The sequence below is a fragment of the Cebus imitator genome, unplaced genomic scaffold (assembly GCF_001604975.1).
Source record: "Cebus imitator isolate Cc_AM_T3 unplaced genomic scaffold, Cebus_imitator-1.0 Scaffold180, whole genome shotgun sequence".
In the NCBI taxonomy this organism is placed as follows: Eukaryota; Metazoa; Chordata; class Mammalia; order Primates; family Cebidae; genus Cebus; species Cebus imitator.
The window spans coordinates 3,934,424-4,005,743 of NW_016107495.1; the positions used below are offsets into that span (position 1 = coordinate 3,934,424).

Here is a 71,320-nt window from a genome sequence, read left to right on the forward strand (position 1 = left end):
TTCATTGATTCTGCGAAATTTACAACACAGCTGAACTAAACTAGCACCACTGGAGATCACTAATGATTAAATCTTCCATCATGCCATGGTGCCCTTCTCCTTAATGAGAAGATACAACGCTAACCAGCAAATTCTACTTGTGACGTTGAGATTAGTGAGCTACTCAGACACTATCTAAGTTGAACATTCAAATTAACCATATTTCCAGTGTGCCTTGGATATCTCAGCAATGACAATCATAGTTAACACATATGAGACACCTACAGTGTGCCAGGCACTGTCCCAAGTACTTTACATACTTTAGCTAATTTATTTTTCACAGTTATACAATGAGAGAATTAACATTTTCATCCCTGCATTACTGAAGGGAACACTGAGGCATGCTGAGTTATATAATTTACCAAGATCAGAGTTGGTAAATGATAGAGCTGGAATTCAAACCAAGCAGGGCTGTTAATCACTACACATACTACATCCTGAAGCTCAGAGAGATTGTTGTGCACCCCCCCGCGCCCATGTGGAATTATGCCTTCCTATCTCCTCACAGGAGGCGGCCAGAACTCCCTTCCCCTCCTATCATTATGACGTGTGTCTGGGTTTTACCTCTTGCACATCTGAAAAGAGTTAGAAGAATTAGGAGACTTTTGAAAGAGATGAATGGTATTGTAAGGAAAGATACTGAAGCCACAACAAGAAATAGAAAGTAAGTAATGTCTGGGAGAAAGCAAGAAGAGTTAGAGAGGGAAGAAGAGGACCAAATTCAGGGTCTTACGGAGGGCTTGGAAATCATAAGCACACGCCAGATAAAAGGAAATGAATAACAAGGAAGATTTAAAATCATAAAGGTGTCAATTCTTCCCAAATCAATCATAGAATTTCAGTTGAAGTCCAACAGAGATTTTTTTTTTTTTGGGGGGGGTTTGGGTTTTGTTTGGTTTTGTTCTGTTTTGTTTTGAACTAGACAATCTGATCTCAAAATTCCCTTGGAAGAGAAAGGGGCCAAGAATAACTGAGAAACAATTTCGAAAAAGTACAAGGTGGAAGAACTTGCCCTACCAGATATCAAGATTTATTGTCAAAATATTTAGTAAGGAAGACAATCTAGTCTAGGCAGAGAGCAGAAGAGAGGGCCCAGCCACTGGCCTGCCCACGAGGGGAAACAACACGGGGCAGAGATGATGTTACATGCCAGTGGGGAAAGGGGGGTCTGTCTGATAAATGAGTGCTGGGAGCAATGTTCATCGAAATGGAAAATACAAAAGCCGATTTCCACATCAGAGCAATCTCGGGTGGATTAAAGAAATTAAAAAAAAAAAAAAAGCAAAACTTTAAAAAAGAAAATGAAAAAAGAGCCAAATTCTTCGTGACTTTAAGATGAAGATTTTATTTAAAAATGCTGAAAATAGAGACGTGGTAAGTTTAATTTTAAAAGTGGTAACTTTGACTAGTATACTAAAATTCACTTTTGTACAGCAAAGGCCAGCAGAACAAAATGAAAAACAAGCCATAGACTACAAGATAATATTTGGAATGAATACAATATGTAACGCGATCTCTCAAATTAATAAGAAAAAGACAACATATGGGGGAAAATGGGCAAAACTATCAATTCGTAGAAGAACTCCAGAAGGTCAATAAAAATATAAAAAGATGCTTACTCTCACTATTAAAGCAATACAAATCCAAACAACAGTAAGATACCATTCACATCCAGATAGCAAAAGTATTAGCCAATGCCAAGTGTTGGGAAAGACGTTAACTCATGGAGGCTCGTTCACTGCTAGTGGAACTGTAAATTGATCCAAGTACTCCAGAGAGCAATCTGGCAACAACAAATAAAGTTGAAGATGATCATGTCCAGAAATTCCACACTTAGGCATACAGTCAAGAATACACGTATTAAGATGTTCACTGCGGTACTGGAAACGACTTAAATGTCCATTAACAAGAGAATAGATAATTAAATTGTATTACAGTTATACAATGGAATACAACACAGTGTGTGTCAGCATAGATAAAAATCTCACAATTGTAATGCTGAGGGAGAAATGAACCTGGCAGAAGACAATGATACTATAGATATGATTATACACTATATGAAGTTTAAAAGCCTGCATAAAAATACTTTGCAATGTTGGTGATACATAAAAAATGTAGTACAAATAGTAAAAATATAAAAACATGCATGAGGATGATTAACACTGATCTCAAAACAGTGCTTAGCTCTGGGAAATGAGGGGAGAAAATGGGATGAAGGAGGTGTACAGAGAGGAACTCAGTTGTATCGCCGATATTTACTTGGTTCGAAGTGAAAAGACATGAAGCAAATAAGGCAAGGTGTTAATAGTTGCTAAAGCTGATGTGGCCATCATTAGTGCTGCCCACCAAATATTTCTGGTTCTCTGCCTGCCAGGCCCATAGTAGGATTCCATTTCCCTACCCACTTTGAATCAGGAGCCTCCTAGAGATTTGCTTTGGCCAATGAATGTGACTGGAATTGACTTGTGTTTCTGGCCTCCTGAGCCAGTGCACAAAAGCTTTGGCCAACATAACAGTTCAGAGACAAAGCTTCTGTCCTCCCCAGTCCCTGAGCAAGAATGACACCCCCAGGCAACCTCAGGAGGATGGGAGGATGAGTGGGAAATGAGTACCGTCAGCCACTGAGGTTTGAGAGTTGTTTGTTACTACAAGTCTACCCTGGAGAATAGAGCTGCGAAATGGGTCCACTCCTAGTCATTGGATCAGTCTCTCATTTTATCTACGTGTTGAAATACTATCAAAAAATTTGTAATGCTTTCAGTTGGACAGGGTTTCTGTTTCTTCGTTCACGGAAATTCTTTGTACTGGCCTGTGCAAGGCCCCTCTCTTAATTTACTAAGTTCTGTGTTTTCAAAAAGTACCTCTAACTAGGATGGAAGCAATGCAGAACTGCAGGAGCCTCTTGGTATGAAGGATGTATGGCGGGAATCATTGATTAAGCCCAGGTTTCTGGGTGAGCCCACGTTTCCTGCAGTGCTGTCTGCTAGCATTTCCCATCAATTCAGGGAGCCAGAAACCCAATGAGAAAATCTTAGCTTTTCTCCAGAGAAATATAAGCAGGAATTTTGATGAATGCAAGTGTCATTGGTTCTTTGTATGGTTTTTAAAGAGATCATTTCACCCTTTGATCCCAATTCTCTGCAGTTCACCTCTGGGAGAAATGTCAAGAAAACTTTCCCACACCTTCTGGCTTCCAGGTTCCTTTTTAGTGCCATAGGCAAGGTCCACGGGGAATAAAAGCCCCAACAGAAGGTGGAGGAGGGGCAGCACTGTGGGAGAAGGAAGAGAAACTCCGTTCTTGGCCAGTTGTGCTCTGTACTGTGCAGATACACAGGCAGCGCCTGGAAGTCACTGAGAAATGCAATGCCTTTGAGAAGTTCTGTGGAAAGAATGACATCATGACCAATCACTCCCCCACCCCACCTTTTTTCCAGTGGGAGTGAGAAATAAATAGACTGACACATTTTCCAGTCAGGGAGCCATTCTGGACAGCAAGTTTACCTTGGCACAGGAGCTCAGGTGGAGCTGTGAGAAACCTTATCTGTGCTTGCCCGGTAAACAAGGAGCCCGCAATCTCCCCGGAGTCTTGGCCACTGAGCAGGTGACCGCGGGAGGCAGGTGAGCAGAGCAGGTGAGCAAGGTGAGTCTTGGGCCCAGAAGTGTTAGATAAATATTTCCTTAACTTGATTGATGGACTCCCTAACTGACTGTCTGTTTGTTGCCAAGGGAAATGCCATCACCACCAAATTCAAAGGTAAAATTCCTGTCCCTTACATCAAGGGTTCTCAGACTGTAATGTGTTATTAGGTCACCCAGAGAGTGCCATTAAAATGCAGGTTCTGATTCAGCAGGTTGAGGTGGCTGAGAAAATTGCCTTTCTAACAAGCTGCTGGAGATGCCGACAGCGCTGGCCTATGGACCACACTCTGAATTTGCAAAGTCTTAATGTTCAGGTGACTGTATGCATCTTACACAGTCAAAATAGTTGAGGGTTAAGGAGCACTGATGCAGGTTGCAGGTGCTGTACCAGATGTTTGCTATCATCTCTTGTCACTCTTCACACCAACACTGCAAGGTGGGTGTTATTATCCCACCCTGTCCTTGGCTGGCAAGGAAATTGAAGCTAAGAGAGGTTAATTCATGCATTATATGTATAATTTCCAAGAGATTTCATTGCTACCTTCCCTCCTTTCAGTGATCCGAAATAACCCAGACAGAAGATAATAAACACCTGTGGTAGAGACGGGCGTTGCCTGCTTGTGGTGATCGGCCCTCTCGCCACCTGGAAGTGAGTAATTCTGTTTTTACATTGTCAGGGCCAAGCTCAGGAATTCAGAAATCCTGGTTATCAATGTTTGGCCTAGGAAGTCCTCTCTTCAAAAGAGAGAGTTGCTCCAAAAGGTGGACAAGACTGGTTTTCAGATCCCTCTGGTGCTGATGTGTTTGCCCCTAGGACATGCAACTGGAGAAAGTTCTGAATACCAGGAGGAGTTGTTTTGATGTGTCAGCTTGGAAAGAATGCCTGGTAAGGGCCATTCAGGACTCCAGGAGAAAACAAAAACAAAAAAGCCCCAGCTCCTGGAAACATCAAAGTCAAGGCAATTATAACCAGACTGACCCACCCGGAGGTATTTAAATACCTGGAAGAACAATGATGTGTCCTTGCAACAACCAGGCAGCTTCCAGGTACAAACCTGAGTCATGTCTGGATCACAAGGAGGGAGGCAGCCCGGCTGGCTGACCCTGGCCACTCATTATAATCAGGAAAAAGTGAGGACAATGTGAGACTCTCCCTCCAGGCCCTTGGAAGACCTGAATTTTCGTGACCACTCAATAAGTCAGGCTGCTCCAGGGCCCCATTAACATTGGAACCTCATTCCAAGTGGTGCCAAGATGCTGCCGTGATCTGTACTGCAGGGTGGAGAGGCCAGATTTGAGCCCTCCAGGAAGTCCACAGCAACTCCATCCCTGGGAAGCCGTTGTATAGAAGAAAATACAGCTCCAAGTCCCAAGACAAACTGAAGGTCTCTAAAGAAGACATATGTAATTTTGTTCTTTACATTTTACATCTTTACAGAAAGTATTCAAGTTTACAAAAACCACATAAAATAGAACAAAGTTTAAAAAATAGAATATAGAGGGAAAGGAAGCATAACAGATAAACGAGAACAAAGCCCAGTGTGGCTACTACCTTATTGCTGTAAAGTCCTGTATACTTTCAAATCAAGTTCTGACTTCCCAACCCACAAAGCAAAAATTCAAGAAATGCACGTACAGCACTGCACCCATGACAAGCAAAACCAGGCAGCTGCTGCAGAGAAGTACATCTATTCCCGATGCTGAGGCTCCCCATGGGGCCTCATGAGAAGGAACTGGGAGACATAGTGGAATGCCACAAAAAGCATCCCCAACAACAGCCCTACCGTACACCATAGGGAGTTTCCTGGGATGCTTCCTATGATATCCCAGTGCAGGCTACTGGCCATGCCAATGCCTGGTCCAGCGAGAACAATTATGGGAGACTCCAGAATGACATCGGCTGAGCTGGCTTAATCCTAGGACAAAAAGCAGAGGAAAGAAACTGCTTTGGGAATCTCAGGGGCCTTGCCTCTCTGGGAATCTGAATCCAGGCTTCTCCCTTGGTCTTGTGCCAGCCTCACTCTTTGCTTTGAAAGGGCAGTCCCTAGGGTTTCCAGCAAAGTTGCAGTCATTGAAGACAGAGGCACAGCACATAGCCCATGCACAGGCCAGGCCCATAGTCTTCCCATCACGACCTCTGGGCATAGAGTAGTCTCCTGTCTGGTCAAGCAGAGGCCAAGGGGAAAGAAGGACTAAGTGCTGGTCCTGGGTTCACCATTAACTGACTGTAGGGACTTGGGAAAGCCACCTCCTCTCTGCAGGCCTTAGTTCTGTCAACTGCAAAGTGGAGCAGACGAGCTAGCATTGATCTGTCCTTTTCCTGAGGATTCTCCTGGCTGCACAGCTCTTCAGTTCACAGCAAGCTGAAGAGAGGCAATGAAGCAGCGCTGGAAGGGTTGGGGGTCTGTGGAAGACATGAAATGTGCCATGCAGATCCCCCTTCTACAGAAGGCCTGCTGCCCAGCTGCAGGAGTGGAACCAGCAGCCTGCCTCCAGCTGTTCACTCCTTCAAAGTCTGCCACGGCTGCAGAGAGCTGCCTCCCCAAGCTCATGCCCTCCCAGGACAGTCCAAGCTGTGGACTGAGTGTGGCAGGCACTTTGTTGCTGTGCAGATCACTCTGACAGGTCATATTGGCTCCAAAGCTTCTCACAGAATTGGCCAAGATTCATTGAGCTGCATGTCTGTTAGACTTCTTTTTCTACCCAAGCCTGCGTCTTCCTTCTTCTTTGCTCAAGTGTTGGTCCCAAACCTATCCTGGCATCTGCTTCTGAAGAACCCGGTCTGCAACAGAGGCCAAGTACCCACAGCACAAAGACTTGACTGGCATATGGCCTTTGGAACAAACACCTGAGCCCCTGTGGACCCAAGAGCTAGAGAAACAACCAGCATGGATGGTCTGACAGCAGCGCTGGCCACGGCTGCTATTCAGTGACTGTTCATCACATGGAAAAGGGACATGACCATCTTCTCCCCCAAACCAGCCCCTTCTTGACTGTGTTTTTCCAGCAGATGATGCCAATTTTCCAGTCACCGAAGCTCAAGATCTCCAAGACTTTCCCAAGTTCCTTTCCCTTCTGCTTCTACATCCGAACAGTTACTAAGTTTTGAAGCTCTGTCTTGGCATACACCTCCCTTGTGGGCTACTGCAGTAACCCCCTGAGGACCCTTCCCTCCTTTCTATAAGATGCTCACCCCTGGTACAGGTCCTGTCACTACGATTCCCCCTGGCGCTCTCCACCGTATGGGTCACGGCTCTGTATAAGGAAGGAATGACATTGGAGTCACACCTGTTTCCCCAAAGTCATTTGGAGGTGCTCATTGCTGCTTATTAGAAATACCCGAACACAAACAAAAGGTGGTAAAACAATGTGAATTGGATGAGACGTTACTGCTTCTGTTTGGGTTGAGGTCAGTGCTATTTCCCTAGCGTAGACCCAGAAAACAGAGCACTTGTTCAACCGAGGAGATGCCCGTGGCACGTAAGTGAATGTGCTTGTATGGACCTGTGGAGCTTCCAAAAACAAAAGAAGAGCTGGGCAACTTGCTGGCACTTGATACCCAGGAGTTTCTTAATGTTCCCCGTGAACAAATAGCTGTAAAATGCTGAAGGAAATGCCCACTTCCCTGTGTACAGAGGGCAGGCTGCAAAGGTGGGACACCATACGATCTAGTCCAAAGAGGACTCGTATAACCTCTCCATTAGGCCACACAAATGCCACAGCCATGTGTGTGTAGCCAAGGTATCAGCAAGGTGAGATCCCACACAAATACTCCAAAATAGGCCCTGGAAGGAGAGAGGGATGGAATAGCAACCATGCTATTTGACATCATTCTCTGCTAAGAGAACAGGCTTGGCCTCTCTTTTTCAGAAAACAAGAAAGGGCTTTGCTGCCTTCGCTATGATTTCCTGTTGACCAGCAATGAAGTGAACTAACCAATGTGGTTTCCCTTTCCCTTCTTTTCACTGTTCTTCAAGTAGGCCCATTAGAGGATAACTTACTACTGCACTGTGGAAAGCGGAAAAGTTCCATTTTAAACTTTCCTTCCTTGTTAAAGAATAAGTGTGCTCATAACTTTGTTAAGTCCTATCCTATGTAGCTGTTAGACATGCCATGCTTACAGGCACATAGTACATTCTATGTCTTTGTACTTTAACCAGGATATCTGTGCTGGATGTGCTCACAGGCATATCCCAGCTCTTCATTACTTTTACCTGTTTAGAAAAGTTTTAAGTTATTAGCCAATTGGGTTTAGTTTAAAATGTGAGGTCTGGCTCAGGCCAACAGAAATCAGACACAGCAGTAAGGACAACCCCAAATGCATAAGGAATAAATTTGTGTGTTATCCTTTGTTCATTGTACTCTCATGGCACAATGGCTAGTGAGGGTACCCTTCCTGTAGCCCAGGAAGTAAAACTTGCGTTCCTGAAAGATCCTTTGTCTCAGTGCTAATTTTTCTTTGCGGCACCGCACATCTATTTCCAACATACACTTTTCTGTCAAGGAAGCTGAGTCTTGTCACGATTGCACAATTCTTGCCGCGCCGTAAGCAGAAGGCCAGGAAATATCAGTCTCATTTTACAGAGAAGCAAACTGAGCCCCAATAAGTTAAAAGAAGTGATGGTTCTCTTATTAAGAATGCCGGGCAGCGTCATATCTCATGTGCAATCCATTTACTTTCTTCTTTTAAAATGGAGACATTAGTAAGCATTGTGGAAGAATAGGGTCCTGGAGATGAAGGCAACAAAATGAGGATAACGCTGGTGAATATGTATGAAGGAGTCCTCTCTAGGGCGGAAGTGGAGGCCAAGTGAGTCAAAGCTTCTATTGGACAACCTGCAACCATCCAGATAAAATAATCAGGTGGCTAAGAGTGGGGAAGGCCCCTCTACCCCTGGGAAGACTCAAACACAGAACATTCTAGCTTTTTGCAGTAATAATATCAAGGGCATTAAAGAAGGAGATTAGAAAACAGCTTCAGGTGCATCGCCTTCTGTCTTTCTGGTCTTTTCTTTTCTTTTCTTTTTTGGAGACAGAGATTCACTCTGTTGTCCAGGCTGGAGTGCAGTGGCACGATCTCAGCTCACTGCAACCTCTGCCTCTCCAGTTGAAGCGATTCTTCTGCCTCAGCCTCCCGAGTAGCTGGGATTACAGGTGCCCGCCATTATGCCCAGCTAATTTTTGTGTGTTTTTAGTAGAGACAGGGCTTCATCATGTTGGCGAGGCTGGTCTCAAACTTCTGACCTCGTGATTCACTCGCCTCGGCCTCCCAAAGTGCTGGGATTACAGGCGTGAGCCACCGCACCTGGCCCTCTGGTGTTCCTTTCTAAGAAGAGGCCTGGATGAGAATGGACAAAAAAGCCAGACACTCACTCAGGAGAGTGCAAGGTAAGGTTCCTGCCTGGCTGGGCCTCTAAATTCACCCACCCAGGGCCCCTGGTGAGAATGGGAGGTGTGGGTGGCCTTGCCCCACCATCTTCAGTAGCTGGGGGTAGTAGGGCCACTGGCTCTGCCTGAAGCCAAACTGTGCCACCTGGCTGCTCACTGGGCTCTAAAACCCTGCATGTAAGCCACCCCTGAGGCCTCACCAAGCATGTAGAAAGGTCTTCCCGCTGTCATTACTTGTCCTAGCTCTTGCTTAGATTCACACAGGACTTACACCCCTGGGCAGGGGCACTGAGTGTTCAAAGTCCCTTTGGTCTAAAGCTCTGTCCCTTCTTAGGAAGGAAAGAAGGAAGGAAGGAAGGAAGGAAGGAGGGAGGGAGGGAGGGAAGAAAGAAAGAAAGAAAGGGAAGGAAGGAGGGCAGAAAGGAGAGAAGGAAGGAAGGAAGGAAGGAAGGAAGGAAGGAAGGAAGGAAGGAAGGAAGGAAGGAGGGAAGGAAGGAGGAAAAGAGGAAGGGAGGAAAGAAAATGGTCTGCCCAGATATTTTTTCCCTCTTCCATTGATCAGTGGAGCTAACCTGCTAGAGTGCTATGATTACATTAGATCTAGGGACAAGAATTCCAGTCAGATCCCTCCAGAAGGACTGGGAAAGACAAGGAAAGTCACCTCCTAGTGTGCCCACTGGTTGCACCCACCCCAGCCCTTCCAGGTGGTTCGGTTCACCCTTTCTCTCTCTTGTTATGACATGGTTTCCTCTCAGGCTTCTACCAGCAACCATCAATCTGACTCCAGGACCAGAGACTTTCCTGTCACCCACTTACCCTGTCTGCAATGCCACTGTGAGACTGAGACCTTTGAAGTGGTGCCTGCATGTCATTCTCACAATAGTGTGAATTTACTTGTCTGATCAGGTTCTCTGTTCTGGCAGCTGCCTGGGCTTAGAGAGCTGCAGGATGGAAGTTTCAGTGGAAACGACAAGAGTGGTTTTGGAGCTTGCGAGGCGGTTGTGAAGAGAGCATGGGGCTTCCTGAGTTCGGTGGGTGCTGGGGCGGGTGGAAGAGAAGTGTGAAACAAGAGGGGCTAGAAAGGGGAAGTCTCAAAAGACAAATTCACAGACCCAAAATCTGACCTACTTAACACTTCTGGGGAGGCCCCACCAGACTGGAAGAGAATCGCTGATATTAGCTCAAATAACACAGAGGTGAGGGAACCTGGATTAATTTGGCTAATGGAAGTGACAGACTTTTCTTTCCGCTAGAAATTGTGTGCACAGTCCCTTCTGCAAAGCATGAAGCCTGCTACTCACAAAGCCTTATTCCCTTCAGCATGAAAACTTGGAGTCAGGGGAGTGCCTCCTCCCCAGGTCTAGAATAGATACTGCTGCTGCTCACCCTGAGTTCCCGGCAGCCTGGCCCTTTCTGACTCCTACGCCTTTGCCGATGCTGATCTGCTGGCAGTGTTACCCTTCTCTAAATTCTCCCCATTCTTCGAGGCCAGCTCAGTTCCCATCCCTTCCCTTTAACTATTCCTGCTACCGGTCTTTCCACAGATATTCCCTGAGTGCCTACTAGGTGCCAGGCACTCTTCCAGTGGTGATCCAGTAATACACAAAACAGACCAATTGCTTGCCCTTGAGAACTTCTCTTCTGCCAGCCAGCCCCTCTCTCCCAGTCCCTCTGCCCAAGACCGAACTAATCATAACACCTTTCCTGCTCAAGTGAGTCTACTGCAGCAGTTATTATATGGTATTAGAGGGAGTGGCATCTAGGTCCCCGGGCTCCCCAGTGCCTGACACCTTACCAAGCACCAGAGGCAGACTCTCATTCTTTAAAAAAGAAACTCAGAGGTAGCAATTTGTATAGGAAGGGAAGAGTCTGGGGGACTTACCTGCAAAATGCACTTGCTAGCATGTATGACAGTTCTACTTAGTTTTGTGATTCTTTGGGGGATCACTTATGCAGTTTAGGGAATTTGTTTTACAGCTGCAGTGACCTTGCAGACATACTACCATCATACAGAGTGTGGTTATCTGGGATGGTTACGGGGAGTGATGGAGACGGGAGAAAACTGAAGGTCTCCTAAACAGATTCCTTGGAAACGCCAGCACCTGTCTGGCACACGGTGGGTGCTAATGCCTGTTAGAATTGTTGTTGAGAGGGCAGGAGGGTGAAATATGGACCCAGCTATCTGATCCTGAGGCTGGGTGCCATGTGGGTGTGAAGTAGATCAGGGGCTCCAGCCAGCAAGTGCTAGCTCGGGTTACAGTTAGGGAGCTGGCAGAGTGTTCAGGAGGAGCTGTTCTCTGGGGCATGACACACAGCTCGCTCCTCCAGCGACACAGCTGCCCCTGGAGGAAGCTAGCAGACATCCTGTGTACTTGAAAAGGAAACTGAAAATGCTTTTCTTCACAAGAAACTGTTGTGTTTCCCTTTTTTTTTTCCATAACACTCCCCCCCCGCCCCACACCAGGTATGATGGATTTTCTCTGGTCCAGAGTTGTGGGTAAAATAGCAGGAAATGTAGACAGAGCAGTGTGAAGGAAGTTTGTACTAAGCTGTGGTCTGTGCTGTTCATCTAATTCAGGGAAGGTATCAGCCTACCCCAAGGAGCACTCTGCTATATGATCTGCATCCTGGTGATAGTCACCTCTCTTTTCTGGCTGTTGAAGTGCATTCCTATGAGGATGTGGAAAGAGAGAAGGCAAGATAGAGCCAGGGCTAGGACAGGAATGTGAGTATTTCCTTAATTGGACATGAGAGCCTTGAACTGGTTCCAGTTGGAGTGTTTTCTTTTAGGGCCTGGACCCTAAAGATTTCATACAGTTTTCTCTGTCAGAAAAATCCCTTTGGTTCAAAGGCCCCTTGACAGAAATGAAGAAAAAGCCAGGACTGGGCTTCTTTGATATTTGGGAAGGCAAGAGTTTATGAGCTGCCAGATCTCAGGCTTCTTTTGGGGCAATGAGAGGATTCTGGATTGAAAAACGGAGGCGCCTCCTGCACTGCCGCATGGGAAGAGGGCCAGTGGCTTTGGGGTAAGCTGCAGAGCCTGATGGTAAGGATGCAAAGCACTTTTCTCTTGAGCCTTTACAGAAGCAATTTATCTCAACCTTACTAGACCCCAGGCCTCAAAAAGAGACTTCTATTGTCTGCTTTTATTGCTTCCCACATCTGAGACACAGAGAGGTCAACCCACTTGCCTGAAGACTTACAGCAAAGTAAGTCACAGGCTGGAGGATTTTGTCTGGTGGGTTCCGGTTGCTTTCTGTTGTTGACTGCTAGTTCACTGAGGACCAGGATAGGGGGTTCACACTCTCGGGCCTCATTCATTCTCTGTGTGGCCAGTACCCAGCTGGGTACTTCCTGAGAGGTACCAAAGACAGAGGAAGTCATGGCTGTGAGAGAAGATGCTTGGAGAGAAAATGCTTGGACTCTGGGACCGCAAGAGCGGCCACCAGGCACAGCCTTACCACTTGCCTCTAATGTCTGCTCCCTAAAAGCTGGATATGTCAATCAAGGGACTCCAGGAGGAAAATGGGGCAGTCTGTGATGGTAATGAGTAAAACACTGAAGCAGATGCAATCAGCTCTGCTAAACTCCCTCTTTCTCTCAAACACCTTAAAAACAAGCCCTACGTCTGCTCAGTGCTTTCCAATTTACCAAGTGTTTTCATAACATTATCTCATTTCATTCTCACTTCAACCCACACACATTCTTGCCTTTTAGATTTCCTATGTACCCAAATGAGTTTCGCTGAAAAATTGGCTAGAAACTTCCCTTCTCCTACTCACTTTTTTTTTTTTAAACCCAAGCCTTTGATTGATATCTTTAAGAAGCTCCCAGATTCCCAGGGTGAGACGGTTGTTTATTCTGCCAGCCCTGCCCTCCTGGATGGATACCAGTGGTCTTGGTCTTTGCTATTGGAACCAGCAGTTTTGCATTCAGTTCACAGTGTAACTGTGAAAACAAACAAAACCACAGAGGCATGGTAAGTGTCGTATGGTGGGGATGGGGAAAGCATCAGCTCTGGAACCAGCAAGCCTCAGAGTCACAATTTTTTTTTTTTTTTTTTTTTTTGAGATGGAGTCTTGTTCTGTCCCCCAGGCTGGAGTGTAGTGGAGCGATCCCAGCTCACTGCAACTTCCAACTCCTGAGTTCAAGCGATTCCCCTGCCTCTTAGCCTCCCGAGTAGTTGGGATGACAGGCACCCACCGCCACATCTGGCTAATTTCTGTATTTTTAGTGGAGGTGGGGTTTCACCACATTGACCAGGCTGGTCTTGAACTCCTGACCTCAAGTGATCCGCCCCCCTTGGCCTCCCAAAGTGCTGGGATTACAGGTAAAAGCCACCACGCCCTGCCCAGAGTCACATTTGGTTCAGCCATTTGAGAGCCCTGTGGCCACAGCCATGGTACCTAACTTCTCAGAGCTTCTGTTTCTTTGTGACGTGGGGGCAATAGTGCCTCTGTCTAACATTGTTGCAAGGCATAAGCATAGTAAGAGACACCAGTGTACCTCAGCAAGTGTTGCCCCTTCCCTTCTGTTTTCCTCCCCAAGGTCAAATAGCTACTTTGTAAAGTCCCTTATTAGTAACCAGAATATCAGCTTCACCACCACTAAGCAAAATAAATGCAATACTGTCTTTTTGCAAGTCAGGGGGAGATAGGAAGTGGGAATGTATTGTTTAATGATCTTTTTCTTTGAGACAGGGCCTTGCAGGCTGGAGTACAGTGGTGCGATAATGGCTCACTACAATCTCTGCCTCCCGGGGCTCACGTGATACTCACACCTCAGCCTCCTGAGTAGCTGGGACTGCAAGTATGCGCTGCCATGCCTGGCTAATTTTTTATTTTTTGTAGAGACAGCCTTTCATCATGTTGCCCAGGCTGGTCTCAAATTCCTGAGCTCAAGCAATCTTTCTGCTTCAGTGTCCCGAAGTCCTAGGATTATAGGTATGAGCCACCACAACCAGCTGCTAAATGAATTAAGATGGAGACTTTTTTTTTTAACTAGATGAATGACCTGTCCTACATACACAGCATCCTTGCAGCTGAGGTAACTCTAATAAGATCTTAAGTTCATTATCTTTATTATTTTTTATAAAATTTGTATTTTAGGTAGGAAAGAGAAGGTGCTGGCAAAATGGATGGATATAATGTCTGAAAGCCAGGCAATTCTGATTACACCTGGATAACTATTGAGGCAGAATTGCAATTCAACACTTTAGTTTCCAAAGACAAAGGTGGGAGAAGGGAGGGAGTGCAGAGGGCTCTGACTGGATAATTAGTTCACTGATCCACATCTAGTAGATGCTCAATTAATGTTGGTGATGGAGGGCAGTGGTTTACAGAGTCCAGGTCTTGTGTTTGTCCTTTGCTGTGGACTTCCTGGCAAATGCAGTGCAAGACACAGTGTTAAAGTGGAAAGAACATCTGACCAGTGGTCTGAAGACCTGCATTAGGTTCCATCTATGCCACTTAATAGCCTGGTGACCTTGGACATGCCATTTAATCCCTTGGGTGTCTTCTCACCTGTAAAATGAGGAGACTGGGATGAGATGATTTGGAAGGTCTCTTTCAGCTCTAAGGTTCTGGGGCTCTAAGTAACTTCATTCACTTGTGTTTCTGTTTCTTCATTTATTCAAAGGCGGTAGGGACAGAAACCTATATCATAGGGTATTGGGAAGAAATGGTCAGTGTGCATGTTGAAATACTCTGTATCTTTAGAGATATGAAGGAAATGCAGTCAGCTGGAGCTATGTTAACAGAGTGGGAAGCTGAGTATGCCTACAACCTCTGAGTTCCAGGCTCAGCTCAACCACTTTCTGGCTGTGTGATCTTTGGCAAGTCTCCTAATTTATTTAGGTCTCACTTTGCATATCTGTGAACTGAGGACCTTAAGTTGTGTTATGTTACCCTTATCACATTCTTTTGAAAGCCGAGACAATAAAATGCTTAAAAACAAAAAACAAACAAACAAAAAACCTGCAAGGGCATCATATAGGCTAGTATAACTGAGAAACAGCATGCTAGTTATGGTTTCATCAAAGCTTAGCAACATGCCTCCCCTATTTTCAAATGAATGGATGTGTGATCCCAGAGGAGAAATAGAAAATGTAGACTTGGAGGCCAGATGCAATGGCTCACACCTGTAATGCCAGCACTTTGGGAGGCAGAGGCAGGTGGATCACAGGGTCAGGAGTTCAAGAACAGCCTGGCCAAAATGGTGAAACCCCGTCTCTACTAAAAATACAAAAATTAGCCAGGCACATTGGCATGTGCCTGTAATCCCAGCTACTTGGGAGGCTGAGGCAGGAGAATCACTTGAACCCAGGAGGTGGAGGCTGCAGTGAGCCAAGATTGCACCATTGCACTCCAGCCTGGGCGGCAGAATGAGACTCCGTCTCAAAAAAAAGAAAAGAAAAGAAAAAATGAGAAATGTAGACTTGGTATCACAACCCCAAGGCTCATTTTCTACTTTAACTTACCTACAGAGGTGAACTTTAGCTAAAATGGGCATTCATAAGTTTCCCGAAGAGTAGGCATCAGGTAATTCCCTCAATGCACTCCAATGTAGAGGATTTTTCCAGAGGCCAGCTGACAGCTGATGGAGGACTTACTCCCCACCCTCTTCTCCAAAATGAGGCCATTTTTGCATTTAGATATTTGGGGGAATGGGGAGAGGGAGGAAATAGCTTTCTGAGTTTTGAAAGCTTCACATGGCAATAATCACAAACACGTAAAGTGTGTCTGCTGTGTGTAAAAATGTCGAGACACTCTTTGATCCCAGCCTCACCAGAGATTGCTACTGAGGAGGAAAGGCAGAAGACTTCATCCTTCCCACCTAGGGTCCAGCTCAGAATTTTCCTGAGTGCCAGGAAGCCCCAGCCTGGAAACCAACTCTCCAAGCATTGGCTTCTCCTGTGGCTGCCTAGATGACATTGTGTCACACCTGGCCAGTGACACTGAGAAGCTTCCCCACCCTCTGTGCAGGACACCAACAATAACCCCACCCCAACAACAACCCCATCCTCCTGCAACATCTCCAGTTTAGCACCTCCATCAGACACCATTCCCAGAGGAAGAGAATGGGTTTAGCTTGGGAGGCGGGGGAATTTCTCTGGTTGGAGGGTGCAGCCAGGGGCTTGTCATGAAGATGCGTTTTCATAGGAAGCCCACTATTTTTACTCAGATTGTACATATAGGCATATAAGTGATTGAAAATAGCCAAGTTATTTTAAAATAAAGTTATTCTTGTCAACTCTTATTATTTTTGTTTTGTTGGTTTTGCGGGGGCTGATGAAAATTATGAGGGTCTTCTCTCCTGGCTTCCTTCAGGGTCCTACCCGTTGAACCCTCACCATTAATTCTGTCATCGTTTTGAGTGAGATAAGCTGTTAAGTTTCCACTTTCAAGCACATATATACGGATTCAATACGCTCGCTGCCTTTCTTTTAAAGAGCTGATTAACTTAAAGCCAATTTAATTTTGCTTAGTTTTTGATCGCCCCGCGTCCCCTTTCCCCAGCCTCTATACACACACGTAGGTCATGGTTCTAAAGCCATTTTACAGGCGTAATTGAAGCAGAGGCCACAGAGGGGCAGCGCTGGGTCCGGAGTGAGACTCCCCTCATCGGGCTCTGGGGGGCTGCGCGGCTTTGCCTGGACAGACCCCTGGAGCTGCAATTCCTGGGCAGTGTGGGAGGCGTTCGGCTGAAGCTCTTTGTTTCTGCTTTCATGAGCGACTCCTCAGAGAAGACGTGGGAGTTAAGGATGGGGGGCGGCGTAGACGCTGCCCGCCCGCACCCCCTGCCCCCGCTGCCGACCGTGCGAATGTGTGCGTGTCTCCAATGGAAAAACCCTACCTAGAACGACACCACATCCTTGTTCCCACAAATAAAACCTTCCACGGATCTCAGGGTTGCAGACCAGCCCTTCGCAAACCAACGCGCCCAGTGGGCACTCGGTCCCCGGGCTCCGCGTCTCTCCCACTTCCCACCGCTTCTTCTTTATGCTCTTGTTTACCCGCGCTGATCGCGAGGCTGCAGGCGAGGATTCCAGGGAGAGGCCTAGTCCGGGGAACAAACGCTTCGGAGGGGTCCCGAGGTGCGGGCTGGGGACAGCCAGTGGGTGGGAAGGAGGGCGCTGGCGCCCGGCGGCCGGGGTGGAGGAGTGGCTGGCGCCCTCCCTCCGCGCAGCGCAGCAGCTGAGCGGTCAAGTCCGGAGCGACCCCCGCGCCCTCCTCGCGCCCATCCCGCGTCCACCCCCGCCACGCTGGAGTCCGGGGTGAACGCGGAGGGGGCTGTGAGCGGGCAGCGGCGCGGGCTCTGAGTCGCGGCAGGGTGCGAGTGAGCGCGTGTGCGCGTGGGAGAGTGGCGGGAGGGGGCCGGGCTCGCAGCCGCAGCGAACCACGGCCCAGGGAGCACAGTAGAGCGCGCCCCCGAGCCGCCACCCGCCGGAGCTGCGAGCGCTGAAGCCATTCATGATTTTGGTGACGTTATTCCAGGAGTGGGCGAGGGAGGGCGGGGCCTCTCGGGCCCGAGCTCCGCCCCCGCCCCTATAAATACTGCTTCCCGGGCTCTTTGTGGGGCCGAGAGCTCAGTGGAGAGCTGGGAGTTGTGTCCGCCTCGCCGACGCCGCTGGCCGTGGGGCTGTCCTGGGAAGGCGGACGGCGAACGCTCGGTGCCCGCACTCGGCCGCCTGCCGTGCCCGTCTGCGCCCGTGTCATCCTCGCTCGGGACGCAGGGACAGCTTTTAAATCACAGGGGCGTGGGTCAGCCTCCCCTAGGACTTCATGTCTATATATTTCCCCATTCACTGGTGAGTACCCTGCGCCTGCTGCGGGCGTCCGTCTCGCGGCGGTGGCTGCTGGCCCGGGCGCCTTCTTCGTGCCGGCTCCGGGTGCGAGGGCAGCTAACCCGCCGCCCGAGCCAGTGCAGGAGTCAACGTCAAGGTTGCAAAGGTGCGGGTGGGGGAGGGGGCTGCTGAGAACATCCAGACAAAGGACGTGAACTCGGAGCCCGCACCTAAGTGACGGCCGGAGGGTTTGTATTGGTTGGTGGGGGAGCCAGGGGTCACGTGTGAATCCCCTCAGTGAAACCCCCTCTGCGGAGGGCTGCAGGAGGCGCGCGCCGCCTGGCGCAGGGGGGCTCCTGCTCTTCCCGGGCCCCTCCTCTTTTTCTTTTTGTTTGCATGCAAGTCTCGGCGTCGAGGCCGGTTGCAGCGGGGCTGAGCTGCTGCAGCCGCGGGGTTTGCAGAGCTCCGGGGGTTGGGGGACGGGAAACGCTCTCCCCAAACGTAACCCCGCTAAAGCCACAAGCAACAGGGCACAGGCTGCAGCCTCTCGACCCCTGCCTTCTCCGTAGCCCCTAAAAACCGATGCACTTTGGTGAGGGCCGGGGCCGGGAGGTGCCGCCTTCGCCGTGTAGAGCTGGAAGGAACCACGGCCGGGCTCGGGGCGTCAGAGGTTTGCCACCGACTGGGAATCGGAGCCGGGAAGGATGCAGAGAGAGGCAGGCAGGCCCCTGGCTGCTGGGACTTCCTCGCCGGCGGTTTCTTCCTTCCTGCGCTGGGTTAAAAGAGAAGCGGCCGGGGGCGAGCGCTAGTGGCCCCGGAGCGCGCTCTCAGGTGCGGACGTGGGGAGCTCGGCCCCGAGTCGCTGGCTGGCACTGAGCAAAGGGAAAGCAGGCTCAAACCTCGGCGCGGTCCGGCCTGGCCCAGGAAGCGGAAAGTTCATGCTTCTCGCTTCAACTTTTCGGGCCGGCGCCACAGCCCCGAGCAAGGATAGAGCGCCCCTAAGTCAGGCTCTTCGCCCTGTAGGCGCTCTTCTGGCTCCTTTCTTTGGGGGTCGATAGCAGCCTTTCCAGGACCCAGGAGGAAACTGCCTTTGCAGGGCCCAGCTCCGGAACCTAAACTTGCCCCAAAGAGCCCCATCTTCTCTTAGTCTCCCTGCCCCCATCCCAACCTAGCAGTGTTTAGAGAGGGGACTGAACTTCCCTCTCTCAGCAGTTCAAGTTCCCCCACCCGGAGGCTTGTGTGCCCTTCTTGTGGGCGCCCCTCCCTTGCCTCTGCCATAGAGTATGAGCAGCTTGGTGGCTTATTCCAGGTGAGGATTTGAAGGCTGTTGGAGGCTTTGTGCCTTTGGCTGCTCAAAATGTGCCAAGGTGGGTGTTTGGGCATATTAGGCATATTATGAGAAATTTAAGGTTTAAGGTGATTTCATCAATTAGCACTTTGTAGCTTGCAATGCTTTTGTGGAGACATTAGTCCTTAACCTAACTGTGAGGTATGCACTATTAGCATCAGAGTAACAAACAGGACACTTGTGGCTCAGAGAAGTTACAGGACTTGTTCAAGATCACACAGCTCTTGAGGGGCAGAGCCTAGAATCTATTGCTTCTGTTTCTAAATCCAGCGTCATTTCTTGTGTATGTAGTAACCTTACAATAAAGAGGAATCTGGTACCCCTGTTTCCTTAGATAGCGTACCTCAAAAGCCTTCCCCACATTTTTGTTTTAAACCATGTGCACAGGCTCGAATGTGAAAGCATTGGGTGCTGTGTCGCGGGTACCTGGATTTGCTGGGTATGTTCAGCGTTATGTGCACGGGATCCCTTATGTGCCCAGGGCTTGTGCAAGGATAATGGAACATTTGTATCCTGCTTAGAGAGTACAAAGCACTTTCACATGGCAGCCATTGGTGGGCCAGCTTGGCCCCTCTGGAAATTTCCTTTGCAATCAGAGTCTGGTAGCCTTAAGGCTTTTAATCCAGGGGATGTTTTTCAAGCTGTGAGCAAGCAGCTGCTATGGCTGGGGCTAGAGAAAGGGTTGGATGGCAGATGTGAAACTTGCAGAAAAGCTGACCCCTTGGGGCTTTAAGTGGAACATTTTGCCAAAAAGAGCACTAGAGAGACAGATATTTAGGAAGGCCATATGATTGGACTTTGTTTCCCTCCAGTTGACCTGTTGTTGTTATTATATGTTATATAATAACATATAGTTTTGCTTTGGAAAATTTATGTGAGGATTATTTTTATTCTTGGTTGGAGAGGTGAAGGGAGATGTGGTTGAATTGGTTTTAATATAGACAGATGGACTCAGCTACCTACTGTTTTGGTTTCTCTAGTTCTGTCATTTAAAAGAACATTCAGGGTCCTTCTGTCCCAGTGGGGACTAGAGTATAGGGGAGGAGGGAAGAGGAGGTTTGCCGGAGAGGTCTGCAGACAATGGGCTTTATCCGCTGGGGCTCAGTCCTGGGGCTGTGGGCTTGCAAGGCGCTTCCTCAGGGTGTGAGCTTGTTTTTCTGCAAGTTCTGTTTTGAACACCTCTCATCCTGTCTCCAGACAGTCCCCTGATCCCACAGCAGCAAATGCATGAAGAGTAGGAATGTGAAAGTGAGTGTGTTTGTTGACTTTTGGTCTGGGTTTCTCGGCAGCCCTGACTATCTGAGATCGGCTGAGATGACTGAGGTGATGATGAACAGCCCCCCCATGGAGGAGATCGGCCTCAGCCCCCGCAAGGATGGCCTTTCCTACCAGGTAAGTCCTGGCTTCCCTCTGACTCTCTAGAGCCTGGTGGCTTCTGCTGGGGGTGGGACAGACTTGGTTTTGCATCCCAATGCTACTTATAAGAGCTGTGGGACTGTGGCAAAGTCCCCTAATGCCAGTAAGCCACAGTTTCTTCATCTGTAAAATGGGGCAGCAAATGCCCTTACCTCCTAAGATTGCGGTAAAGAATTCACTGGGATGAGAGGATGTGTAGAGGGCCTTCCTAGCGTCTGGGACAGATGAGGGGTCAGCCAGCATTAGCCATTGTGATGAATTAACCCTACTGGCTCTGAACTTTCCCACTCACCGCAGCAAAGGAGGAGGAAGTGATTTGTGCAGTTGATTGACACCAGAACTTTCCTTCCCAGCCATTCCTGAGGCAGTAGAAGCATTGCTGTGCGGGGCTTCTGCAGAAGGGTAGTCTGGTAGGGATGGCCGTGTCCAATGATACTTTTGTCCTTGGGTTGATGATTGACCAGTTGATTCAGAGTTAACATTCAGACCACTCAGGAAGAGATTTCCCCCAAAGGGAGGCTAGCTCAGGGGTGCTATTGCTGGGATCTTGCTTAGAGATCTTGTCCGGTGGATCCAAAATGCACAAGGACCACAAAGAGGGACCAGAGTGACCCCACTGTACTCTTCACCGCAGCCCTCCCTCCGGCTTTCCCTGCTGTCTTTCTACTGCCCCCAGGCAGTGAGCTGGTTTGGGGTTTTGGAGGAAAGTTCCAATGAAATTAAACTGGGGGGAGGAAGGAGTCTGTTCTTAAGGGAAGACCGTGGGGCTAGGGAAGTTGTATAGGATGGCCAGTCCTGGGAAGTCAAAAGGGAGTGTGATGGATCCATGCAACATACATGAAGGGCATGCCCATTGTGTGCCAAGCATTCAGACGTTACCTTGCTCACACCTTACCATAGCTCCCAGTTGGGAATCCTCACCCTGTTCACTGATGAGGAAATGTCTCAGCCTGAGTCAGTGACTTGGGTCTGTCTAACCCCAGAGCCTTTTTCTTATGATGTATTGTGTGTCTGAACCATGGCTTGGTTTGGCTTGGGTCTAGGAGGACTCAGGGGTACAGCTTACGCCTGTAATCCCAGCACTATGAGACGCCAAGGCTGGCAGATCACCTGAGGTTGGGAGTTCAAGACCAGCCTGACCAACATGGAGAAACCCTGTCTCTACTAAAAATACAAAATTTAGCTGGGCATGGTGGCACATGCCTGTAAACCCAGCTACTTGGGAGGCTGAGGCAGGAGAATTGCTTGAACCTGGGAGGTGGAGGTTGAGGTGAGCCAAGATCGTGCCATTACACTCCAGCCTGGGCAACAAAGCAAAACTCCATCTCAAAAAAAAAACAATAGAAAGAAGGAAAGGAAAGAAAGAATGAAGGAAGGCAGTGAGGGAGGGAGGGAGGGAGAGAGGGAGGAGGGAAGAACTGTTTCAGGGACATTTATTTGAAAAAGAAAAAAACAGAAAGCCAGGGAGTCAGGGTGGGTGCCGTGGAGGCAGAGTGATCAGATAGAACCAAGCTCAAAAGCTCAGGCAGGGAAACAGAACTTCAGACACGCTTGGGAGGCTAAGGAGGCCCTTTTGTTTTGCCTAGATTGGCAGGCCCGTCTTGAAGACTGGAAATAAATAGCCATTAGCCTGAAGCGGGTGTGTGGGGCAAGGGGGAACTCTCTTTCCTATGTTTGACTTTTCTACCCTCCTCCCCCAGAGTAGGTCTGAGGAAGACAATTGAGGGCCCCCCAGCCTGGTGGGAGGGGTAGCAGTTTCCTGGCCCACCAGCCAGGGGGTTTTGGGTAGCAGTTTCCAAGCCCCTGAGTCAGACCGAATCTCTTTGTGGTTACAGGTGAGGTTCTCTTTCGGTTCTGAGTTTTAGATTTCCATCACAGAACCTTTCCAAATGCAGTCATCTGTTCATCTTGTGTGTGCTTTTCATATTTTCCTTTTAAACGCATCCCAAGATAAAGGGCCAGGCCTTACAGGGCAGTTTTCCCAATGCTTCGAGTCCCTCAGGCCATTCTGCTGAACCTGAGGCTCAAGGAAGGTAGTGAGGGAGGAAGGAGCTGGGGGAGGAAGGCCGAACTGGGGCTGCAAGGGCAGGGGGAGAATAAAATCACCTCTGGGCTCCTCACACATCTGGGCACTGCCTGAGCCAAAGATCCTCAAATCATTCCTTGTGGTGCTGGACTGAAAGCCCAGTTCTCAGAGCCCTCTCTCAGGAAACCTGTTTCTGCTACCTTGGTCGGGACCACTCCGCAGCTCTAAAATATCTTACTTGGAATTTACAAAGCACTCTTGCCACACTTTTTCACAACTTTTCTGATTTCAGAAAGGTCTCATGGATGCCTGGCGAAAAGGAAGGGGAGCAACGGTAGTATTTAACCAAGCAATCTCTAGGGGCACTTTATCTGTGCAACCTGCTGTGCTGGCCTCTGTGTCCAGGGTCCAGGGCCCTTGTAAGAACCCAGCATCTACACAGACATCTGGAACACAGGCAGTGCAGTCAGTCCGGTGTGGGACACACAGAAGCTACAGCGAGTCCAGATATTGACAGCAACAATGAAGTCCCACCGACAGAATTGGAGGGAGGGCAGACTGGGGCTGTTATTTGAAAGAGAATTAGGACTTTGAGAGGGCAGCTCCATCTCTAAGGTAATGTTCTTGCACCTTCAGACACCCCTGGGCTCGTCCCTGTTTAAGCCAGAGGCAGGGCTATGCAGTGAGCTGGTCTAACAAATGCGGTGTGACAGGTACTCTCTGGGCCCACTCAAAGCTAGTGCCATCCAATTAGATACATTCCCACCAGAGCTCTGGGGATTGGCTGGGACAGACACTTGGCTGGAGCCTCTTCCCTGTGCATGCTTGGGCTCGGCTCAGGGCTGGGGGCAGGGGATCTCGGAGCTCTGTTCTTGGCGTTCCTCCTAAGGATAATAATAGTACGTGGCTCTTACCGAGACCTGCTTTTCTAAGGAACTGAGAGTGGGAAGGAGACATCAGTCCAGACTTGGCAGATGAAACAGGATCTCAGGCTTGTCGTTTGACCTTGAAACAAAGTCATCAAATAAATGGCACATTGGACTTTGTCAATCACTTCCCTGCCTTGCAGATCTACCGAGAATCGAGAATGATGTTTTCCCAATTTCTCTGTACCAGATGTGACCTTTTAACGCCTGTGGCATTTTGTACTTAGCAGCGATGCCGTGCTGGGCTTCAGGGGTACCGGTCCTGCTTTACCTGCTTTTTGTCCAGGTCCTTGAGGGCAGGGAAGGACTTATCTTCATCTTTGTGCCCCGCCCCCACCCAAGGTGCCTAAGTGCTATAGTGGGCGGTGGTTGTTTCCGTGAACTTGAACCTCCTGATTCGAAAGCTGGCCACCTCCTGTCTGCCTTAGCCTGTGTAAAGGGTCTGCTCAGGCTCATGCCTAGCAAGGCTTCCGATAGATACCCTTTTAATCCCCTGAAAGATTCAAGCAAGCCCTATCTCCTGTCCTGGTGCCTTGTTTTGTAGTAACATTCATTTGGAGAGGCAGTTCGGTAAGGGAAATCCACGTGTGCGCATTCACTTAACATGAATAGTGACACCCTGTGGGGTGGGCGAGTAAATGGTTACTAGAAAGTCTGAGTACATTTTGGGCAGGCGGGCTGTGCGCGGCCAGCTCCCAGCTCGCCCGCTGAGTGGGAGAGTCTCCAGCAGGATGTTGAAGGCCGCGGTGGCAGCAGCTCCCTTCCCACCTCTATCCAGCCTGTGGAACAGGAGTTTCTGCCACCCAATGCCTTCTTCCTTGTCTTGATTCAAGGAAGCAAGTCAGAGGCTGCTTTCTCAGCTCCAGGGACTCTAAAAATGTGGTGTTAGGGAATGCCTCTGCGACATGGTCTCCTTCCATGCTGCACCCGAACTGACCTGGGCTCTGTCTGGGGAAGGGTCCTGGGAGTTTGCCTGTGGGCACTGGCACTGCCTGCACCCAAGGGCCCTGGGACCCTGGCCTTGCTACTGTAACTTCCTCGCACAGCAGCAGAGGCTGCTACAGTTTCAGCACACCAGCTGAGGTCTAGATACAGATGTGACTCCTTGGTTTTCATTTAAAACTGTCCCTTCTGAGCACCAGGACCAAGGTCTGAACACATTGTCCCTCCCCAGACTCTAAATTCCGTTAATCAGCACACTCCCTTCCTGACTGCCCTTTGTATTCCCTCTGCTTTTATTCTTGGCGCGACCCCCGCCATTTGATATCCATCTGTCAGTCAGGCAAGCATCAGGCTCCCCTCCTCGGGAAAGTGATGGAGGATGCTCTAGGAGCCAGAAGGAGCAATTTTTCCACACACCACAGTGCTCATGTGTGCCACACATTCCTTTTGATAACGGAGCTGAGAGGGAGTGATGTCCTGGTGCTTGCTACGGTAGGGAAGGGCAGGCGAGGGGGCTGACCTCTCTTGCTTCAGCCTTAGCATTTTTGAGGAGAGGTGTGAAGGACCCTCCGGGGTCAACAGCCAGCCCCTCTCGGCATAGGATCTTTTGCCCCTTTATCTCTCAGGTCCAGACACAGCCACCTCCTTTCTCTCACTCCTTCCCATTTTCCTTCCTTCCTTCTTCCTTCCTCCCTCCCTCCCTCCCTCCCTTCCTCTCTTCCTCCCTCCCTCCCTCCTTCTTCCTCTCTTTCTTTTCTTTTCTTTCGAGATGGAGTCTTGCTTCGTCACCCAGTCTGGAGTGCACTGGTGCAATCTCTGCTCATTGCAGCCTCCACCTCCTGGGTTTAAGCGATTCTCCTGCCTCAGCCTCCCAAGTAGCTGGGACTACAGGAGTGTGCCATCATGTCAGGCTAATTTTTTGTATTTTTTGTAGAGATGGGGTCTCTCCATGTTGGCCCTCCCCACTCTTTGTCAGAAGCAGCAACTCGTCTCTCAAAGAACACGCTCAGTCTTGTCACTGAAGTTAGGTGTCAGCTCAGAAACCCCTTCTGTTTGCTCATGTCTCTGCTGAGCCTCTCTTGACGGAGACCTCCTGAGCCTGGCTTCACTCTGCCGGTGCCTCCTGGGTGGAATGTGTGTGTAGAAATAGGTGACGGGTTAAGCCCTCAGCAAGGTTTCTGCTCAGTGGCCTCTGTCCCCCACCAGCCCTTGCTCACGAGACCGTTCTGGGCATAATGCATCTTCTACCTCTTTCTCCTGCTCTCATTACCCCTGTCTCAATGGTTACCCCCAGTTGTAGTACCCCACATGTTCTCAAGAGTTTGGGAGGCCCTGCTGAGCAGTGGCACGCAAGTCCCATGGTCTCCAGGAAATCATCTTTCACGATGTCTGGCTTAAAAGGCCTCAGTTGTCCCTGGAGAGACATAGAGCTAAAATTCCAAAACACTTGGCAGGAGGCATCCAGCGCAGACACATGTTCCTGGAACTGCAGCAACTTTCTTTTCTCCTATCCCTCTACCCGCCTCTCTCCTTGATAAAAATCATAGGAATGGGATGTAAAACAGGCAGTGAGGGCCACTGATCTCAAAAGCACAAATAGTGTGTTTCTCTGAGTGGCCCTGGGCCCGTGTCTGCGCTTTCTGCGTCCATGTGAGTCACTGTTCACCTTGTTCAGAGCAAGTGGACTCTGTATGAGGATCCAGCACCTTCCCTCCTGCAGTATCCTGTAGAGGGCTGGAATTATTCCCATGGGGATTTCCTCCTGGCTCCCACAAAGCCCCTGGTCACAACAGTGAGTCTGTAGCCTGGCCAGGGAGAGAACAAGCCTTCCTCGCTTTCCCAGCCAACACATTGCATACTAGGGCCATACACCCCGGCCTCCTCTCAAGGGGCCTGTGTTGGGCCTGATGCCTCTCTCTCCAAGTGATAGTGTGTTTATCTCTCTGCTGAGCTAGGGGCTGTGTCTTAGACTGCTCTTTGTTTCTAAGACGCTGGGCACAGTGTCCTACAAATAGTTGTTTAATGAGCCTGGATGATGGATTGGCCCTTCCTCTCTCCCCATCCTGCACTGAGAATCCCTTTATCTTGACAATCCCATGAAGCCGATTTTTATGGGATCAGCATTTTCTCTAAGTAGGCCCAGCCTTCCACGTTGGATAGAAAGGATGGTGCTGTTAGGGAAAGGGATGAGTTTGGGTGGCGAATGTTGTGACTGTAGCCAAGAGCTATTCCGGGGTGTCTAGTGAATGTCCTGAAATGATCTTGCAGGCTTGAGCCCCGAAGTAATCCTCAGAGGATGTGAAGACAGGCCCTCATTCACACAGGGCTGAGACCTGCCGGGGCCTCATTCCTCCCCAGTCTGGTGGTTGCTGTGCTGCCTCTGCCTGCCTCTCACCTCGCCACCTGCCCTTCCCCTGTCCCCCAGCGCAGCTCAGGAAGGAGTGGTTATCAGCACATCAAATCCTCTGCTTCCTTCCTGGGCTGGTGGGGGGAGGCCCTTAATTATACAGACACATCTTGAAAAACAATTGAAATTTGCCCAAAGTTTCTCCAAACTGTTGTCAAGCTAGCATTTGAACCTCAAGGCATGACTGGGAGCCCCTTCAGGCCCCCTCTCTGGTGGACTTCATTGCCTTGCATCGGTGGTACCTTATTTTAAGTAAACTGTGTAGAAGAGACCCGAAGCATTTAGCTGAAACTCATCCACTCCTTGCTCCTCAGCCAAGAATTTTATTTGAACCAACGGGAAGGAAAGTTCTGGATCTCTTACATAAAATAGAATTGGTCCGAGCACAGGTGGCACTCATTAATTTCAGCACAGATACAATTGGTGTCTAAGCCTGACTTTCTCCTAACTTGATTTGGTGGTTCCCAAACAGAATTTAAAATATACCTTGAATTCATCTTCTACCTTTATTTTGGAGAGCTTAAAGCACTTGTTCAAACTGGATTTGAGAGGTATCCTTGGCTTTCCCAAATTCCTAAACATTTTCACTAGACGTGGCCCTAGATACAAGATCTAATTTAGAAGGTGGCCTTGAGGTCAGCCCTTATCCCCATGGACATAGGCAGTGGTGCCAGCCCACATCCACCAACACACACACACTCACACACACAACTGTAAGGGCAGATGGGGGTTAATAAGTGGTTGCTTTAGATTAGTGTTTTAATTATAGGAAACTTTTCCTTCCCTTTCCCTCTTTGTTGGCAATTTCATATTTTCATTGATAAAGTGTGTATTTTATTGTTTTTATGCTTGCTTTTCCAGTTTTAAAAGAAACATATGCTCATTATGGAATTTTTATTTTCTTTCTTAAATTTTCTTGTTTTACAGTCACCATAATTTCACAGTGTATAAACCATAATGGGTAACAATTTAGCATCTTTGCCTTCGTTTCCAGTTCACTTATTTTTTTTTTTTTTTTTTTTTTTTTTTTTTTTTTTTTTTTTTTTTTTTTTTTAATTTTTTTTGAGATAGAGTCTCACTCCGTCACCAGACGCCAGGCTGGAGTGCAGTGGTGAAACCTCGGCTCACTGCAGTCTCCACCTCCTGGGTTCAAGCAATTCTTCTGTCTCAGCCTCCCGAGTAGCTGGGACTACAGGCGCACACCACCACACCCAGCTAATTTTTGTATTTTTTAGTAGAGATGGGGTTTCACCATGTTGGCCAGGATGGTCTCGATCTCTTGACCTCGTGATCAGCCCAACTCGGCCTCCCAAAGTCCTGGGATTACAGGCGTGAGCCACCGCACCCAGCCTATGTTATTATTTTAAAGATAATTTTTTTTTTTTTTGAGACCGAGTCTTGCTTTGTGGCCCAGGCAGGAGCACGGTGGCACCATCTCAGCTTGCTGCAGCTTCTGCCTCCTGGGTTCAAGCTATTCTCCTGCCTCAGCCTCCTGAGTAGCTAAGATTACAGGCATGCACCACCATGCCTGGCTAATTTTTGTATTTTTAGTAGATACGGGGTTTCGCCATGTTGGCCAGGCTGGTCTTGAACTCCTGACCTCAAGTGATCCGTCTGCCCTGGCCTCTAAAGTGTTGGGATTACGGGTGTGAGCCACCACACCTGGCCAATATTTATTCTTTATAGAAATTTAGGAAAATACAGAGATGCGTGAGGAGAAGAAAATCCACACCCATATTTCTATCACTGAAACATTTGGTATCTTTACTTTCAGTATTTTTCTAAGCATTTATAGTTAAAAAATAAAATTGAGACCCTATTGTACATGTTGTAGTGAATCCCTTTTTCACTTAATATAATATCGTGACTATGTTCTTGCCATTTGGTTTACTTTGTAAAATTCTATTATGTAACATTTCTTAATACTGAATATTTAGGTTGTGGCATATTATGTTCTTACAAAGAACGCTGCTCTGAACATCATTTTACGGAAATCTCTGCACAGGTCTGATTCATTTCCTTGGAGTAAGTTCCTAGAAGTAGAATTACTGATTCAAAGAGATTCAACATCATTAAGCCTCCTGATTATATGTTACCTTAAAAACAGAAAACATCAAAGAATTTATCAAAATATAAGCTCCCAGCATTGAAAGCTCTAGCAAATAGAATCTCCAGGGTAGAACGTCTATAAAGATGGGATAATGGCAGAGTTTTTTGGATAGAGTCAGAAAGATATTTGGCTATTTTAAAGTGTTTAGGAGATGTTGTACATCTTCCTATAGTTTGTTAATTACTTATTTTAAGTGTGATGATAACAGTTGATGATGTTTAAGCAACATTTAGCCAGCATTGCAAAATAGCTGGTGATCACATTCTTGTCCCGTAGTAGGCAGACTGACACCCTCTCTAGATTAAAAATGTACGTGGGTCAGTGATTGCTCGGCTTGTCTCCTCTATTTTATTAATGACATTGAGCATTGTGTAACCTTGGAGACCAGTAAAATTACATTGTTCTGGAGATCCACGAAGGTTCACCAGATGCATGCTTTGTCTCTGAACCAACGTGGCTTTCCTGGGGTTCCAGATCCAGCTTATGGATAAACTCATGATTGAGAAATATTCCTTCCCTGGAATTAAGGATGGGCTGGACTCCTTTTTGTTTTTTTTCTTTTCTTTTCTTTTCTTTTTGAGGTGGAGTCTTGCTCTGTTGCCCAGGCTTAAGTGTAGTGGCGTTATCTTGGCTCACTGGAACCTCTGCCTCCCAGGTTCAAGCGATTCTCCTGTCTCAGTCCCCCAAGTAGCTGGGATTACAGGCATGTACAACCATGCCCAGCTGGTTTTTGCATTTTTAGTAGAGACAGGGTTTCTCCATGTTGGTCAGGCTGGTCTCAAACTCCTGACCTCAGGCGATCCACCCTCCTCGGCCTCCCAAACTGCTGGGATTACAGGTGTGAGCCACTGCACGTGGCCTGGGCTGGACTCTTAAAAGTAGATCTCAACATAATGGAAGTCTTGGACTCAGTGTCAAAGGGCCTTCTACCCAACAACCCTGCAAGAGTCTAGGTGCTTTGCAACACATAGACAGTCCAGGCCAGTGCTCCAGTAGGGTCCACATACTCCTGATGGTTTACAAAGTTCATTTAGGTGTTATACAGACAGCTTGAAAAATGTAAGACTAGTTTTTCATTTACGTAGTGGTAGATTTTTAAACAAGTATATTTTAAACAAATGAGTGAAGGAAAACTAAAACGTGTGTGGCCATAACAGGAATGACGAAGGCAATATCATGAGGCTGACAAATACCAGCTCACATGAGTGTGAAATTCCACAGCACTGTCCTTTTAGGATCCCCTAAAATCTGTATCTGTTTGGTCATGTTCCCCTCGGGTATGGCTATTGAAGCATCAGGAACCTTCTTGGCTGTTTTCATTGGCATTTGATTATTAGAGATTTTTATGCCAAATTACTTCTTAATAATGTTTCTATGTATATACTGCCTGGCTTGAATGTAGTGGCATGATCTCAGCTCACTGCAACCTCTGCCCCCCGGGTTCAAGCGATTCTCCTGCCTCAGCTGCTCCTGGGGTTCACAGACACTTTCCCAAGGACATGACGGGAGGGAGGGTTTTCAGGAAATCCATTCCACATCTTTAGCCTTCTTCTCTTGCTTTTTGCAAATTGCATTTTCTGAAGACTAGCTTCACCTGTTTCCTTTTCTTGCTTCAAAACTGCCCTTCTTCCTCTTTGCAAGAGGAGAACCTATCGCAATTCAATCCATCTATCACAGTAACAAGCCTTCATAAGGCTGGACACATGGCTCACACCTGTAATCCCAGCACTTTTTGAGAGGCTGAGGTGGGTGGATTGCTTGAGCTCAGGAGTTCAAGACCAGTCTGGGCAACATAGGGAAAACCCATCTCTACAAAAAAAAAAAAAAATTACAAGCATGGTGGCATGCACCTGTAATCCCAGCTACTTGAGGGTCTGAGGTGGGAGGATCGCTTGAGTCCAGCAGTTGGAGGCTGCAGTGAGCCAAGATTGCACCACTGCACGCCAGCCTGGGTAAAAGTGAGATCCTGTCTTAAAAAAAGGAAAAAAAGAAACCTCAATAAAAATTTACCTTTTTGTTTAGTAATTATTTGTGATATGTTCATTGATCAGTTATATACTAATAGCTGCAATAAACCAATCCAGAATTTGTAAATTAACAAAGCCTTAAGGTCATAGGACATTTTTAAAATGTCAATTTATATGCATAAATATATCTTTTTATTGTAGAGAAGTATGACTAGCTAATGACTAAACTTTCGAACATGAAAATATATTACATTAAAAAAATTCAGTGGGGAAGTAGAATGGAAATACAGTTTTACATAGAGAAAGTAATAATGCAAGATTTGAGTTAAGAGTTTGTTCTTGAGTTTTTTAATAGGTCATGGTTACTGTCAAATTCTTATGGTATTTGTAATCCATTGAGTACATTTAAGAGTGGTATGTACGCTTTATTTGAAAATGTTAATATTTATAATATATCAGGGGTTTAGAACATGTGAAAGGGGACAGAGTTGTTCCGAATTCTGTTGAGGGGCTACACTAAGAGTTCGGAAACCATGGACGTGTACACTTTCTTTAGAATAAAAGCAGTGGCACTGTAGCTCCTCAGAGGGGAAGGCGGCTTTGAGATTGGTCCTATCACCTTGATAAGAATGTCCTCTACAGTAGCCTGACATCGGGTCACCCAGGTATTCTTTGGACACTGTGACACAGAGCCCAGAACCTCTCAGCACAGAGGAATTACAGACTAAGAATCCGGATAACTGGTTTCTAATCTTGGCTTTGCTGCTATCTGTGTCATCTCAGGCAACTCGCATCACCTGTTTGGGTCTGATTTCCATGTCTATAAGTGAGAGAGCTAATCCTTACTGTGTTTTTTTAAAAGTCGAGCAATGACATGAAATCCTCCGTCCTGATCCTGGATGTGCCCACTGGAGTTTAAAAGAAAAACAAACAAACCTGCTATTTCCCTACATTTCAGCCTTTCAGATATTAGAAGGTACCTTTTATGTTCCCCTCAAATCTTTACCAGTTTTAAAATATGTTGTTTTTCAACCTTGATTTACATAATCTTCTTTTTTTTTTTTTTTGAGACAGAATCTCACTCTGTCATCCAGGCTGGGGTGCAGTGGTGCAATCTCAGCCCACTGCAACTTCTGCCTCTAGGGTTCAAGGGATTCTCATGTCTCAGCCTCCCGAGTAGCTGGAATCACAGGCGTGAACCACCACGCCTGGCTAATTTTTGTATTTTTAGTAGAGACCTGGTTTTGCCATGTTGGCCAGGCTGGTCTCAAACTCTTGACCTTAAGTGATCCGCCCTCCTCAGCCTCCTAAAGTGCTAGGATTATAGGCATGAGCCCCTGCACCTGGCCCATAGCCGTTTTACTGAGAGGATTATTTCTCCAGGCCATCTATTCTCAAACCTTTTAGTCTTGGTGCTTTTTACGCTCTTAAAAGTTGTTTAGGACGACCCAAAGAGCTTTTGTTTATGCAGATCATGTCTTGATATTGACTGTTTCAGAAATTAAAACAGAATTTAAAAAATTTTTACTTATTAAATCATGTAGAACAACAAAACTGTTACATGTTAATGTAATAACAGTTTTTAATAAAAAATATATTTTTCAAAGCAAAATGTTTAGTTAGGAGAGAGCCATTGTTTTACATGTTTGCATGTCTGTTTAATGTGTAGTTTAATAGAAGAGACTAGGCTGGACTCTCATGTGCTTCTCTAGTCAATCTTGCAGTGTGTGTTATTTGAAGTCAGTGAAGGTCATCTGGCCTATGCAGATTTGTTTCTTTGGTATTTCATTAAATCTCAGCAAGTGGTAGTTTTTCTTTCTTCCTTTCTTTCTTTCTCTTTCTTTCTTTCACTTTCTTCCTTTCTTTCTTTCTTCTTTCTTTCTTTCACTCTCTTTCTTTCTTTCTTCTTTCTTTTCTTTCTTTCTTCCTTCTTCTTCTTTTTTTTTTCGAGACAGGGTCTTGCCCTGTCACCCAGGCTAGAGTGCAGTGGCATGGTCATAGCTCACTACAGCCTCCAACTCCTGGGCTCAAGCTATCCTCCTGCCTCAGCCTCCCCAAGTAGCTAGGACTATAGACATATGCTACCATGCCTGGCTATTTTGTTTATAATTATAGAAATGGGGTCTCACTATGTTGCCCAGGCTTGTCATGAAATCCTGGCCTCAAGCAGTTCTCCCACCTCAGCCTCCCAAATTGCCAGAATTATAAACGTGAAACACTGTGCCCAGCCAACAAGTGGTAATTTCTTAAATGTTAGTGGCAATGTGATATCTGAAATCTTATCAATGACCTTTTTGTACACTAAAATTCATTTGTCTGTTTTGTACTTTGAGTACATCTTTTACCAATGCTTTGTGTAATCCTCTGATAATTTGGAAAATATAGGTTCACTGAGTTACGCAGGTCTTCAAAATGTTGACACATTTCCTTACACGATATCATAAAATGACATTTCTTAATGTCTCCACTAATCTCAAGCATTAGGAAGCTATCAAGCTCGTGGTGGCTGATACAACTCTTCCAAAATTCTAATTTTCACTGACAAGCTCTATTTTTATCACTGGTGACAAATATTGTCAGTCATTTTCCTCGAAGTGATAGGCTCACTTTTTCACTTTGGCCATTTTCTGAGAAAAATGCCTGCCAAAAACCCAAGATGGAATAACTACAATTGGTTGGTCAGTCATTCTTTCAAGTAAGAATGGTGCTCCATGGCACAAGTGGCTAGTTCAGCTGGTAACTCCGTCACATGACTGCATTCCTCAAGACAGCTGTTTTCCGTCAGCAGCAGAAATGTAGGCTGACTGTCCATTTCACTGCGTATTATATAAGTAACGTGTAGTTGAGTCAGGATTTAATATAAATTGCTTTTTACTGCTTCATCAAAGGCGTTAAGTTCTTTCGTTTGCTTGCTTTCATTTTATTCATAAGGGTAAGCTGGCGAACAATTGATGACAACAAGTATGGTTTGCTGCCACCATGTTTATTCTTGCTAAGATGCCAGCAGTTCCATCCACTATTGCTTTCTATACCCTTGGTGCAAGTGTTAACACCATGGAAAAGGCAAACATCTTAGTAATACTATGAGAATATTTTATCTCTGTGGATGGTCCCTGCTGGAAAGAATCTTGGCAATTGAGCTTGGAGAATGGCTGTCTTAGGCCAAATAGAATATGTCTGATAAGAGGGTAGCAGGGCCCTCAGCTCCTCTGTTAGTGTAGATGGCTTCATTGAAAGGTATATACCTTTCGGAATATAGCCCTACTTGCTTCCCTTGTTAGCTTCAATGCTGCAGTTGTGATCAACTAAAATCTCCAAGTTTCTTTTATGAGAGCTACTATCAAGCAATGCTTTTTATTTGGGGCAAAAAAAAAAATTTTGAGCAGGGGACGACAAAGTGAGTTGTCCTGGTAGTGCACTACAGAATGGGTAGAGACGGAATCAAGTGGAGCGAAGGCCATGGGGCAAGACTGCAAGGAAGGCCTTGGAGATTTGTTTCCATGCAGGGATGTTTTTGGAAGCTACATGGGTGGGGGTTAGGAAGGGAACCCAGACAAGAAAGGGAAGGAAGCAGCAGGACCAGGCTAAATATTCAAGATTTGTGTTTCCAAAACAAAGAATGAGGCCCGGCGTGGTGGCTCACGCCTGTGATCCAAGCATTTTGGAGGCCAAGGCGGGCGGATCACCTGAGGTCGGGGGTTCAAGACCAAAACAAAGAATGAGCAAATGGTTATAAATGGCAGCTGAGAGAGAAGATGTGACCAGGGGACATTTGGGTAGTACCAGGGAGGGATTACAGAGGGACGGATGTGCCACCCACAGAGGCTTGGAGGTGACAGGGGCAGCCATCTTTCCAGAAGATAATGATGATACAGTCAATAAGACATGAATATTTGAAGTCATCTGTGTCTGATAATTGCACAAGTCTTTTTTCGCTGTCCCAGATAAGTTCGAAAAAATTCTCTAACATTCCAAAAGTCCCCTCATTCCACTGGGCCCAGAGTTATCAGTAGAAATTAGTGCTAATTAATTAGAATTTGGAACTCCTGATTCACAGGATGGGTGTGTGTTTGAGGTTTCAAGGCTGGAGGCTTAAGCATCTTTGATCCAAAGGAAGGAGGTCCAGCAGTTGTTATAAGCCCCAAATCTTTGCTTAAGTCCTCTATAGGATTAGAGGCACCAGGGTAAGGCAGAATAGAGTGAGGTGGAGGTTCTGTAACCCCAGTCCAGGGGAAATTTAAGGAAGATGAGACGGACAGTGAGTGGATAAGTCTCTGAGTAGAGACGAGAATATTCCTCCGTCCCTGCGTCTAGTCAGTAGCTGTGCTGCCCGTTTGCTACAATTCTTTCTGTTCTTAAGAGCCACATTTCACTTGGAAAAGCCAGTAAAATGCAAACAATCATAATGATGATAATAAAATGGCAGGAGGCAAGTATTTCAAAGACTGAATTTCTTGCCTTCACACATTGTTAGGGGGCAAAAACAGGTGTGCTTTTTATTTGAATTAGTTGCGGCTTGTCCACTCATCCTTTGGCAGAGCGGGATGCTGGTAGAAATCTACCCATTGTTATAAGCCAGCCCCTCCTAGGAAGGAAGAAACATACAAGGCAATTCATTGTTGTTCTCCAGGAGACATAAGAAATCCAGAAGAGGAGGGGCAGGCCCCTGGAGTAGGAAGGAGGAGATGCGTACTAGGAAGGCCTCTGGTGGGGGGTGGGGTGGTGACAAGGGCATGGTTTCTATTCCAGTGGGCCTAACGGGTTAGGGAAACAGAGGCACGGGGAGGGAAGTTGCAGCCGTTTCCCCAAATAACTTGCCCTAGGATTTGTGGGTACAAGCCCCGGAGTGCTGTGTATTTGCTCCTGTCCCAAGCTACAACTGTTGACCCCTTGATTCCTCACTCTAAGTGCTCCTGAGGGGCCCCAGCCTTACCTAGTAAGAGCCATCATTAGGAAGCTGAGGTGTACGGATCACCTGAGGTCAGGAGTTTGAGACCAGCCTGACCAACATGGAGAAACCCCACCTCTACTAAAAATACAAAATTAGCCAGGCGTGGTGGTACATGCCTGTAATCCCAGCTACTCAGGAGGCTGAGGGAGGAGAATTGCTTGAACCTGGAAGGTGGAGGTTGAAGTGAGCTGAGATTGTGCCATTGCACCCCAGCCTGGGCAACAAGAGCAAAACTTCATCTCAAAAAAAGAATAAAAAGGACCATTGTTAGGAAGTTTGAGTTTACAGAGCATGTTCACACATACCTGTATTTGATTCTCTCCAAAGCCTGCAAGGCCAGCATTAGCATTGATCCAAAGTATAGAGGAGGACCGGAGGAGAATGTGCCACCACTTCCATGAGACTGTCAGACCCTGTGCCAGCTCTCAAGGCACAGCACCGTGACCATGCCAAACATACTGTAAAGTGGAAATGATTTCCTTCTTTTACTCAGGAGGCAGCTGAGGCTCAGGGGCGATAAAATGATGTGACCAGGGTCATAGAGATAATAAGAGATGGAGGCAAGGGAAAAGCCAGATCCTTCGGACTCTGTGGTCTGCCTGTGGGAAGAGCAATTTTCCTGAGCGGGTTTGGGCTGATTTTTCTTAGCTCTCTACAACGAGAGAGGGTAGAGGCTTACTGTGTGGTTTTGTGCACAGTGCCTTAAGGGAGCTAGCCTGGTTATGTATCTCAGGCTCTCTGCCCTCCCTCACCACCCCGGCCCTCCTCTTTCCTCTTTCCAGCCTTGCAAAGAAGAGCAAGATGTCCAGGCTCCTGAGGTCTCAGCTTGCAGAGCTGGTAATTAGCCCTTTGTGTCCTGTTAACCACCTTTCATCTCCTCCACTTGCTGGTGTCCGCTTTCCCTATTAGCATCTCCCGGTTCTTTGTAGAGCCCTCGGCCTCTCTGTGGCCAGCTCGGGTTGTTTGTCAGAGACGGTGTCTGAGAGATGCATGCTCACCGGGGAGGGCGGCTCCGACCAGAATCGCTCACATTTTCCATGCTAGGTGCCAGGCATCTCTCTCCTCTCCCCACCCTGCGCAGCCAGGTTTAGGTCACCTGGCATGGAGGCAGACAGTTGATAGCCAGGTCCCCAAATTTGGGGCCTTTGAAGCCCTAGTGTTGCCTTTCAGTTCCGCTCCATGGGTGAAATGGGAACTGGCTTATTGGCAACTTTTACGCCTAAGCAAGTAGCCTGAGGCTTGACCAATTCAAGCTCACCCTCAGGCCCCGGATTCCCTGCTCCAGCAGCTGCCACTCTTGGTCAGTCAAACAAACGCCTGGGCTTCCCTGGAACCTCCTGCAGCCTCGTCATCCTCATCCTAAATTCCCTCTCCAACAGGGCAGCCACTCGCCACACAGGGCCATTTAAAGTTACATTAAATTGTTGTTTATGTTGCATCACATATAAATTTATATTAATATAAATAATAAAATATAAAATTTTAGCCACTTTTCTTATTTTTTATTATCAGCAGGATTTTTTTTTTTTTTTTTTTTTGAGATAGGGCCTTTCTTTGTCACCCAGGCTGAAGTGCAGGAGCACCATCTTGGCTCATTGCAGGCTTAACCTTCCAGGCTCAGGCGATCCTCCCACCTCAGCCTCGCAAAGTGCTGGGATTACAGTCCTGAACCCCCCTGCCTGGCCAACTTTAGCAACATCTCATGTGCTCCATAGTCACACGTGGCTACTGTATTGGGCAGCACAGATAGAGAACGTTTCCTTATGCAGAATGTTCTATTGAACAGCACTGACCTATACAGTGAGAAATCCCAGTATCTTGCAGACCATCTCTTCCTCCTACAAAGTCTTGAAGCTCTCTGGACCTTTCAAGTGAATTCATTTGAGTTCCCAAAATGCTAGGGCCTGTTGGGACTGGAGGTCACCAGGCAAAGGATGTCTCTGAAGAGGTGTCCCCTGTAAAATTCACTGTCACCATGGCCAGGTACGGTGGCTCATGCCTGTAATCCCAGCACTTTGGGAGGCTGAGGTGGGAGGATCACCTGTGCCTGGAAGGTTGAGGCTGCAATGAGCCGATATTGTGCCACTGCACTCCAGTCTGGGTGATGAAGCAAGACCCTATCTCAAAAAAAAAAAAAATACTATTGATAATAAAAAATAAGAAAAATGACTAAAATTTTATTTTATTTTTATTAATATAAATTTATATGTGATATAATATAAACATCAATTTAATGTAACTTTAAATGGCCCTGTCTGGCGAGTGTCTGCCTTTGATTTAGTATGAGGACGACAAAGGCAGCAGGAGGTTCCAGGGAAGTCCAGGGCGTTTGTTTGACCCACCAACAACAGCAGCTGTTGGAGCAGAGAATCCTGGGCCTGAGGGTGAGCTTGTGGAGACAAGGAATGGTGCTTACTCTTCTATACTGTGGGGCATGCAAGACCTCGGAGGTTCATGGTGTGTGTGAACGTCAAGGCTTCATTCCATTTGCAAAGGATGGAACTTGGTGAAATGGTTTGGCTGTGTCCCCACCCAAATCTCATCTTGAATTGTAGTTCCCATAATCCCCTCATGTTGTGGGAGAGACCTAGCAGGAGGTAGTTGAATCATGGGGGGCAGTTATCCCATGCTGTTCTCATGATAGTAAGATCTCATGAGATCTGATGGTTTTTATAACTTCACCACTTCTCTCTCCTGCCACCTTGTGAAGAAGGATGTGTTTGCTTCCCCTTCTGCCATGATTGTTTCCTGAGGCCTTCCTAGCCATGTGCAACTGTGAGTGAATGAAACCTTTTCCCTTATAAAAATACCCAGTCTTGGGGATTTCTTCGTAGCAGTGTGAGAATGGACTAATACACTTGGTATCCATTCGATTCATTCCAGCCATCAGCCTTGGCAGTCCAGCGTGGCAGCTGGATGTGGAGTCCAGGGCTGGAAGAGGGAGGAAGGTGTAGGGCTGGGAGAATCACAGCTGGGGGTGGATGCTTCTAAACCTGCCCTACCCTGAGCTGAGGGTGAGAAATGCCTCTGAGAGCCACAGAGAGAAGGGAAAATGATTTTTGTTTGTATTTCCCTTTCTGTAGTATAGAGAAGCACTTTGGGGTAAGAGGTTTAACTAGAAGCAGTTTCTTTTGGGAACAGGGGCAGTTCTTTGCTCCCTGCCAGTTCCTGCAGGCAGACAGCATGCCGGGCTGGCCTGCCGCCTCAACCCTACCTGTCACGTGCTTGGCAAGTCTGACTCAAGTCCTTTTTTCCACTGCCTTCCCCACCCCATCAAATTGCAGTTGCAACCTCTCATTTTTCTGCTGCCTAGATGATTAAAAAGCATGACTTAGTGGAAAAATGTTGACCTCCTTGGGGTCAGCCTCCGAAGCAGCTGTCAGAGATAAGATTGTGCTGGCAAATTACTCAGCAGCACTGCAAGGTTTTCTGTCTGTCTGTGAGGAAACCAGAAGCTGTTGGTTCTGGGTACTTTTTGTGTTTGGAGAGAGCGACAATTTTGAGGCCCAAATGGGTATAAGCTGATAATAAAATAAGATCTCTGATGGAAGGGTTTGATTATTATAGTAATTTTTAAAAATACAATTATTAACAGGCTTTGTAAAAAAAAAAAATTTTTTTTTTTAGCAGTGCTTGCTTGGGGCCATTCAGGGAGCAAAGTTCTCTGGCAGCTAAGCACTATCAGAAGTTCAATTCTCAGACTTCTTCTAAGAACTTAAAAGACTTAATTGTGTAGCTCTCAGTATGAATGGCGCTGTTTGGAATTATTTTAATTACTGTGTTTGTATGACTGGCTCTTGCTTGGAGATTGGATGCTTACTGTAATTTTGTTGAAACCGCTTCAAAGAGGACATTATAGATTGAATTTCACTTATTTCCTCGAAGTATTTTATCATCTTTATGTTTGCCAAGAACTTGTATCCATCTAGTGAGACAGGAAGGTCACTCACTTCTCAAAAGGAGAAACTGAGGCATTTGGGTTGAAAGGACTTGACCAGAGCTTTGCAGTGGTGGTTGTGTGGCTTAACCCATGGCATTTGAAGTCCTGTAGATCTGGGTTTGGATCCCAGTTCAGCTGCTTCCCAGGTGTGTGGCTTCGAGCAAGGCATTTACCCTCTCTGTGCTTCAGGTTTCTCATCCATAAAACAGGGTGACAGTAGTCCCCGTTATCTCTGGGGGATACGTTCCGAGACCCACAGTGGATGCCTGAAACCACAGATAATTCCAAACCCACATATGCTATGTTTTATCTTTTATATCCATACCTGTGATAAAGGTTAATTTATACATTAGACTCAATGTGAGATTAACAAGGATAGCTAACGATAAAATAGAACCATTTTAACAGCATACCACAATCAAAGCCATTTGAATGTGGTCTCTCTCTGTCTCCTTCTCACAATATCTTACTGTCCTGTACCTACCTACCTTGGGACTGCGGTTGACTGTGGGTAACTGAAACCAAGTAAAGAAAAACTGGATGGGGGGAACTTGAATTAGCTCGAGGTTTGAGATTCCGCTCAGCAAAAAATTTCATCCATCATCATTATCGTTATTGAGTTTTTTCTCCTTATTTTAATGAAAGACCTGTTCCCAGCTTGAAATGAAATCTAATCCTTCTCACCCCTCTCCTCCTTTTCTTCCTCTTTCTCTTCCTCCTCTCTTCCTCCTTCTCTTCCTCCCCCTCCTCCTTTTGCTGGTCGTGCCCTGCTTGTCATCCCTTTTGCTTTTCCTTGGCTTAGGTCATCATGGTTAGATTGGATTTTCCCTCTCCCAGCCCAGGCAATGAGTGTGGTCAGCATAATCCTGGCAGTGAGGTCAGAGGGTGTAGGCGGGGCCAGGCTCTGCCCGGGGCACGTGCCCCTCTCCTCTTGACAGCTCGCAGCTCTGTCTTGGATCCTGAAGGTTTAGAACAAGCATCAGAACTGGGAAGCTCACCTCCTGGATTGGTGCCCCCACAGCTCCTGGGCAGTCAAGGCCAAGAGTTTGGCTCTCCTTCCCTGCTCAGTTTTCCATCTGTGAAACAGGGTGGAGACCCAGCAGCAGCCTAATCCATTTTCCAGAAGGCACGGGCACTGAAAACAGCAGATGTAGGTTTGAATCCTGGCTCTGCCATGTGACCCGCAGAATCCCAGGTCTTACTGTTCCTGGGGTGGCAGTGAGCCCTGAACAAGGCGACATCTGAAAGAGCTTTGTGACCTGTAGTGTGGGAGTGGGTGAGAGGGACCCCGATGGAGGGGTCTGAAAGCTCATGCTTGGAGGGCGCCTTGTGTCCCCACAGCCCATGGGGGGCTCTGGCTCCACCCAAGAAATGAGGAAGTGTCTAAAAAGCCCACTTGGCCATGCCTCGCTCGGCACACGCGTGTCTGGTCACAGCACAGTCCGAGGGCAGGACTTCCGGGCCGGCCTGGTCGGGAGGACGCAGCCCAGAGTCAATGTCCATGTCCCTGAGCCTCCGTGACCCACACTGGCCCAGCCCCTCCCTATGCTTGTTTTCCTCCTGGCTGCCATTATGATACCTTTTATGAGCCTCGTTAAGTCTTTAATGATGCCTGGTTGTGCAGCTGGCTTAAGGCTTAATCCCCAGCAATAGGCCTTTATTGGATAAATGGTTAATAATCACTCGTCTGCAGGGATTGGGGAGGCTTCATTGAGGCCTGTGATTCCTGGAAGCCCCACGTGGCCTGTGATGTGGTGAGAGTGTGACTTGGCTGGGGCACTGCTTGGGCTTGGGTGGCAGTAAGACCCGGCACCCTCAGAGCACCACAGAAGTTGGGGAGGCCTGAGTTTGCAAAAGAGCCTTCCATGTCCTGGTCACGGAAGATTCCTGTCTGCTGCCATGGGTCTGTTTCCATCTGGATCGAGGAACAGGCAGCCCCCCAGATCTCTTCAAATATGTCCCCACTCAAGGTTTTGCTTTCCTTTCTTGTGCCATGAACAAGCTGTGTGACCTCGAGTGGCTCTCCTGACCCCTCTGGGCCTTTGGTTTAGTCATCTACCAAATGGAGAGGTGGGAAGAGATGGCGGTGAAGGTGCCAAGTGCCTGATTCTGTGAGCCCAGCATCCCAGACAGAGCCTCCTCTCTCCGGCTCTGGGGTGTGTCACTGAGGGCTGTGAATAGCAGGGACCAGCAGCCCAGTGGATTAAATAGTTAAGCTGCTGGGCAAAGAATTGGGTCAGCTGTAGTCACAGGGCAGTGTGTGCAAAGGGAATCCACAGAGCCAGATTTGGTCCTTGATTTTATAGCTGAGTTTGGGGTTTCTGCCAGCTCAGGGCAGGACACAGAGCAGGCATTAAAAAAACAAAGCCTGATTGCTGGGACTCTGGAAGGAGAAGTAGATGCCTTCAGGTGTAGAGCTGGCAAGAAGCCAGGTCGCAGGTGAAAAAGAAGGGATCCTTGGATTTTGTTCCCAGCCTGCCTGTGACTCGGGTCCATGCTTTTCATCAGGATTTGGCTTTGACTTTACAGTTGCAATGGGATCAGGACCGTCTACTTGAGGGACAGGCTGGTGTTGGGGCAGGGGAATTGAACAGACCCAGTTTTTAATCTCATCCCATCCCTCACTCAGCTCTAGGCTGTCTGGCCTTGGACCACCTACTCTCCCAAGCCTGAGATTCTTTGGGCTAGCATTAGCAACACCTATTTTTCAGCATGACTGTGTAGGCTGGAAGTTCTATATGTATAGCACATGGCAGCCTGCTCACTTAATGCCGATAATTATTCCGGGAGGCACTTAATGTTGCGGCACCTGTGGTATCCTTTGCACTGCTGGCGTAAATTACTTGCTGCAGAGAAAGATCAGACTTGCTGTGGATAATATGATTTGGGATTATTTTATCTGAAAATGAAATACAGTCATCGGCCTTTAGACTCAGCGGCACTGTCCCAAAACTTTCAGCTCCGGGATTAGAATCGAAGCCTGACTGAGGGACTGTTTCCTATGTTTCCCCAGAATTTTCTCCTGTGGTTCCCATCTTCGGCTCCACAGCCTCCCAAGTGCAAAGCATAGTCCCTGGCCTATGGCACACACCCAGTATGCCACACGGATGTGCAAAGAAGGAATGGAATTTCTCTTTTCAAATATGTACATGACCAGGCACCTGCTCTGCTTTTCTTTCAGATCTTTCCAGACCCATCAGACTTTGACCGCTGCTGCAAACTGAAGGACCGCCTGCCTTCCATAGTGGTGGAGCCCACGGAAGGGGAGGTGGAGAGCGGGGAGCTCCGGTGGCCCCCGGAGGAGTTCTTGGTCCAGGAGGATGAGCAAGACAACTGCGAAGAGACAGCGAAAGAAAATAAAGAGCAGTAGAGTCCCCGTGGGCTCCCATGGGTCATACCAGCCAGCATCTGTTCCTGAACTGTTTTTCCCATCATGATGGAAGAAGAGAGTGAACCACAGTCATTCTGAAAATGTCAAACGAGGCTTCCGTTTTGCACCTGCAAATCACCGAGTTGGTTTTCTTTTCTTGTCTTATCTTTTATTTTGAAATTTGCCGAGCAGTGGAGCCCTCTGACAATTTGCAAGGCCTTCTAGAAAGGAAGCAGCTTAGAGCCAGGGGGTTGGGCTTGAGGGGCTGTTTTTGAGATCATTATCTGAACTCAGGCAGCCCAGTTAGAGGCAGTGGTGGGATTCCAGTGGGTCTTGGGGGGTGGGAGGTGGGGCATGTGCAAAGCAAGCAAGGAACATTTGGGGTAAGAAAACAAACACGTGGTAAAAGAAAAAAACACATGTTTTTAAGAAAACATTGAGCAGAGAACTGCAGCCAGGATGCGCTCAGCAAACATTCACTCCGGCTGCCGGGGGTGTCAGAAAACAAAGTCTTCATCTCTCCGGTTTCACCCAGCCCACCGTTTGCTTTCATTTCAGGAGTGTTGGTCTATGACAGGGAGGAGAGGAAAGGAGAGCAGGAGCAATTGGCTGTTGCAAAGCCAGCTGGAGGTGATGTGCAGGAAAGAAAGGTCACCCCACCCTTCTCCATGGCCTCTCTTCTCCCAGCTGTGGTAGGCTCACAAAGCCAAGGTGATCGGTTTCTAAGAGGCAGTGCTTTTCAGCTTTTCTCCCTGATTTAGCCATGTTGCTTCCCAGCACTTTTAGGAGCAGTGAGAGCACTTCTTGCCCTTGTTGGATGCCCCAGGGTGGACACTTGGCATGAAGGTCTCTTCCTCAACTGCTGCCCTCCCAAGATGGAGTGGTGTGCTCTCCCTGGCCGGCCCTTCCTCCTCCTCACCACCACCTTCCCTGCCCCAGCCACAGCAGCCATGGACACATAGGTCCCCAGCTCAGCTGTGGATTTCCGCCAGGCTGCCCAGCTGCCGTACTCATGCCCATGGGGGCTCTTGGTCTGTTTTTCTTGTGGGTGCCAAGTGGAGAGCAGACGTGGCTTTTTCTGTGTCTTGTTGGGGAGGTGAGCTTTCATGAAGGTCCCAAGAGCTGGCACACCCATGCCAAAAATAATTCCCAATAATTCTTGGGAATTATTGCGTGGTGGGGGCAAGGCTCTCATGGCAGCCTTGGGATCAAGTTTGAGACTAAAGGATGTCACGAGATCCCTGGCTTCTCCCCATGTTGTTCCTGGGCAAGAGCGGAAGGGAGGCATAGCAAGGGACCTCTGCTGCTCTTACTCAGTGGTGGTCCTCATCCCTCCCCACCGCCCACCCACTTCCTGCAAGGGCACCACTCGTATGAGAAAGTTGGCCTTTGGACTTAGCGTTTCTTATCGTAGCTAAGAGCCGTCTGGAGCAGTAGGTCGCAGGACAAATGCTTCAGTCCACCCAAGAGCAGTACTATGTGGCCCAGGGGTGGACCGAGAGCCTTCCTTGAGCTGAACTTGGCCAACCAAGGCACGCAGCATGTCCCCTCAGGTCTCCAGTCAGTCTAGGCTGACCCTCGGTTCTGGACTTGTGTATATAGCTGTATTTAATACCTCAAGGTCATTGTGGCTCTGGGGATGCCAGGGCAGGAGGATGAGGGTGTGCTGTGGACGCAGCAGTCTGCGGAATTCCGTTCTGGGAAGCTGATGGTCGCCCGCACCCCCTGCTTCCTCCCTCTGTCGTCTGCCTGTGTGACACACATTGATGGCAATAACTTCTTCCAACTCCTCACAGAAGTGGGAGAGGCCTGCAGCCTGCACCAAGAGGGGCTTTCTCTCTCTTGCTCTCCGCTTCATTCTGTTTTGGCTGCAGAGAGTGGTTCACCCATACTCTCATTCCCTCACCTCCTTTGTGGACGGGGGTCTTGCCTTTTCAATTCCTGTGTTTTGGTGTCTTCCCTCATCTGCTACCCTGAATCACCTGTCGCGGTCTTGCTGTGTGATGGGAACGTGCTTGTAAACTGCGTAACAAATCTACTTTGTGTATGTGTCTGTTTTGGGGGGTGGTTTATTACTTTTGCCGGTCCCTAGACCACTTTGTATGACCGTTTGCAGTCTGAGCAGGCCAGGGGCTGACCGCTAACGTCAGGACCCTCAGTGGTGGAGCCTGCTGGGGGGACCCAGCTGCTCTTGGACAAGTGGCTGAGCTCCTATCTGGCCTCCTCTTTTTTTTTTTTTTTTTTTTTTTTTTTTTTTTTTTTTTTTTTTTTTTTTTTTTTTTTTTTTTTTCTAACTGATTGTATTGAAAAAATTCCTAGTATTTCAGTAAAAATGCCTGTTGTGAGATGAACCTCCTGTAACTTCTATCTGTTCTTTTTTGAGGCTCAGGGAGAAACTAGCATTTTTTTTTCCAAACTACTTTTTGTCACTGTGACAGTTGTAAATAAAGTTTGAAAATGCTTTCCACTCTGGTCTGGTTTTCTTTTTCCTTCCTGTTCCATTGGAATGGAGTGAGCTCAGGAGCAAGATGAAACCCTGCAGGGAGGCTGAGCTGGGGGAGTTCCAAGAGAGGTGCCTTACGTAGCTCACCTGATGGCTTGTCTGGGGAGAATTCCCTGGGGAGATTTAACCCACAGCCAAAGTTTGAACTACCCCCTAAAGGAAGAAAAACCCAAGATATATTGTAAGATCATTCACATGGAGGGTGAATGGTTGGGCATGTGGCAAGCTCAGGCTATCATGCAAAGCATTTACTGAGCACCTACTGCTTAGCAGCCATTGGTAAGAGGTCAAGGTCACAAATGTCACTGGGCCTGGCTCTCACAGCACTGCCTTAGTGGAAAATTAATGACGAATATGGTGAGTGCAAGGCAGGATCATACTGGGATGTCCTGAGAGTGAACATCAGTTGCGATGGTCAGGAAGGTCTTTGGAAGCAGTGACAAAGAGAAGTTAGCCAGGTACTAGGTTGCAGGGAGCAGAGGGGAGTGGGGGCATTGGAAAATGTTTCCATTAGGGAGAACAGCTTGGAAACGGCTTGGCAGGTGGGGTGGGGTGGTGGGAGAGGAAAGCATGCAAGAGGGCTACTCAGTCCTGGTGAGGAGTTTGGGGATTGTATTCTAAGGGCAAGGCCTAGCATGGTCTGCTTTATATTTTTATATAACCCAGATGAATGGAGATGGGATTGGAGGGGGCAAGATGAGAAGCCTAGAGACCAGGAAGGAGGCTTTTTGGAGGTCAGAGTGAGAAAATGGTGCTTTGTAGAAGAGACTTGGGGGCATCTTTCTAACCCACGGCTGGATATTTTGCCTTCACCCAGCCCTCTTCTGGATTCCTTAACCGTGGTGAGTATAGCCAATCCAGTGGTTTGTGCTGAAGGTGTCCACCAGGACTTACAGAATAGCGACCCATTTTAACATTAGCCTTAGTGAAACACCTAGATCTGTGGGTCTGCTGGCCCAAGGATAACTGGCAGGATCTGACCCTCCTCATATTGGATTACCCCTTTATTTTCCCCCAGCAGCCTGAGGATGGAGTTTATTAGAATGCAGATTCCTTGAACACAGCCCTGCAGAAAACTGTTTGCAGATGGCATCATCCATGTAGAAAATCCTATGAAATCTACACAAAAAAGCTCCTGGAACTAATAAGTGAGTTTAGCATGGTTGCAGGATCTGAGCTCAGTATTCAAAAATTGACTGTATTTCTGTATGCTGGTAATAACAGGACAAAAAGCAAACACTACATCTTCTCACTCATAAGTGGGAATTGAACAATGAGAACACATGGACACAGGGAGGGGAACATCACACACTGGGGCCTGTGAGGGGGTTGGGGGCAAGGTGAAGGAGAACATTAGGACAAATGCCTAATGCATGCGGGGCTTAAAACTTAGATGATGGGTTGACAGGTGTGGTAAACCACCATGGCACATGTATACCTATGTAACAAACCTGCACGTTCTGCACATGTATCTCAGAACTTAAAGTAAAATTAAAAAAAATAACAGAACATTGAAATTTAAAATACAATTTACATTAGCATAAAAAATACAAACTACTTAGGGTAACACTGATACAAGGTATGCAAAACCAGTTCAATGAAAATTTCAAAACACTGCTAAGAGAAATTGAAGAATCTCTACATAAATGAAAGCTCTACCATGTTCATCGGATCTGAACACTAAATGTTAAAATGTCAGCTCTCTCCAAATTGATCTATAGACTCAACACAATCAAAATCTCAGCAAGCTGTTTTGTAGACATTGATGATCTGATTCTGAAATTCATATGGAAATGGAAAGAACCCAGGCTAGCCAAAACAACTTTGAAAAAGGAAAATGAAGTTGGAGGACTCTCAGTTCTCAGTTTCAAAAACTTAATACAAAGCTACTTTCATCAAAACAGTGTGGTGTTGGCATCAAGACTGACAAATAGATCAGTGGAACAGAATAGGGTCCAGAAATAGACCCACAGATGTGTGGTTGACAGATTCTTGACAAAGGTGTCAAGGCAGCTCAATGGAGGAAGAGAAGTCTTTTCAACAAGTGGTGCCGGAACAATTGGATATCCACAGGCGAATAGCTCCTGGGGATGAAAGGCGAGTCTTCCCTTCTGTCTCCCACTGTCTCCATGTGACTTTCTAAACAAAATAATTATTTGTTTGGTAAAAAGTTCTGTCATTCTTTTTCACGGTTAGCCAGTTGCTTTAATACGCTCCTGCTTCACCCCAAGTTGTCCCCTTTCCCTAAGAGAAGGATTATGCAAGCCGACTTGCATTTGAGTCCTGCGCAGCCCCTCCGTGGGTGCTTTGGGTCCAGTTTCTTGATGTCTAGAATCCTCAGTGTTCTTGTCTGTAAAATGGAGGTAAGATTAATAACTCCTACACAGGGGTGTGAAGATTGAGCACCCAGTAGGTGATCCACAGTCAGGGTGTTTTCTGTCTTTTGAGGGTCTAGTGGCTAATGAACTAACTTCTGCCTTCTGTCTCCTGCTTTTTGCTTTGGGTTCTTTGTGGACATACAAAGTTAGCTTCAAGGTGAAGATACAATGCAACTCCTTCAGTCTGCCTCCTTTTGTTCATCACCTTGAGAGGGGAAAGGCATGGAGAAGAGAACTTTAATGCCTCTGCCCACCTAAGATTGGAGAGGGAAGAGTGGGAGGTCCCTCATCAGGGTGGGTCTATAGCTCTGCCCGGCTCCTCTTTAGAGAGGATCCCTGTGCAGAAACCTGTTTGAAATGACAGCTCAGCTTTGAGAGTAGGTTGGGAAGAGATTCCAGGTGAGGAGACAGCAAGTTCAAAGGCCTGAGATAAAGATCATCTCCATCTTTTTGAGGAATGCCTATGAAGCTAGTATGTCTGGAGTAAAGAAAAAAAGAAAGCTGAGAGCAAACACCACAGAGCAGTGCCTCATGGGTCCTGGTGAAGGTGGGTTTCAGAAACACGGGTGGCCATTGTGAGAAGCCCGCAGGGAAGGAGGAAGGCTCACCGGGCATCCCAGCCCCTGAGATCCACTGATCAACTCATTCAAAGTTGCCCAACTGGTGGCCTATGGCAGTTGATGTTGATGGACCTGAGACACTGTCACATCCAGAAAGGGCTTCTGGATCATTAGAGGAGGATTAAATTAGGTAGAATTCAGTCTGTACATCCGTCCTTAAATGACTGAAGGGTGATTGTCGCTAACAGCATGGGCTCTGAGATCAGACGCCTAGATCTATAACTCAGCCCTTCCTTTTCCTAGTTGTGTGACCTTGGACAAGTTACTTTTCTTCTGTATGCTTCACTTTCCTCATTTGTAAAGTGAGTACCTAACTCATAGGGTTGTGGCAACACCTAAATGCATATTATAAGTAACATGCTTGGAATTCTGCTAGACACATAGTAAGTGCTGGAGAAATGTTAACCACTATGGTAGACAGAAATAATGTCTTCCACCCCCACAGATGTCCCTGTCCTAATCTGAGGAACCTGTGAATATGTAATGTTACATGGCAAATGGGCATGAAGGTTGCTAATCAGCTGATCTTGGCTTGGGGAGATCCTGGATTATCTTTAAGCCCAATCTAATCACAAAGGTACCGTAATGAAAGAGAGGGGCAGGAGAGTGAGAGTCAGAGAGAGATGTGGAGATGAAATGCTGTTGGCTTTGAAGACAGAGAAAGAGGCTGCCAGTCAAGGAATGCAGGCACTTCTAGAAGCGGGAAAAAGGCAAGGCCATGATTCTCCCTAGAGCCTCCGGAGGAATGGAGCCCTGCCCACACTTTGATTATATCCTAGTGACAACTATTTTGGACTTCTGACCTCCAGGACTGTAAGATAATAAATTTGTCATAAACCACTAGGTTTGTGGTAATTTGCTAACAGCCACAACAGGAAGCAAATGCAGCCGTTATCATCACAACTGTGATAATGATGGTGATAAAGACTTTTCCCTCATGGCCTAAGAGAACAGGGATGAGGGAGTGAGTGGAGTGGTTGCAGGCAGGCTGAGGCCACCATCCAGTAGCCGGAGCCCACACCTTCCTAAGTAAGGCTGTCTTCTCTCGGTGCAGCAGCCAGAGGTATCTGTCAGACGGAGGGGCTACCGCTGCCCTAGGACTAGACAAATTTAAGGCTGTACAGCCCTTATTCTAGAGTTTTGAAAATTAGTGATTCCTCCGTGACATGTTCATCAGTATAGTCTTGGAATCAGAATATTCCTTAGACCGCTCCTTTCTGTCTGTTTACCTGGGTCCTACTTTGACATGCAATTCATTTGCAATATTTCTTTTTCTGTTTTCAGTCACAAAACCATGAATTCACACTTTTCTATTATTGGCGTCTGCCAATTACAGAGCACTGGTTTTACCTCCATTTCTTCTAATTTCTCATAACACTTCTCCAAAGTGTGGGTTTTCGTATATATAATGTTTTCATTTTTGTACAAAGTACATTTAGCACTGATGGAAATTATTAAAGATGGTGAAATTTAGGGACTTCATCTTTCAAATCCCATCACGGTAACATATCAGTTATTTGCATTTTGGTTTCCTTCCAGTCACTGTTCCCCCATACTTACCAGAATGTGCTCCACGAGTATAATTTTTTCCTACAAAGCAGACATTTTTAATGTTATTTTATGGATGAGGAAGCTGAGGTCAGAGGACTTCAAAATATACTGACTTTGGAAAAGAGTAGAATCAGAACAAATGGTGTGCTGGTAAATTTCTCTGAAATTTTGGGAAAAAAAAAAAAAGGCCTGGATTTGTAGTGTTTGCCAATTTCCATGGTGTAAATGCTCCCACTGTGGCTGATTTTGTGGGACTGGGATGATCTGGGAACCAGTGCAGGCCTATAGCAGCGCACCTCTAGAATCCCTGATCCTCCACTGCTAAGCTAGAAGAACATGGGCTCAGCCTGCCTGAGCCTCAATCTCCTTTTCAATAAAATAGATATCACTCAAAAACCAGAACAGTGCCTAGTTCACAGGGACTCAATAAACTCTAGTGCCCTTCTTCCATTTGGAAAAGAGAAATCGCCCTGGAAAGTTATCTGCCATAGTATTTTTCAAGCTAAATCATGACTCATTATGGGGTTGTGAAAGTAATCTATTTGTGGGCTGCAACCAGAATTTTTTTTTTTTTTTTTGAGACAGAGTCTCACTCTGTCACCAGGTGCCAGGCTGGAATGCAGTGGCACAATCTCGGCTCACTGCAACCTCCACCTCCTGGGTTCAAGCAATTCTCCTGCCTCAGCCTCCCAAGTAGCTGGGATTACAGGTACGCACCACCATGCCCAGCTAATTTTTGTATTTTTAGTAGAGACGGGGTTTCACCATGTTGGCCAGGATGGTCTTGATCTCTTGACCTCGTGATCTGCCCGCCTCAGCCTCCCAAAGTGCTGGGATTACAGGCTTGAGCCACCATGCCCGGCTACCAGAATTTCTTTAAAAAAGAAAGAAAACAAATAGAAAAGACTACAATAGAAAAGGAAAAATCAGAGTACAGCAGGTATTGGAAGAGTAAATGTTATTCCCTGAATTTTTGTTTCATCCCTACATATCGATGAGTGTGTGTACTTGGTCATGAAAAAAATATTTTTCTTTCTGTGGATCGCAGTCAAAACAATTTGAGAGCCACTGATCTGGGAAATCTGGCTTTCTAGAAAACAGTACCTTTACTCAGTAGAGTCATGGGGGTGGGAGAGAGGCAACTAGAAAAAATAGCTTACATACCTCTCTGCAGAGGAAATGGTGCTAGCACACCCAAGGGTGGAGGCTGTGTGGTCAGTGTGTTGGGGACAAGCCTGGGAAGGCCACTACATCCTTGGTCTCCCCTAAGGCCAGGATTAAGCTCTGGGTAGGCTTCAAATGCTGCCTGAGCCTTGGAGGAGGGAGGGAACTGTGCGTGGAGAAGGAGGCGGAAGCTACACAGGAAATCCTCACTGGCACCAACTGCAGCAGCTACCAGACAACCAACAATAGCGACCTCAGATAAAAAATAACCCCCCATGTCCCAGCCGTGCCATGCAGGGGCAAGGGCATGCCGTCTAGAGGGCTGAAGTGTCACCAGGCTAGGGCTGAGGTTATGCTGCCTGGCGCCGTGCTGTGCCTTGATTTCCTGATTGCTAATTAGAGGGCACTTTTCCTGCCCAAGGTCACTTGGGCTGGCTCCAGCAACGGGGCCACTTGCCTGCAGAGTTTTGCCTCCCCTGGTCTCTTGCACAAGGTGGTATTTAAAAAATCACTCATGCCAAGACCTTCAGGTCTGAATGTACCACCTCTCCCAGGGGACTCTCTTCTTAAAAGAAGGCCCCAGCTGTTCTTTTTTTTTTTTTGAGACAGAGTCTCACTCTGTTGCCAGGCGCTAGGCTGGAGTGCAGTGGCACAATCTCGGCTCACTGCAACCTCCGCCTCCTGGGTTCAAGCAATTCTCCTGCCTCAGCCTCCCGAGTAGCTGGGACTACAGGTGCACGCCACCGCGCCCAGCTAGTTTTTGTATTTTTAGTAGAGACGGCATTTCACCATGTTGGCCAGGATGGTCTCGATCTCTTGACCTTGTGATCCGCCCGCCTCGGCCTCCCAAAGTGCTGGGATTACAGGCTTGAGCCACCGCACCCGGCCCCCCAGCTGTTCTTATCCAGAGGATTGTCCCATGCAGGGGCTGTGCAGAAAACCCCAGCAGCCTTGCAAGCCTCTCCTCTGGCTATGGTAGGCTATGACCCCAGACTCTGTGCTGTCCCAAAAGCACTTCCCTCTGTTGTCCAAACCTTTCTCTCCAGACCAAAGAAACAGGCTCCCCATGGTTCTCCAGCACTGCCAGCTGGCACATCCGCCCATGCACCAGGGAATGGTGTAGAAAGGCAGAGCTCCATCAAATGTTACTGCACCAGGCCATTCTTGCATTGCTATAAAGAAATACCTGAGACTGGGTAATTTATAAAGCAAAGAGGTTTTAATTGGCTCACGGTTCCGCAGACTGTACAAGCATGGTGCTGGTATCTGCTTGGCTTCTGCAGAAGCCTCAGGGAGCTTTCATTCACAGAAGAATGCAAAGCAGAAGCTTGCACGTCACGTGGTAAGAGAGAAGCAAGAGAAAGCAAAGGGATGGGGCAGATGCCACACATTTAAACAACCTGATCTTGCAAGAACTCACTATGGCCAGGACAGCACCAAGACATTAGGAATCTGCCCCTGTGACCTTCCACTAGGTCCCACCTCCAACATTAGGGATTACATTTCAGCATGAGATTTGGGCGTGGACAAATATCCAATTCTATCATTTACTTGACTGCAACAAAGCATGTTGAGGATTAGCAGCCGGCTTGACACACAGCAGCTAGGGTCCCCTGCTTGCTTCTGACCTCACGGCTTGCTGGTTAATTAACCAGTTTCAGTCTGGTTCTCAGCCTCCCTTACCTATCCTAAGAACACCCACATCCCTCAAGGACGAGCGGCATTCACAAGGACATTGCACTCGACAGTTTACAAAGCACAGTTCTTATCTTCCATCCACCTACACAGCATTTCTTAACCTGGGTTTCCTAGAATTCAGGGATGCCTGTGACATTGGATGGGACAAAAATCACATCTATATGTTAGTTAATTACTAGGTGAAATTCGGCATTTCCTGTTGGTAGGAATGCAGTCAACAAACCACAGTGGTGTCAGCAGCGCCTGCCATTTGTCACTGATAAAAAGTCACAGGTATTTTCATTTTCACAGCACACTTGCTGCAGGTGTTATGAAATATCATTTGTAGTCATGGCTACCTCAAAATTACAGCTGCTGCTGGATCTCATTAGGTAAAGCTTTAATAAAGAAGGATAGTTCTGACTTTTACAAATGTGTTTCTAAAAATATTTTTGATGGCTGTATCTCAGCATACTTTATTTTCTTTGCAACTCTCTGTATTTTATGCTATGCGTTTAAAGTATTATTCTGAGAAGGGAATTAAAACTTCTTCAAGGTGCCAAAAAGATCCTCAGTACAAAAAGATTACAATTAAATCCCCTAAAAAGAGGATGCTCCAGCCCTGAGTAGAACTATAGTAGTGTGCAAAGCCAAGGAAAATTCACTCTTACCCCTAAAGGGCTCAAAGTCAGATAGAAATATCCAGAAGCAAAGAAACAATTGCACACTAGCCTAATGGGTGCTGTGAAGGCAGGGACTGTATGGGCAGATGGCATGGCTGGGAAAGCCTGAGAGGGCTGGAGTGGGATCTGGAGGGCCGAGAAACAGGGGGCCACTGCCTCGTTTCAGATCCTTGGTAGATTCACAGCCCAGCCCTGGTGAGAAAGGAGAACGCCCATTCCACCTACACGGACATGGGCTGCTCTGGAACAGCTTGGTGGCCCTGGGGGGGAGTGGCTTCTCCCTGGGTCTGTTCCATTCCCTTACCATGTATCCAAATGCCACCCACAGCCCAGGCCTGGGAGCAGAGGGACAAACTGTCCCTATTTACCTTGGCCTAGAGGTTTCACGGGGCATAGAAATTTGAGTGCTAAGAAGGGGAACAGTCCCAGGGCAAACTGGTACAGTTGGTCCAAACCCCACCCTTTTCACCTAGGACTAATTCAACTGCCTGGAATTTGGGTCAAGTTAGTCCCCTAGCACCTTCTCTATCTGAGTTTCCATCTCCGTTCCCATCCTTCTCTCTCTGGAGGTCACTCTCTCACCTTCTACCCAATTTCTGCTTTAGCTCCCAAGCTTACTAATGTCCCCGGCTCCTGTTTGCCAGTACCCTGAGGACCTGGCTATTTCCTGGGGGCCTCTTGTGCACTACTCACTCTTTGTTAATAATTGAAGCACAAATGACATGAAGTGCTCAGTTGCAGGTGACAAGCTGAGCTAACATTTTACGCCCATAAAACTACTACCCAGGTCAGGATGCAGAAGGTTATCACACCCCAGAAGGCTCCCTGGTGTCCCTCACTGTCAACCACTCCTCCAAAGGGTAGCCACTGTTCTGTCTTGTCGCACAGCTGCATCCGACCTTCATGTGAATGGAAGCAGCCTCTGTGCCCCTTAGGAGCCTGTCCCACGGAAGCTGCGAATGATCCCACTTCAGCAGGATCTCGAAGCAGGAACGGGGCAGAAAAGGCAGGGGAAACAGGATGTTTGGGCTGGAGGAAATAAACAGCCTCGCGTTTAAGTGAGGACACTGGGGGCTCAGACAGGGACAGTTCTTTGACTTCTTCCTTATTTGACCGGCATTAACTGGCCTCAGGGACACACAGCCAGTCGGGGGAGGCAAATTTGAGATTAGAACTCAGAACCCCAGGAAATCTTCCTTTTGTCCCCAAGGTGTCCTTGGGACAAAAACCAGGACTGACTTGCCCTGGCTGGGAGGTGTTTGCCATTCTCCATTTCCTCTGCTTCTCCCCCTGCCAGATGTCCCTTAGGCTACACAGGAGTGATTCCCAATCCTCACTGGGCATTAAAAATCACTGGGGAACTTTAGAACAATCTCAGTGCCCAGGCCTCAGCCCAGACTAATGAAATCCCTATCTGTGGGAGTGAGACACAGGCACCCGTATTTTTTAAACTCCTGGGGTGATTTTGCTTTTCTCTACCAAGTTTGTAAAGCAGAAGCACTTCTCAAACTGCAGTGCACGTGACTCTGACAGGGCTGTGGTTAAAATGCAGATTCTGATTGAGCAGGTCTGGGTGGAGCCTGAGAGTCTGCCTTCCTAATAAGCTGCTGAGGGACGCCAATGTCTCTGCTCCACAAACCGCACTTGGAGCAGCAAGCTACCGAGGCCTCCTGTCCCTTTCTGCCTGTATCCCAATTCTTCTTCATATAAATAGACTTTGCAATGATTTATTTTTCAGTTTGTCTTTTAAACATACCGCTTCCACAATCACCCAAATAATTATAGATTTACCCACCCTTACCAGAAAGGGTATGATGATTTATCATGTGCCTTCTACATGCAGAATGTTGTCCTCAACAGCTTTGAGGACTTACAGCTCCTATTCAATGATGAGGAACAGTAGCTCAAGGCCCCTGGTGTTAGTGGCAGTTCGCGCTTCAAGGCTCCAAGGCTCTTCTAAGTTATGTGCTCCTCTTCACCTGAATCTCTCTTTAAATTTGTGATTATTAAGCTTGTGAGTCTGACTCACATTTTAGCTTGGAGGTTCAAACCTCACCTGGTTTTTAGTACACACTTAACTGGAAAAGATCCTTCCATTTTTCTAATCTCTATCTCAGATCTCTTCTTCACTTCTGCTTTCTGTAATTCCTTGCTCTACCCAGTCCAATCTTACCAAAAGTTCCTTCCCCAAAGCCCTTCCCTCTCTCACCGCTGTTACTGTCCCACCCTCCGCTGGCCTCATGGCCATACACCCAGACTGTGGCAGGCTTCCACCAAGTGGGTTAGAGAGAGCAGTGCAGTTAGGACACCCTTAAACAGCCCCAACAGAACCATCCCAGTCCTGGTTTACTTCTTTGTTCTTTATCCAATTCCAACAGTGAGATTTGGACTATGGGATCCTGGCCTGGGAGTCCCCCAGAAGTCTTTGGGTTGCTATTGCCAAATGCCACCAAAGAGAATTTCCCTACAGAAGTGAAAGCTGTGCTCTGGCATTGCTGTGATGGTTAGTTTTGTGCATCAACTCGATGGACAACTTGGGCTAAGGAATGCCCAGGTAGTTGTTAAAATACTATTTCTGGGTGTGTTTGCAAGCGTGTTTCTGGAAGAGAGCAGCATTTGGATTGGTGAATTGGTGGACTGATGCCTTCCCCAATGGAGGTGACATCATCCTATCCACTGAGGCCCCAAATGGAACAAAAAGATGGAGGAAGGATGTCCTAGCTGAGGACAAAAAGATGGAGGAAGGATACGCTCTCTCGCTCTGCCTGAGCTGGGACATCCAGCTTCCCCAACCCTTAAATACTGGTACTCCTGGTTCTCAGGCTTTCAGATTCAGACCTGGACTCTACACCTTCAGCCCCCTGGGTCTTAGGCCTTCAGGCTTGAGCTGAAATACACCACTGAATTATGCCTGTTTCTCCAGCTTGTAGATGGCAGATTGTGAGATTTTTTGACTTCCATAACCACATGAGCCAATTTTTATAATAATCTGCTTGTGTGTGTGTATATAAAATTGCCTCATTGATTCTGTTTCCCTGGAGAACTTAAATACAATTGTGATACCAGTCTAAGGAGCTGCCCTCCTGTCCCCTCACCTAGAGGACAGAGACATCAATGACACACAGCTCCCAAGCTGGTTTTGCCCATCGTCATTCCCTCAGAGGTCTGTTAACCAGCACCCAGGTTATGGGTAGAGCAGACTCTCTGTGGCAGCCTGCATCTCTGCAGCTGATGCCGAGGAACTACCTGGGGCTCTACCACACTGCCACAGCCAGGCACACAAGATTGTCCTCCTTACAGGGCTAGCAGGGCCAGCGAGGCCGGACCTCTGATGAGAGGCAGCCTCATGTGGTAGTGAGAGAACAGATTTTGGAATTAGACAGACATGGGTTGAAATCCTAATTCCCATATATGACCATACCACCCTGAACGCACCCCATCTCGTCTTATCTTGAATACTAAGCAGGGTTGGGCCTGGTTAGTACTTGGATGGGAGGCCGCCTGTGAATACCAGGTGGTGTAGGTTTTTTTTTTTTTTTAAAAAAAAAAAAAGAAATCCCAATTCCCCCACCACCCACTATCTGATCACATGGCTTCATTCTTTGTGCTGCAGTTTAGGAGAATTACTGCAAAGATCAATATGAGTATGTATTCAGGTTTACCCCTTCTCTGCAATTCTGAACATGACATGAAATGATGCCTGGGAAAGCGCTCATTAGCACAGCACCTGGCCCAACATGTGGTGAGAAGGTGCTCATCAGATATTGCCTTCTCTCCCTTTCTTGATGACCATCTTTCTGATGCCAAATAAATCACTTCTCTGCTCTAACCTTCATCCCAGGTAACAAAGGACTGTCGGGTAGTGTAAAGGGTCAGGCCAAAGCTCCCAAGTTTGCAGTTCTCCCTATGCGCACCCTTCCCAGACAGCCTCCTCTGACCTTTTGCATCCTGTACCTTTGCTAGAATTCCTGGGATCAAGAAACCTCCAACCTCAGGCTTGGAGCAGTCAGCTCAGGTGTTGGGGGTGGGGAAGAGAAAAATGCTGGCATGTGAACTGGTTCACAGTGACCCCAGCTCACAAGCTGCATGGATAATTGCTATTTATCAACTCACTGGAAAAAATGACTACAATTACATTTCACACATCAACAAAAGGAAAAAATAAAGCCGCATTGGAATGTCTGAGTCACTCCTCAGAGCCTTTAAATTACCCATTCATTATGACCCTTCTCAACATGTATCCTCCCTTGCAGGGATCTGCAATCTCCCATCTGCCTGATACTTGCCAGCCTGGCCAAAAGACTCTGCAGATCGACCAAGACTCTGGGGGCTTACAATAGACCACGAGGAGCTATTAAAGGGATCACCAAGGCCTGGAGGGTCATTCTTTTAGGAGCAGTTGTTTCAGACTCTGTTCTGAACTGTTGACTTGGGTGTGTCATTTACACATGCTTACCAAAGTTAGGCTGAGTGAGGAGGAGTCACGGTCAACAAGGAGACTTTGCTGTCACTGGGGCCAGCATTTTTGCACTGATGTGAAATAATAGCTCCATGGTCAGTTTGTTCAAAAATGAATCACTTCATTTAGGAGAAGAGATAGGAGGATTCAGCGGTGATCCCCGACTCCTGCCCCACTGAAACCTTTCTTGATGACCATCTTTCTGATGCCAAATAAATGCCGCACCTTTTCTGCCACCAGATGTGTGTGATCCGGTACCTGGTTTACCATCCATACGTCCCCTGAAAACTGGGTGTAAGTTAAATGCTGATCTCCACAATCACATCTTAAATTCACAGGAATAGTGGTTTTAAAGCAGTTTGGGAGTCTTGCATCCCTTTGGGAATCTGATGGAAACTATGGATTTTCTCTCCACAAGTACCAACACAAGCTTACAGATTTCAGAGAGCCCACAGGCTCCCTTGAGAGGCAGGGCATCCCTGAAACCCAACTTGCACTATACAGACTGGTTACTGAAGAAACCCTGGAGTGAATTTGTTTGTGATGGGTCCTTCGGTCCCAGGGATCCCTCCTACCATGTCACCTCTTCTGTGTGTGTTTTTAAGACTTCACCTTTAAAGTAGGATTTGCTCAGCGGAAAAAGAAGCAGCTCAGACACGAGGCCTACAGGTCCCTGTCCCAGGTCAAAATGTCACCCCCCACCCCTAGAGCTCCCCTTTCAGCTTACTCGGAGATCAGAACATTCTTTCCAAACCAGGAAACTGGATCAGGGCAACATCAGCACAAAGTGCACCGTCAGGGCCTGGTGGGTAACTTGGCCTCTCATGGGTCACTCCTTATGCTACCAACACCAGGACTATCTTAGATGTCTCAGCCAAAACCATAATCCCTGTGCCCCCAAAGGGGATGCTGTCAGGCAGCAAGGAATGACAGGTTTCCAGGATGGAAGTGTACGCCCTGTGCCACTCAGAGCTTCAAGAATCTTGGCTATCATCCATTCATCAACTTGGTCATCAAATCTGCAGGCCATAGTGGGCAGTGAGCAACAGGTCTGGGCTGGAGAAGGCTGTGTTTACACAGCAGTTTAACACCTGCCAATCTGTCTGTGAGCTTTGGAAGACTCATTCACACAGCAATATGGTAGTTATCAATTGGGACAATAAGGATTTCTTACATCTGTGTGCCTTTTTACCCTATATAAGTGCTTATGCCAATACGGCATTCTCTTTTTTTTATTGTGGAAAATATACATACAATTTACCATTTTAAGTATTTTTAAGTGTAAAATTTGGTAACATTAACTACATTCACAATCTTGTGCAACCATCACCCCTATCCATTTCCAGAACTTTTTCATCATTCCAAACCGAAGCTCAGTTATTTTCTATCTCTCTGAATTTGCCTAACATAGGTAACTCATGTATGTGAAATCATACAATATTTGGACTTTTATGTATGGTTCATTTCATTTAGTATCATGTGTTTGGGTTTATTCGTGTTGTGGCACGTATCAGAATTTCATCTCTCCTTATGGCTGAATAATATTCCATTGTATGTATAGACTACATTGTGTTTGTCTATTCATCTGTCAATGGGCATTTGGGTCATTTCCACCTCTTGGCTGTTGTAAATAATGCTGCTGTGCACGTTGGTATCCAAGTATCTGTCTGAGTTTCTACTTTTCATTCTTTTGAGTAGGAGTGGAATTGCTGGACCTTGTAGTAATTTTATTGTATTTTCTTATTTATATTGTGATAAACAACTCCTACTTTATTATAACCATTTTAAACATAAAGACATTGAAGCTCAGAAAAGTGCAGGAAATAATTCCCTCAATGAAGCTTGCTAACTTAGGGATTCCTGTGCCCAGAGTTGGGACTAAGGTGAGGCAAGTGAAATAACTAGGGTGCAAACTACAGGAGACTCCCTCTCAGGTTTGGGTGACCCCTTGCCATGGAGAATTTGTCTACCAGCTGCAGTAGCGGTGGCAGGACCCATGATAGTTTGGGAGCCTATGAAAATGTTTTAATAAATTTTATAATCAGAAGAAAGGAATATAATCCAGCTTGAATGATATTTTGAATATTTGAATATTATTTTGAATATTACTCTGAATATTATTTTGAATCTATATCAATGCAGTTCTAAAATATAATTTTGTGTGTATATGTATAGATATTTTTTAGATAAAGGGATCCAAAAAGGCAATCGTGCCTAGGGCCCCCAAAAGTCATAATGGTTCCTGCCCTGAAAGTGAGCATCCTAGGAAGAACGAGGTGCCCAGGACACATGATTTAAGAAGGCTTTCATATTTAGGCTCCTGCAAGTACTGAGCCTGCACTGTCAGGATCCCTAGAGTGAGTGCCTCCTTAAATGCTATGACGCAAGTGCCTGGCTGTCCTAACCCTAGGCCCAGCCCCACCTGCATCCTAACCAGGCTGGACTGCTACTCCTGGCAGGCTGGGCAAAATCATCTTGGGCCACAGGTGCCTCCCTTGGCAGCATGCTGTGTGTCTCTAAGAGAAAGAGGCTGGGAGAAGTTCACTTTAGTCATCAAAAGGCTAGGTGTTTGCCCATAGGGTACCCTGGAGAGGCCTCGATGAACCCCACCCCAGTCGGCCTGCGGTAGTAATACTTACACCACTTATGCCATTATACTGAGTCTGCACCATCTGTAGCTTTTCTTATTTTACTAGAAAGTCCTAATTGTAGTCATTCCAAAAGCGTTAGCTAATTCTGCAACCCATCAGGACCAGAGGAGGAAAGGTTTCCCTCTAGATTCAGACTTTTTCTTATGTTTTCATCTCTTCAGAGGACCTAGCTCACCACTTCCTCATGCTTCTCTGCAGCCACACACTTCACAGGGTGCTGTCTTTTTATATTCACTCCCACATGGAGATGGCATTTGGAGAAACAAGATTTACTTTACTTATTAATTAGTTCACTCAGCAAATCTTCATATAGTACCTACTAAATGCTCAGGCGCTGGGAGACAGGCATGCACAGAACAATCCAAAATCCCTGCCTTCATGGAGCTTACATTCTAGGAAGGAGAGAGCAATAATAAAAAATAAAGAAATAAGTGACAAGATTTATAATGGGCCTGATAGGGATAGGCAATGGAAAAATAAAGCAGAGGATAGGGGACGCTGGGTGGGGCTGGGAAATGCAATTTTGGATCATGCGGTCAGAGGGGGTCCCGTGGAGAAGATTACGTTTTAGCAAAGACCTGAAGAGTGTGAGAGAATAAGCTCTGTGGATGTCTGGGATGTGCATTCCACGTACCTGGCCAGGGTACATCACTGCTGTGTTCCTGTGGGTTGATTCTTCTTTACAGAACCAAAGAGTCCCTGAAAGTGAACTTTTAAAAACTGATCTACCCACCTCATGTCTTAAAAATCACCCATGACTCCAAAGAGTCAATGGGATGAAACTCAAATCCCTCCGTTTGGCACACATGGCTCTTTACAAACTGATCACAGCCTGTCCTCAGCCCGCTCTCCACATAGGGTGGCAGGCAGCCTGAGACAGCCCCTGGTGAGCCCCACCTCCTGCTATTCGTGTCCTGGTATAATCCCCTCCTTTGAAGAGTCATTGCACCTGGTGATTTGCTTCTGCCATGTGAGTAAGGAAAAATCATGGGATATCAATTCTGAGATTAGGTTGAAAAGAAATCACAGCTCCTGTCTTGCACACCTTTCCTCACCCTTCTTTACTCTGAAGGAAGCCAGCTCCCATGCAGTCAGCTGCTCTATAGCAAGGCCAGTGTGGCGAGGAACTCAAAGGGACCTCGGGTCAAAACTTGACGAGGAGCTGAGGCCTCAGCCCAATAATCTGTGGGAAACTGAATCTGACCAGCAACAACATGAGCAAGCTGGGAAGTGGACCATTCCCTGGTTGAGCCTTCAGATGAGACCCCAGCCCTGGCTGGCACTCTTACTGCAACCTTGCAATAGAATTTGAAGCAAAGGTACCCAGCTAAGTTGTGCCCAAATTCCTGACCCAAAACTGATATAACAAACATTGGCAATTTTAACAAGTTTTGGGATAACCTGCTATACAGCAATAAATAATCGATACAATGCAACCTCACTAAGTGCCAGAAAACCACTCCAAAGTTTAGCACCACTCGAGTTTCTTGACAAACATTTTCTCCAGGGCTGCCATCCAGCCTCACATTTTATTGTGCTTCCTGACCACCCAACTCTTCATCTCTCCCCCAAAAACATAGCAGTTGACACCAACTATCTTCAAATTTCCAGCCCTCTGACTACCCACCCTCAGAGACTCCTCCCCAACATGCACACTCCCCTCAATCCCAGGAGATGACATCAGCAAGAAGATGAAAGTTATCAGATGGGAAGTCCCTTAACCTCTCAGCTCTAAAGGCACAAAGTTACCCATGTTTGCATGCAACCACTCATCTCTCCCTCCCATTGCAGTAGAGGACGGGTCCTTAAAGCTGATCCCAGTTCATCCTCCAAGAACTGGATCTTATCCCATCTCCTTACATTTTCAATGATCCCTTTTTTTCTTCCTTATCTTCAACCCCTTCCTCTCCTTTCCAACAATCTTTGAAGTCACTCAGTTCTCTCCCATATTAACAAACATTTCCTTGATCCCAGAGTTCCCTCCAGCAACTGCCACCTGCTCTGACTTCCCTCTGCAACCAAACTCTTGCTGTGTCCTCTGCATTTCCTCCCTTTGCATCCACTGCAGTCTGGCTTTTGCCCTAACCACTCTACAAAAACCTCTCTCCAAAGCCATCAATGTCCTAGAGGCTGCTAAATCAAATAAACATGTTTCACACCTCAGATCTGTTGACTTCCAGGAACATTTGAAACGTGGCTGTTCTGGGCTTCCAGCCTCTCCCAACCTCTCCTTTATAGACTCTGTTGCCAGCTCCTCTTCTTTACCCAACCGTCAATGCCATGGCATCTCAGACTACGTCCTAGGCCCTCCTCTACCCTCCCACCCCTCCCACCCAACTCCATATACAGTTTCCTTTTGCTAGGCAATCCCATCCACAACTCAAATAATATCTCAGCATCTGCATCTTTAAATGTCAAATTTATACCCCTGATCCAGATATCTTTGAGCTCTGGATCCTTTTTTTATTTTTGAGACGGAATCTCGCTCTGTTATCCAGACTGGAGGGCAGTGGCGCCTCGGCTCACTGCAACCTCCGACTCCGGGATTCAAGCAATTCTCCTGCCTTAGCCTGCCTAGTAGCTGGGATTACAGGAGCACACCACCACACCCAGCAAATTGTTGTATTTTTAGGAGAGACAGAGTTTCACCATATTGGTCAGGCTGATCGTGAACTCCTGACCTCAGGTGATCCGCCTACCTCGGCCTATCAAAGTGCTGGGATTACAGGAGTGGACCATCACGCCTGGCTTAAGTTCCAGATCTATATACTAAACTGCCTGCTATCCACTTAGATGGCTCATAAGTACCTTAGATCCAACATGTCCAAACTTGAATTCATGTCATGCACCTCACAATTGGTATTTCCCCAATGTTTTATTTCTCAGAGAATTGCCCAAACCAAAATCGGGCAGCTCTTGGTTACTACTATCCATCTGCTCCTAAAAGTATCCAGCATTTGCTCTCTGTCTCCAACACCACTTCTCCAGGCCAAACTACCATGTTCTGTGACCTGGAATAGACTAACATCACCTTGAGTCTGTTCCTCCTTCTCCTCTTTCTCTTTCTCCTCCTCTTTTTTCTTCTTTTTCTTCTCCTTCTCCTTCTTCTCCTACCCCTTCTCCTTTTTTTCCTTCTTTTTCTTTAAAGCACTATCCTTCTAACTGAAGGCTTCTCAACCCTTGGATATACATTTAAGACACCTGCAGAACTTTTTAAAAAATTACCAGTACTAAAGCTTTATTCCAAACCAACTAAAGCAGAATCTCTGGGAGTAGGCTCCAATCACCCTTACTACAAGTTCCCGAGGTAATTCTAATGTGCTGCTAGGATTAAGAATCACTCCTCTAACTGGCCTCATCACATCCATTATTGTTCCACTCCATTTTCCACACAACAGCCAGAGGGGTCTTCTTCACAAGGCAAATCTCATTGCATCCCTCCCCTTGCTCTTAGAACAAAGGTCAAAGCCTTCTGGCCCTCCACCATCTCCCCTGCCTGCCTCCTGTAAGTCTGGCTGCTCTATTGATTCTGAACTATTTTCAGATACTCTGGACTGTGTCCCTTCTGCATCGGGCCCATTCACGCGCTGTTTCCTCTGCCTGGAAGAAGACAGCTGAGCTGCCTCCTCCTCGGGCAGAACTCTCCTGATCCCCAGATCAAACGGGCTCCTCTCACCCCATTCATGCTTCCATAGCTCCTTCTTCTTCCCCTCCACAGGCTTGGCACAACTGTCAATATACAACTACTTGTGTGATTTTTGTTTAATTTCCCTTTTCTACAGAAAAAGATAAGAATTATGTCTGCTTTGTTCTTTTCTGCATTCCTGGAACCTCACCTAAATCAATTACCTGGAACATATTAGGTATTTAACAAAATTTTATGGAATGAGAATGAACACACACACATTCCTCCTACCCCAAAGCATGGCCTATTTTTCCTTCTACCTGGAATGCACCAACCCTGTCTACAGCCTCTCCACTTTTCCCCTTGTCAAACTCCTACTTCTCCTTCATGACCTAGTTTAAAAAGCCCTTCTTGGCCGGGCACGGTGGCTCTCACCTGTAATCCCAGCACTTTGGGAGGCCAAGGCGGGCGGGTCACGAGGTCAAGAGATCGAGACCATCCTGGCCAACATGGTTAAACCCCATCTCTACTAAAAGTACAAAAAAAAAAGTTAGCCAGGTGGGGTGGTGCATGCCTGTTGTCCCAGCTACTCGGGAGGCTGAGGCAGGAGAATTGCTTGAAACCAGAAAACGGAAGTTGCAGTAAGCCCAGATCGTGCCACTGCACTCCAGCCTGGCAACAGAGCACGACTCTATAAAAAAAAAAAAAAAAAAAAGCCCTTCTCCACAGTTCCTTCCTGCCTCACTCAGGCAGAGCTCATCTCTCCTCTGTGAGACTCCCTTCTTAGTAGTTTAGTTACTTGTTTGTGAACTGTCTTCCTGCTGCTGCTGGACTTCATGATCATCCTTCTTCTAGAGTAGATAACTTATTTACTGGATGAAAGACCAAAGAAATGAGTCAGTGAGGATCCCATCACTGTCAAGTCAAGCGGTTTTCCTTGGGGAGCCAGACCCTGCTTGTAGGTTCCAATATAGAACGGCCAAATTGCTCAAAGGCCAGCAGGCCAGACAGTGGGGATCCCATTGTAACTCCAAAGTATTGGACACACATACGGATTGCCCCACAACATATGAGCTAATCTCTTGGGTCACACACAAAGTCCTTGTGCTGCACCCTTGAGGCTAACCAGAGCGTTTTTCCCTCTGGGCCTCTGAAAACAGATCTGGAGGAGTTCTTTGATCAGGCCATTGGGTGAGGCCTGATCTAACGTGGGGAAGGCCATGGGACTCTGCTCCTGGGGCGGTGTGGGGGCAGAAAGGAAGGCAACCTCAGCCCTGACACCCCTCCCCATCACTGTCAAGTTGAGCTGTTTTCCTGCGGGAGCCTGATCTTGGTTTTAGGCTCCAATTTGGAACCACCAAATTGTTCAAAGGGTAACAGGCCTTCATTCCAAACTGAGGGTGTGGGAGAGACCAAGACCAGGATGGAATAAGGAGAAGGGTCTGCCGCAGGGCTGGGGCCGTGTGGAAGAGATGCTTCACGGCAGGCTCCAGCTGCCCCAAGACAGGAGCTCCTGGCATTTTCCATACCTGATTCTGGCTGACTGCTAACCTAGCTGGCAGCTTTCTCTCTCCCCAGCTGCTCAGCCTGAGGAGGGGACTCCATCCTCAGAGCTGCCCTAGACACCAGCAGGTCCCGGCCCCAGCAGCTGAGCGGGAGGCCCGCTGCATTGGTTCACGTCTGCTGACCAAGTGGAGAGAAGCAGAAGCAGGCCTGGGCAGGGCGGGAGGAAGCCATCTGGGGAAATGCAGCTGAGGCCCCCTCTGTGAGCCCCACCCTGCCTACCCTCAGGCCCACCTTCTCTTTCCTTGACCAAATCCACTGCCTGAGTGACATGGGTGGAACGGGGTGGGACAGAGACAGTCTTCGGAGAAAGACCACCTGCCATGTGTTAGAAACAGTGCCGGGGATGGCCAAGAAACACCTCTTCCAGGTTACAGAGATGGAGCAAGGTTGACATCGTGGGTGATAATAGTAATAATAGTGGCTGATATTTATTGACCTTTCCTAAGTAGCAGGCCAAGAACTTTACAGAAATTGTCCTGTTGGAGGACCTAGCTCTGTCATTGAAAGAGACTAAATTCCTGTTCTTTGCCCCTACACCTTTTCAGATGTTTTCAGAGAGCCAGCTGCGTGCACTATAGATGAGACGCCTCTCCTGGACCACCCAGTCCCTCTCAGCCTCACTCACTTTGGGGCCACCGGATGCTGGCTGCACTCCGGCTGTGCATGAGTGATCAGCTCAGCAGCAGCTCAGGCAGCAAAGCCCTCATGTCACACCAGCACTGCACACCTCTCCTTCCTGCCTTGGGGCTACCTGTAGCCTCTGAGGTCTGAGACACCACTGATGTTCCTCATATGCAGAGCTCTGAAGGGTGAGATCAGCAGACCTTTGATCAATGGCAGACAGGAGACAGTGGGCACATTCTGTCCGATTCCTCCCCAGTGGCCAGGCTGGCCTGAGGCTCAGAGGTTCATACAACCTCTTAGAAGACAGCCCTGCAACATCCAGCAAGCAGCTTACCCAGTGTAAGCGGTGGTCTGCCTGACAGCACCCTCATAAGGGCTCTCCCAGCTTCCGGCCTCACTCCTCTCTTCCTTTGCTTTTACTTTCCAAGCATGGCACACCCTTTAATAAGGCAGTAGCGTACCAGCTTGTGCCTCAGGGTACCCAGGCTAAGACAGGCCAGTGGAGAAACAGATATGGGAACCGATATTAATGTGCATTATTTACGTGAAGGGGAAAAATAAAGATCGCTGGCGAACTCCAGGCTGAAGATGATCAGTTTTGTTCTGTGATAAGAGGGAGCTGTGATTTGTAGGGAACTCACCATGCAGCTGGGTGGAGGGTAGGAGTGAGAAAACGGTGGCTCGAGACAGAAGGTCTGGTTAGTGGCTGTGGCACTGAGGTCGGGTGGAGCTGGGGCTACTTAGGCACTTTCGGGGTCCTTGTCCAGTGGCCCAGTTGGGGTAACTGCTCCTTTCTGGAAGAAACAGTGGGAGAAGGAAAGGAAAGAAGCCCCAGCTTGGAGCCTCCTTCATCTTTGATCTAAATACCCCTGCCCCGTTACATCCGGGGCGTCCCTGGTCCCCTCCAGCCACAATCAGTCACCTAAATGGAGAGTTCCAGGTTTCGTTAGGTGTGGGGGGTCGGGGGGCTTGAGCTCAAGACCAGCCAGACCAGCATGGAGAAACCTCATCTCTACTAAAAAATACAAAATTAGCCAGGTGTGGTGGCACATGCCTGTAATTCCAGCTACTTGGGAGGCTGAGGCAGGAGAATTGTTTGAACCCAGGAGGCGGAGGTTGTGGTGAGCTGAGACCACACTGCTGCACTCCAGCCTGGGCAACAAGAGTGAAACTCCACCTCAAAAAAAAAATTGTCACAATTCATCTTAAACATATAGTGTGGCAATTCATTTATAACATCAGAACCTTACAGAATATACTTGCATTTATACCCGCCCTTTCTGGCCTTTGTGCTATTCTTGGTAACCATTTTACTTATACATATAAACTTCACAATACATTGTTATTGTTTTTGTTTTTAATTATCAATTGCCTTTTAAAGACTTTTTAAAACAAATTTGTTTTTAATATTTATCACATATTTATTATTGACAATTTCTTCATTCTCTTATGTAGAACAAAACTTTCTATTTGATTTTTTCTTTCTGTCAAAAAGTTCTCCTTTAACTTTCTTGTAGGATGAGTGATAAATTCTTTTAACTTTTGTATGTCTAAAATGATCTTTAGTTCGCCTTTTTTTATGCAAGATATTTTGCCGTCTATAGAGTTCTAGGTTCACAGTGTTGTCTTTCAGTTCATTAAAGAAGTGGTCAACTGTTTTTTGGATTGCATTGTTTCCAACAATAAGTCTGCTGTTATTTTCTTTGCTCTTCATGCCTCTGTCCTGGCTGCTTTTAAGGTTTTTCTCCTTATCTCTGTTCTTAAGCAATTTGATTATGTACATTGTGTAGTTTTCTTCATGTTTCCTGTGCTTAGGGCCCATCAAACTTCCTAAATATTTGTATCAAATTAGAAAAAAGTATTCAGCTATTATTTCTTCCCTGTATCTCTCTATTCTTTTTGGGAGGACCACAAAAAGAATTATTATATATTATTATATATAAGCTGTGTATTATATTCGCTTTCTTGAAGTTGTTCTACAGCTGACTGATGCTGTTGACTTTTTTCATCGGTCTGCAGTGTCCAATCTATTCTTATTCCCATCTAGTGTGTTTTTCCATCTCAGACATTTTCCATCTCAGACGTTAGTTCTTGTTGGTTTGTTTTATTCTCTAGAAGTTTGATTTAGGCCTTCTCTTTAAATATCTACCACATTTCTCCTTAATATGCCTTCTCTCTGTCTTCTCAAATATATGGAAAATATTTACCTCACTTAAAATACTGTTCTTGTCTATTCACCTGTGTCATTTCTGTATCAATTTCTATTGATTGATTTTTCTTCTCATTATGTTGTTTTCCTCGTTCTTTGATGCCTGATAATTTTTTATTGGATGCCAGATTACTGCTGAATGCTAGGTTTATTACTTTTGAGTTTTATTCTAGGACTCAATTAAGCTACTTGGAAACAACTTGATCTTTCAAGACTTGCTTTCAAGCTTTTTACGTGGGTCAAAGCAATCTTTAATCTAGGGCCAATTTTTCCCATTACTGGTTCAGGCAGTGAGATGCCATCCATGATTTTTAAGCAAGAGAGAGACATGATAGAATTTGCACTTAATAAACCCACTCTGGAAGCATGAAGAAAACAGAGGGAAGAGATGGGGAAGACAGAGAGAGGTGCGGGGCAGACCTCATTGTTGATTCAGCCCAGGTAGTGAAGAAGACGGGAGCGCAGGCTGCAGCCACTGTAGGGGTCTGAAATATCAGGATTGGAATCAATGGTGCTTGCTGTGGGTAGAGTAAAAGGGAGAAAGGTGAGTCTGAAATAAGCGGAGGTTTCCTCATTTCTGGTGGGTTCAGAGGAAATGAAATCCCATAGGAAGCCATAATAGAGTTGCCAGAGGCCAGGGTTTTCTAATCCCCCTTTTGTGAGTCTCTCTGTCACTACCAGGGGGCTGATGGCAGGAAGAAGAAAAGTCAGGACCACACAACCTGGCACTGCCCCTTTGGGTATCTGTGGGCCTTTTTCTCTGCTAGCTCAAAAGAATGCCAGTGTCCAAGACCCTGAGTATCGACGATTTCTCCTGCTTAAGACATCACAGACTTCCTTCTGTTCAAGGAAAAAATTTCTCTCTGGAAGTGTACCATCTGGTGCCTGGTAGCGCTTGGCAAATTAGAGTCTTTTATAGCACTGGGTTTTTATAATGTGACAAAATTACATTAATATCTCCAGTGCTGCAATTATATTAGTCCAGGATCCAGCCTCTCTCTCTCTAATGAAACAGTGCTGATGAAGAATTTCATTCATAGAATGTTGACATGGCCTCCCCAGCCCTCACTGAGCTAGCCAGAGAAATTTCCTCTAGGCCCACGGAGTCTATGTTTAGTCTCAATCCGTGATCCATCTTCCATCTCATTTCAGAAGAAAATGTTCCTTCATACGCTACATATCACATCATTTCCCCTTTTCTTTGACGCAGCTATGTGTTTTCTAGCAGGAGATCCAAGAACATTAATCAAGTGTACAGTTGAAACCATGACCTTCAGGTTTAAAATGCACATTCTCCACACCAGGGTAAAGAAAGAGTTAAGTCAAAAAAAAAAAAAAAAAAGAAAGTTTGGCAAGTGAGACTCATTCACTTCCACTCTCTCTCCTCTCCTCGTTGTGGTTGTGAATTTGACCAGGAGTAAACTAGGTGTCTCCAATTAGCCCATCCAAGTAAAAGAGCGCCCCTGCCCTGCTTCCAAGGACCCAGGAAAGCCATGAACTTGGATTACTTGCAGGGACTATTGTTTCCCTTGGAATAAAAAATGTTTGAGGCTCAAACCTGACAGCTGAAGAAAAAGGAAATTATGAAGGTAATATCACAGTTTACATACTTTGTGAGTTTTGAGGGTGTTCTCTCATTTCCTCTATTTTCTGTGTGTCTTTCACGCATGCATGCACATTGAAACAAGCCAGCCCAAATATATTGGCAAAGTCACACTCGGGGTGTGTTGTCGTTCTTAATGAAAGCTGTTAGAAAACAAAATATCAAAAACATTAGCTGATGATAACAGAGCTCCTCCTCAATATTAAACTCTCCTCTGTTTTAAAGGAAAAACAAAATCTGAAGCAAAGGGTTAAATCATTTGCACAGTTACCATCATACAAATTATCTGAAAAAATGCAGACCCTAAATCTGCCTTCCAAAACTGGGAAAATGCTAACTATGTCTCTGTCTCCAAATAGGCAGCTTCTAAATGATCCTAAATACCAAAACATGCCCAGGCTATGCTTCTTCAGCACTGAAACTGAAATTTCCAACACAACAAACCTCAAATCATTTGGTTTCTAGCAGTGCCTGGATATGTCCAAGCCTGATTTTGCACAAGTCTAGGGTAAACGAACAGAGGAATCCAGGAGGAGCAATCAATTGGTTGGGCCAGGAAGGGAGTAAGGGGGTAATTGGTGAGGATAGAAGAGGCTTTGTAAAGTAAAACAAAATTCAAATGATAGCCTAAAAAAACAGTCTGCTAAAGGGTTAGAAAGAGACCATATAGTATTAAAAGTTGTTTTTCAGAAAAAAATAAAATTATGATTCACATACAGTTATAAAAATGTACACATTAAAGAATTTATTTAC

General features: G+C 46.9%; 1 protein-coding gene and 1 pseudogene across 1 annotated transcript; both read left to right on the forward strand.

Annotated features, from left to right (window-relative positions):
- Positions 1-17,574: 17,574 nt before the first annotated feature.
- LBH (LBH regulator of WNT signaling pathway) lies at positions 17,575-45,721 on the forward strand. The gene is made up of 3 exons (XM_017545669.1): positions 17,575-17,875; positions 20,489-20,591; positions 43,066-45,721. The coding sequence occupies exons 1-3, from the start codon at positions 17,850-17,852 to the stop codon at positions 43,252-43,254; spliced, it is 318 nt and encodes a 105-aa protein (XP_017401158.1). The 5' UTR covers positions 17,575-17,849; the 3' UTR covers positions 43,255-45,721.
- Positions 45,722-57,237: 11,516 nt separating this feature from the next.
- Positions 57,238-57,356, forward strand: LOC119473723 (annotated as a pseudogene).
- Positions 57,357-71,320: the final 13,964 nt, after the last annotated feature.

Coding starts and splice junctions, on each gene's coding strand:
- LBH (XM_017545669.1), top strand. CDS start 17,850: ATGTCTATATATTTCCCCATTCACTG. Junction 17,876..20,488: donor ATATATTTCCCCATTCACTG/GTGAGTACCCTG, acceptor GTTTCTCGGCAG/CCCTGACTATCTGAGATCGG. Junction 20,592..43,065: donor AGGATGGCCTTTCCTACCAG/GTAAGTCCTGGC, acceptor CTTTTCTTTCAG/ATCTTTCCAGACCCATCAGA.